The sequence below is a fragment of the Ictalurus punctatus genome, chromosome 7 (genome assembly GCF_001660625.3).
Source record: "Ictalurus punctatus breed USDA103 chromosome 7, Coco_2.0, whole genome shotgun sequence".
Lineage (NCBI taxonomy): Eukaryota > Metazoa > Chordata > Actinopteri > Siluriformes > Ictaluridae > Ictalurus > Ictalurus punctatus.
In genome coordinates, this window is record NC_030422.2 from 34646969 (window position 1) to 34719057 (window position 72089).

General features: G+C 39.9%; 1 protein-coding gene across 3 annotated transcripts; it reads left to right on the top strand.

Moving 5' to 3' along the window:
* Positions 1 to 11987: 11987 nt before the first annotated feature.
* Positions 11988 to 45092, top strand: LOC108267094 (DIS3-like exonuclease 2). Of its 3 annotated transcripts, none has more exons than XM_053681218.1 (12): positions 23619 to 23730; positions 25544 to 25780; positions 26013 to 27705; positions 28023 to 28227; positions 28542 to 28678; positions 29401 to 29488; positions 35145 to 35231; positions 35376 to 35523; positions 36148 to 36278; positions 37682 to 37786; positions 38738 to 38841; positions 39552 to 40413. In XM_053681218.1, exons 7-12 carry the CDS (start codon positions 35226 to 35228, stop codon positions 39652 to 39654), a joined length of 597 nt encoding a protein of 198 aa, XP_053537193.1. In that variant the 5' UTR covers positions 23619 to 23730; positions 25544 to 25780; positions 26013 to 27705; positions 28023 to 28227; positions 28542 to 28678; positions 29401 to 29488; positions 35145 to 35225; the 3' UTR covers positions 39655 to 40413. The 3 variants fall into 3 exon arrangements, with proteins under 3 accessions (XP_017326552.3, XP_053537193.1, XP_053537191.1); XM_053681216.1 differs by lacking the exons at positions 36148 to 36278; positions 37682 to 37786; positions 39552 to 40413 and adding exons at positions 38146 to 38276; positions 38402 to 38506; positions 44693 to 45092 and having other exon boundaries at positions 23629 to 23730; positions 38738 to 38842; XM_017471063.3 differs by lacking the exons at positions 23619 to 23730; positions 25544 to 25780; positions 26013 to 27705; ... (7 more) ...; positions 38738 to 38841; positions 39552 to 40413 and adding exons at positions 11988 to 12094; positions 16689 to 16776; positions 20296 to 20595; ... (1 more) ...; positions 22258 to 22368; positions 22950 to 23514.
* Positions 45093 to 72089: the final 26997 nt, after the last annotated feature.

Consider the following 72089-nt stretch of genomic DNA (forward strand, 5'->3'; position numbering starts at 1 on the left):
TAATGGAGGCAGAGAGATCACAGCAGCTACCCAAGTGGAGACAGATAGATATTGAAAAGTAAAAGGGCCTAAAACTGAACCCTGAGGAACAACAGTGAGCACAGAGCTAGTGTCAGACCTGTAACTGCCCATAGAAATAAACTCGGAACGGGCAGTAAAATAGGATTTAAACCAGTTTAAAACTGTCCCAGACACACCAAAAACTCTTTCAAGGCAGGTAAGTCGAAGAAGGCTCTAAGATCAAGAAGAATAAGAATGGAAGTAGTGCCAGAATTGGAGGCCATCAACAAGTCATTGGTAACTTTGACCAACGTTTTTTCAGTACTGTGAAATTTATGAAAACCTGACTGAAGGGGTTCAAAGAGTTTATTCATTGTAAGATGATTACATCGTTGAGAGGCAACAACATGCTCAAGCATTTTTGCCAAAAATGGAAGATTTGAGTTGAGATGAATATTGTTAAAATCCTCCACAAAAACATTTTTTTTCGGTACAGGTGTAACAGCAGCAGACTTTAGTACTGCTGGAACGACCCCAGTCTATAATGATTTATTTATAATACAGAGGATAGTAGGGCACCAAACATTGAAGCATGATTTAAATAGGCTTGTGGGAATTGGATCAAGCAAGCAAGTGGTAGATTTCATGATGGATACCTCCCTTGTGAGAGCCTCAGAATCAAAACGTGAGAAATGAGTGAAAGAAACACCAGTGAACCCAGATGGACGAAGGAGTGAAGAGGCAGAGTCAGGTGTAACAGAAATTTCTTTGCGAACATTATCAATTTTAGAATAAAAAAGCTGAAGAAAAGAATTACATAGCTGCTGAGAAACAGGCAAGGTGGTACCAACATTAACTTGAAGCAATCTGTTTATGGTTTGGAACAAGTGTCTGGGATTATTTTGATTGTTTACAATAACCTGAGAGAAATAAGATGATCTTTCAGTCTCAATTAATGTTCTATAATCACCTGAAAATCCTTCCATGCTTGATAGTAGACAAAGATGTTTAGAGAGGATGAGACAGCAAAACTGCGCCTCAAACCGTGATGGGCATATGGTTCAGGACGTAGGAATCTAGAGTCTCGACAGGGTTTGTAAGAGTCTATGGCTGGACAATAAGCGCTCTGTTTTAAAGTCAGAAGCTGGCATGTAATGTACCTTAAGGCCATGGTCATTAAGTGCACACTCATAGCTGGGCCAAGGCGTTGATACTCTGAAGGGTATTGTGAGCACAAAGTCGTATAATCCACATACACAGCCAGACCGAGGTGTTGATTCCCCCTTGCATGCTGCAGGTTATTCCAGGTGGAACACAGAAGTAAAAACAACAGTCCAATGTATATAAAATGGCACCACCACATCGCAACCATAGGGGCACTGAAAACAATATAACTTAAATAACTCGCTGTTATTTAAAACAATATGATCTAAATAACAAACGAAAACAAACAAAACGGTGACAGAAGTGGCAGGAAAACACACCAGTGTACCCTGTCAACTGGAACCGGAAGTCGGAAGAAGGAGTTTGGGAGCCCTCAGAGATGAGGGCGCCACGTTGACCTCTGGCTGTGGTTCGGGGGATGAGGTCATCGCGTTGCCCTCGAGCTGATTCTTGGCAGGTGAGACTACTTCGTGGGTCTAAAGCTGGAGGTCTGGAGATGACGTCACCACGTTGACCTCTGGCAAGAACTCTACAGGTGAGATCACCTCATGGATCTCAGACTGGAGCTCTGGTGTTGAGGTCTCCACGTTGACCTCCAGCTGTATCTCTGCAGGGGAGACCACCTTGGGGGTCTCAAGCTGGAGCTCTACAGGGGAGAACACCTCCTGGGTCCATGGCTGGAGCTCTGGAGATGAGGCCACCTCGTGGGTCTCTTGCTGGAGCTCTGGGGAAAAGGTTGCCATGTTGACCTGTGACTGGGGCTCGGAAGCTGAGGCCGCCTCATTGACCTTATGCTTGAACTCCAGAGATGAGGCCACCTCGTGGATCTCTTGCTGGAGCGCTGGGAAGGAGGTCGCCATGTTGACATCCAACTGGAGCTCTGGGGAGGAGGTTGTCTTGGAGGTTGAACAGCCTTGCAGGTTCACTCATGAGACTGGCCATCCCCAAATATTCATCCAGGTTGGAGGTGTACTCTGGACTCCCAAATTCCTTTATCAATAGTGCCACAAACTGAGTTAAATTGTGAAGACCCTTGGATTCTGTACCTGCCAGACGCTCCGCCCACTGATGGGCTTGGCCACCGAGACGGGACAGTATGAATCCCAGCCAATGCCTCTGGTCAGGCTTGGGGTGTGCGAGGCTCAAAAAATGTAATTGGCAGTTGAACAGAAAATACACAGGGTAGCCGATAAATCCATCGTAAGACTCTGGGGGATTCATGGCAACCGACTGAGGAAGCTTGATAGAATTGATTCTCCGTGTTGTGTTCTTTATTACCTTGGCATGATATCTCCTTCACGTTCCTGCCGCGTCCATGTTATCGGCAAAGTATTTGTAACGTAATGAGGGTTAGGACAGAAGCAAGTGCAGGTATGGCAGTTTAATAAAATAAGTCCAAGGGATCAGGCAGAAATCGATAAACAAAGATCGGCAGAGGTCAGGCAAACAGTCCAAACAAGGCAAGGCAAAAACAAACTTAAAACCAGAATAAACAAACAAGGTATCACGGCTTGGTAACAGCAGAGGCAAAATATAACTGAGCGTATACTTCAGAATGGCTGTGTGTGAAAGTCTCTTAAGTAGCATGGTGTCATTGATATTGTAATTGGGAACCGGTGTGTCTGATTTGTTCTCAAGAGAAGGTGAAGTGACAGTGTGTAGCTTTGGGAGCTGTAGTCGTCTGCCATGTTTATATTCCTTACCCATTCTTATGAATGACTAAGGGAATTTGGCTTATGTGTTACCTCATATTTATACCCCTGTGAAACAGGAAGTCATGGTTGAACAATTTCCTGTTTCACACAGATGTACTGAAAATGTAAAATATCAGTGGGAATATACTTCAGATATATTTTTCTCATATGAATTCATATAGGTGTCAATAATTGTTGCACACCTATATTTAACAAAGTTTCTTGTGATAAACCTGTGTTTCTTTGATATCCATGAGAGCATAGTATTGTTGTGATTTTTTTAATTTACAATTTTTTAAAACAAATGATCAAAAGGTTAAACAATTAAGTCATTTTTTCACAGTCATCTTTGCACATATTTAGAAAGCATGCAAATATTAGTGGAGGGGAGTGTATGAACTGATTCATATGGAGTTTTGAAAGAACTTAGAGAGACCTTAGAGTGTCTGGATAGAACCTATAGAAACAAAAGATAGTGCTGTTTAATGCAGATGAAAGAGATGGATACAGCTTTTTTTAAATACATTATTCAGGAAGATAGATCTCCAGGAACAGCATTGGCGAACACTGAACCAAAACACGGGTGGTTTGGGTGAAGCTTTTTATTCCAATGAAGCAGAAGCGACACCTGAATCACTTGTTTAATCAGTTGATCCTGGCTTTCAATAGACTCAGGTGTGGCTTCTGCTTGGTTGGAATGAAAACCTGCACCCACACCAGCCCTGTAAGAATACTATTCAACACCGCTGCTCTAAAACAATTAGTAACACTGGAAGGGAAAACGAATTCAGAAATGAGAGCAGATTTTCTACAAAGTAGATCTTGCATGGCTGATTGATTTTAGTTTTGTAATCATTCAAAAAATCTTCTTATAGCCTAGGCCATCTTTATGTAGGGCAACAATTGTTTTTTCAGAGCCTCAGAGAGTTCTTTGCCATGACGTGCCGGGTTGAACTTCCAGTGACCAGAATGAGGGAGTGTGAGAGCGATGACACCAAATTCAACACACATGCTCCCCATTCACACCCGAGACCTTGTAACACTAACAAGTCACATGACACCGGGGAGGGAAAATGGCTAATTGGGCCCAATTTGGACATTTTCACTTAGGGGTGTACTCACTTTTGATGCCAGCGGTTTAGACATTAATGGCTGTGTGTTGAGTTATTTTGAGGGGACGGCAAATTTATACTGTTATACAAGTTGTACACTCACTACTTTACATTGTAGCAAAGTGTCATTTCTTCAGTGTTGTCACATGAAAAGCTATAATCAAATATTTACAAAAATGTGAGGGGTGTACTCACTTTTGTGACATACTGTATATATTTGCGATCTTGAAAAGTGGGTTCATTATTATTCTGTACTGCGACTCTGAATGGAGCAGATGCTTTCAGTTTGTAGCAACTGAACTAAATGGTTCTTATATAAAAAAAGAAAGATGACACTGGGGGTGGTGCCGTGGGGGGCAAGGGTAATCGGTGTATGGCCGAACAGAACTACATCTATCGCAGCAAGCCTAACACTTTGTAAATATATTTTGCCTTTTTTGCAAATATTTTTCTCAAATTAGCTCTCTTTTCTTCACCCATGTTGATAAGGAAGCTTCCTTTTCTCTGCCTCCTTCTTCAGTTTTTCTTTACTTTTCTGCCTTCTCTCTCTCTCTGTTTGGCATCGTGCCTTTACTGACTATATAACATACTATAATATAACAAGGTTACTTGCCTGTCTGGAAATTTAACGAACTTGAGTAACTAGTATTTAACAACACATTCCCTCTAAATCAATTTGAAATCTACCGGTGATAAGCATCTAAAATCCTGATAATATTATGAAAAGGTTAGCAGAAGAGTTAGTGGTTGAAGTGAGATGCATCGCGATATTCAGAGTTGCAAGATGGCGGCAAACAGTAGCGCAGCACCTTCCGGAGCTCCCGGTTCAGCTTTTAGTGTTTTGCCGGTTTTTCCATCTATATAGAAGGATAGTGAGGGTATGTGTGCAGGGAGGTGTGTGCGATACAGCCCAATTGATCTCTGTGAAATTAACAGTGGATATGAATCAAAACTAACACTGAACTTGAAATCAGAGCTGGGCAGGATGAAGCTTCTGAGGACAGTGGCATGGCGTTGCAACATACGCCGGCTCAGAGGCAGGAGTAAGTGGTGTGCTCAGAAGCAGAAGAGGGGCAAAAGAGCCAGCCTGCAGGCTAAGCTAAAGGCTAACAACAATAGACTGGTGATTCCGTCTCTTTTTTTAGCCAATGTTCAGGTATTGGATAACAAAATGGATATACTAAGGCTGTGAATGAATGTGTACAAGGAACTGAGGAACTGCTGTGTACTTTTATTGATGGACACATGGCTTAATTGCAATGTCCTGAACTCAGCACTCTAGATTAGCGGCATGCTACTCCACAAAGCTGACAGGAGTGCGCTTCTATAACCCTGTTGTGAATACAAAGAAATCAATACAAAAGACAATCACAGTGTTGCCCAGTAATGCCCTGGATGACTGCAGAGGTCAGATCTCTTCTGAAAGCATGAGACAGAAAAGAGCCCAGGCTGATTATGCTTTTAAGATACAGAGTCACTTTTCTACAAATGACCCCCAGAGCATGTGGACTGGCATAAAGAACAGAAGAGACACTGAATGCCCTGGTGACCCGTCTCGTCCTGATGCTCTCAACGCTTTTTATGCTCACTACCTGGTGAGCAGCCACCAAGTGTAACCACAGAAGATGTTAGGAGGGTCTTGCAGAGAGTTAAGCTACAGAAAGCTGCAGGCCCAGATAACATCCCAGGCAGGGTCCTGAAAGACCCTGTCTTTAGCATTCTGTGCACATCAGCTATCAGAGGTACTGACTGACAAAGCAGTTGTCCATCATGCTTCAAATCTGCCACCATCATCCCTGTGCCTAAGACCACTACATTGTCTCGGTTGAATGACTAGCATCCGGTAGCACTCGCCCCAATAGCGATGAAGTGCTTTGAGCAGTCGATCATGACTCAAATCAGTGCGAAAATTGATGCAAGCATTTGCCCTAATCAGTATACATACAGAAAGAACAGGTCCATTGCAGATGCTGTCTCATCGGTTGTACATCTGGCCTTAACCCACCTTACGAGCAAAGACACCTATGCCAGACTGCTCTTTCTGGATTTTAGTTCTGCTTTTAATATGATTATTCCACAGACACTGATACATAAACTGGATACTCTTGGACTAAGCTCTTCACTGTACAACTGGATACTGGACTAGTTAACCAAAAGATGATAGTCTGTAAAGATCCATAACATTATTTCCTCCCCATTGTTCTCAACACCGGCTCGCTGCAGGGATGTGTCCTGGGCCCACTGCTGTACACTCTGCTGACATATGATTGCTCTGGCAGACATCCGACTAACCATATTGTCATGTTTGCAGATGATACTGTTGTGGTGGAACTCATTTCACAGAATAGCAAGTCAGCTTACAGATTAGAGGTGGAACAACTGATCGTGGACTTCAGAAAGGCCACCAGGAACCAACCCCCTCCCCTCTGCATCTAGGAAGCTGAGGTGGACATTGTCTCCAGCTTCAAATACCTGGGGGAACATATCAATGACAACCTCAATTGGAAAAAACTGCAGCAGCCTGGTAAAAAAGGCCCACCAACAGCTGTACTTTCCAAGGAGGCTTAATTGGGCTGGATTGGGAACTACAGTCCTTACATCTTTTTATAAGTGTGTGGTGGAGGGCATCCTCACCTCATGCGTTACAGTATGGTATGGAAAATGCTCTGTTGCAGATAGTAAGGACCTGCAGTGTGTGGCAGAGAAGATTATTGGATGCAGTCTCCCGGTAATCAATGACACATACATCAGCAGATACAGCAGTAGGGCCTACGACATTATGATGGACTCCTCCCACCCTGCCAACAGACTATTTGTCCTTCTCCACTCAGGCAGGAGGCTGCGCAGCATCAGAACTTGGACGACCAGGTTAAAAAACTGTTAAACTCAAGCCCCCAGAAACCCCCCGCTGTACGTCCCTGGTTTTCAGCCTATACTTAAACACTGAGACTATGTCTGAGTCCCGAACACTAATTGGAAGGCTGTTCCATAACTGTGTGGCTTTATAAGAGAAAGCTCTTCCCGTGCTGTAGCCTTTACTATTCCAGGTACCAACAAATAGCCTGCAACTTTTAATCAGAGGATGTTAGTGTTTCTGTTTCAACCCTTTAGTAGTTAAAAAAAGTCATATAACCATTTTCCCTCACATTTACTGACTGTGTGAGCTAGCGTTTGGCATAATTGAGTGCTGTCAGCCATTAAGACTCGAGTATTACCACGTATTTTGCTGATTGGTCTCACCTCCGGTCACTGAAGATAAAATACTACACTCTGTTCACTAAAGATACAAAATTATAACACTACTGTTTTCTTTTACTGATGTTCAGTTACGGAGTGACAAACCATTCCAAGTGGAGAATTATTTGTGGCTAAAGAAAAAAATGTTTGTGGCTACAGCCCTGTCTCAAACCATCATATCACAAAGTGGATTCTGGGTTGAGTGAGTGGCACCGAGTGGTCTGAGCAAGTGGAGCTCAAACTTAAGAATCTTAAGAAAGATGCTCTCTGCTCTCTGCATTAGGATGCTAAATTAAACATTGATACCATTAACTTTTAGCCCTCCGTCAATTTCTTACCATTGAATATACAAATAATACAATAGGCTTTATATTTTATTAGGTGTAATCCTTCTGGACCCAGAAGGACTTTGAGCCAAGTCAAAATTAACCACAAGAAAAATAATATTTCATAAACTAAATTTAACCTAACTAATTGAACCAACCTTCTATAATAACCTTTATCTAGGTTCTATATAGCCACAGGAAGAAGGCAGAGGCCCATAAAATGGGTGTTGGACAAACAGCACCTTCTCTCACTCCCACTCAGGAGCTGCCACTGTCCCTTAATCAAGGGAGCAGTTCCAGGGGGCAGTTCTGATCTCATAGTAACTCTGGGTGGTCTTTCTGTTTCATCATGTACAGCAGTTAAAGACCTTGGAGTGATTATTGACTCCAGCCTATCATTTGATGCTCATGTAGATGATATTACTAGGATAGCCTTCTTTCATCTCAGAAATATTTCTAAGATAAGAAATATATTGTCACTACATGATGCAGAAATATTAGTTCATGCTTTCGTCACCTCTAGACTAGATTACTGTAATGCCTTACTGTCTGGATGTTCCAGTAGGAGCATAAACAAACTCCAGTTAGTCCAGAATGCAGCTGCTAGAGTCCTAACTAGAACCAGACGATACAACCACATCACCCCGATCTTATCCACACTGCATGCACTGGCTCCCAGTGAAATCTCACATTGATTACAAAATACTTTTATTAACCTATAAAGCACTAAACGGTCTTGCGCCACAGTATCTAAGCAACTTTTTGGTTTTCTATGATCCGCCACGCCTACTTAGATCAAAAGATGCAGGCTATCTGACGGTACCTCGAATAGTGAAGGCTACAGCAGGGGGAAGAGCTTTCTCTTATAGAGCCCCACAGTTATGGAACAGTCTTCCAATTAGTGTTCGGGACTCAGACACAGTCTCAGTGTTTAAGTCTAGGCTTAAAACGTATTTGTTTACTCAAGCCTACCCTGTCTAGACTTTCTGGTATGCTAAGCACAGTACTAATAATCTTTTCTCTCCCTCTCTGCTTCTGTCAAGCCACACACAATTTTATGGAGATACTAGAGATCCTGATCCTCTCTGCTCTCCAGACCTGCCTGATCCGTTTCGGATGTCCTGCCTCTAGATGGAGCTCTCATCTACTCCAATTCCAGATTGCTGGGACTACGGCTGCTTCTAAGGCCAAACAGACTTCATATAAATCCATAATGAACTTTTTCACACTATCTGTTGTGACCCAGATGATGACGGGTTCCCTTCTGAGTCTGGTTCCTCTCAAGGTTTCTTCCTCTTAACATCTTAGGGAGTTTTTCCTTGCCACCGTCGCCACTCAGTGGCTAGCTCAGTTTGGATAAATTCGCACTTTTAATATGTGTATACCGTGTTTATATATTTCTGTAAAGTTGCTTGTCTATTGTAAAAAGCGCTATACAAATAAAATTGAATTGAATTGAAAGTTCATCAGAGTCGATGGCCACCCATGATATAAGTGGCTTGGTAAAATTTATGTGTAGCATATTAGTAGTTAGACTTGTTTTTTTGTTTGTTTTTGTTTTTTAAAGTTTCCAGTGTTTTAAGTGATTTATCCTTAAACAATCAAGATGACCATAAACAATGCCACGGTCTTTTAAAATAACTCTTTATTGGCAATGTTTCACTTGTGTATTATGCATGTTTATTGTGTTTTACTGTATATGGTGTGTACTGTAATCTTAATTGTTCTGCCCTTACTAGATGTTCCTTATGTCTTTGTATATTAGTTGTATTTGTTTGAGAATGTACATGATTTAATTTTCTTACAGTTGCTGATGGACACGTCATATTACTAAACCCTCCTGCAACAGAACATCCTGCTAGAGGTGAAAGTGATGATTGCCTTCAGGTGTTATTTGTTTTCTAGACCAAAGAGCATTAGTAATGAGCACTGTAGGATGACGATGAAGAGACCACCTCTGCTGTGAAAGAGATACAAAATGAAGATGCTGGGAGGCCCACAGAGGTTTAACATATAATGCATTCCCCTTTATTTATTTATTTATTTATTTATTTATTTATTTATTTATTTATTTATAGAATTATTATTAAAACTTTGTCATTGTCCCCTTAAGGTTTATGGCAATTCCTGTACAGAGGAGGGTCCATCTACCTCCACACAGAATCTTGGAAGTGTAAAAAATAGTTTGCAGTTGACCTGATTAAAAATATTTGGTCTGTGTCTGTATTACAGACATTTATAATATCAATTATATTGAATTATTATTCTGTTTTCCTGCAAAAGGACCTGAATAAGGTCCATCTTCAAAGACAAATTAGAAAAAGTGACATGGAAATTGACTTTCTACAACTTTAAATGGAGGAAAAAAAAGCTGAACATAAAAAAGTCCAGACTTGAAAGTTAATTGCTGAAGCACTGGTTAAAGGTGGACAAAGTGTTTACCTACTGATTATTATTATTATTATTATTATTATTATTATTATTATTATTATTATTATTATTATTATTTTATTATTATTATTTTTTTATTATGGGAATTATTGTTAAATGGTAAAGCAATCAATTCAAATGTCTTTTTCAATTACAGAAAATTAAGAAACAATGAACCTCAACTGTTCACTTTTTTTAGTCATTTAATCAGAAATTAATTGGGCAGATCACATCCTGAAACACCCTGCAATCTCTTTGCTTCACTGAGTTCCTTTTGACATCTTCATCGATGGTTCATCATGGTTTATGGCAAGGGAACTGCGCAAACTTGTGTAGCAACCATTTGAGTGCAAGGCTGTACTGTGTGAACCCTACACACCGTTTTCTTTTCCACATGCTCTGCATCACCCACGTTACATACACAAAACACCCTGTGGAAAAAAATGAAGGGCAATGCATAAAATGTGCTCGGTGTTACGCACTGATCCATGATGCATCAACGATGTTAACGATATGAGGTTTCAAAATATTACATTAACGATTCTCGCGAAAAATGGTAACACTCTCGCAAATATTCATCTGGGTACGAAAAAGATTTCGTATAATCTGTGCTTCCTCATCCACTGGATCTTCTTCAAAAGGACACGCTACACTCCATCAGCTCTCTGAAACAAACTAACCCTGGAACATAACCTGCTCCGGACCAGGTTACTGGTGGCCTTGCTCGAGACCAGCAAGGTTTGAGCGCCGGTGCCGCTCCAGGAATTGGGCATCGGCCCAGGCTTTTTTTTGTGTGGAGCTCTGGCTTCAGCCCTGGTGGAAATGATCTATCAGTCACTGCATGGACACTTCCACAACCGAAATATAATTATCACCTATAAATGACACTTTTACTGTCAGAATAGTTCCACATTTTATTCAGTAATGTCACATGATCACTGAGAGAGAACACTTCACCCTTTAAACATCAGATTATTCATAGTTTAAAATATTTATGTGAACACTCAGTATTGCATACCCTGCTCTGACTCTTTAAAAGTGAATTCCTCCAGTCTCACACTGAGATGGAAATCCTCTACAGTTTCTTCATAAATAAACACTTTAAACTGAATTTTATTCACCAGGCTTGAAGGAGATGTGACGAAGTTTAATGACTGTGTGTATGTTAACTTGTACAGACGTACAGCTGTGATTGAGAAGAGATGGATAGAGATGGAAGCCACTTCTGCAGCACAGTTGAGGAGACAACGCAGGAATGAACAAACTCCCTCACAGAAACTGGGATTTATAAAGAAATACTTGGTGTGAAATTGGGCGTGTATTTACAGAAGTTTTGCCCCATGTGTAGAGCCATCAGTAACAATTTAGAAACAGTAGGAATTAGCGGCACCCTGTGGATGTGTAGAGAATTACAGCTAAATGTACAAATCACTGCTTTACACTTAACATGCAGGCCGAATATAATACGCTGCGGCGTGCGGTGTGAAACAGGCTTTAAATGAAGATGCAGGTACAGCAATAAAATCGGGGAGGATTGGCAACACATAGCCCCAGTTTGATACACCAAATTTGAACTGACATGTTTCGCGATCAACGAATCATTAATAAAAAATAAATGTAAAAAACCCAAACACAATCTGTTCATTTGTATTGTTTGTGTTGAGCTAATATATAAGACAATGAAACCGTGTCGCTGCAGCTGAGATGACCTGCTGAATATCCTGAATATCTGTATATAAACTATATCATGCCTGGGTTAGGAAAAAAGGACCTCATAAGACTGGCACACCGGGAACGTTCCCGAACTTCCCAATGGCCAGTCCGCTCCTGAATAAAACTGATAGGTTACTAAAACTCCTCAACATCCCACTCACAATAACTACTGAATATATTTTATTCTGCTTTTCAAGGAAATTTACGATGAAACCCGAGAAACTTTCTGCAAAACGCAATAGTTTTTACACTTCTTCTCCTCCTCCTCCTCTTCTTCTCCTCCTCCTCTTCCTCTTCTTCTCCTCCTCCTGCTCCTCTTCCTCCTCCTCCTCTTCTGCACACTGAACCGGGAAGGAAGGAGGGAGAAGTTTGAACACCGAGTGGAGTAGAAGTAAACAGAGTTTTTAACCTTCACACGGTGAGTTCATTACAGATATTATAATACACTAATGTTATATAAATATTACAGCGTGGTTTAAACGACTGAGATGAGTTTATGTGTTAATACAGAACTTTTAATAAACTCGTCGTGAAGAGTTTGTGTAAAATGTCCGCTGTGGAGAAAAAACACCGACAGTAAATAGTTGTGTACATTGCTGTATAGAAATACCGGCCTCTTATTTTAGTAGTGTTTACTGTTTTTATTGGTTTTGATGATAAATGTGAAATGGTGATGTATTTACTAGAGAAAATATCTTTAATGTAGTGAGGTTGATGTCTCAGGATAAACAGCATAGTAGACTGGGTGTAACCTGGCCAGGAAACAGGGCTGTAGCCAAGAAGATTGATTTTTTTCAGCCTGGGACACACTGGAATAAAGTTGGTGTGACGTTCGATATTCGCAGGTATGCGGAAATTAAGAGACAGTCTTTAAAGTTGTTAAACACGACGTTGTTAAACACGTTTATAACTTCAATAACATTTTAAGGGAATGATTTACAGTCATATAACCCACTGTAAAGTGTTCGGATAGGTGTCAGGTATGATGGACACCTTTTAATTTTCTGGTATTTATTAAAATAAGCTATTAAATCATATGTAAATTAGACATGTGTTTCACTACCGAATGGGTTCAATAGCATTTGAAGGGAATAATGTACAGTCACACATCCAAGTGTGCTGACACAGGTAGACGGGTATGCTGAAACAGGCATGCTGAAACAGGCATGCTGAAACAGGTAGACAGGTATACTGAAACAGATAAGACAGGTATGCTGAAATAGGTAGACAGGTATGCTGAAACAGATAGAAAGGTATACTGAAACAGATAGACAGGTATACTGAAACAGGTATACTGAAACAGGTAGACAGGTATACTGAAACAGATAGACAGGTATGCTGAAACAGGTATACTGAAACAGGTATGCTGAAACAGATAGAAAGGTATACTGAAACAGGTATGCTGAAACAGGTATGCTGAAACAGATAGAAAGGTATACTGAAACAGGTATGCTGAAACAGGTATGCTGAAACAGATAGACAGGTATGCTGAAACAGATAGAAAGGTATACTGAAACAGGTATGCTGAAACAGGTATGCTGAAACAGATAGAAAGGTATACTGAAACAGGTATGCTGAAACAGGTATACTGAAACAGGTATGCTGAAACAGATAGAAAGGTATACTGAAACAGGTATGCTGAAACAGGTATGCTGAAACAGATAGAAAGGTATACTGAAACAGGTATGCTGAAACAGGTATACTGAAACAGGTATGCTGAAACAGATAGAAAGGTATACTGAAACAGGTATGCTGGAACAGGTATGCTGAAACAGGTAGACAGGTATGCTGAAACAGGTAGACAGGTATGCTGAAACGGTTAGACGGGTATGCTGAAACAGGTAGACAGGTATACTGAAACAGGTAGACAGGTATGCTGAAACAGGTAGACAGGTATGCTGAAACAGGTAGACAGGTATACTGAAACGGTTAGACGGGTATGCTGAAACCACCAGCTAAACTTTTCCTAATATTATCAGTATTTTAGACGCTTATCGCCGCTAGTTGTCTAACTGATCGAGAGGGAATGTGTTGGTAAGTACTAGTTACTCAAGTTCATTATATTTCCAGACATGCAAGTAACCCTGTTATATTATATGCATATTATATAGCCAGTAAAGACACAATGCTTAACAGAGAGAGATGGCAGAAATTGAAAGAAAAACTGAAGAAGGAGGCAGAGAAAGGGAAGCTTCCTTATCAACATGGGTGAAGAAAGGGAGCTAATATGAGAGATATTTGCAAAAAAAAAAAGGCATTATATGTTTACAGAGAGTTGGGCTTGCTGTGATAGTTGATGAGATAGTTGGTGTTCTGTTCGGCCATACACTGATTACCCTTTGCCCCCTATGGTACTACCCCCACAGTTCAGTTGGAGAACGTTCAGTGGCTCGATAAACTGAAAGCATCTGCTCCGTTCAGCCTGAGCTGCTGAGTCTCAGCACAGAATAATAATCACCCACTTTTCAACATCGTGAATATAGTTATACTATATACATATAGTAACTTTCCCCTTGTTATCTAATATGGTAAACTTATTCCTGCAGCCTAACTGATATGAAGAAATTCTGAAAAGATCATTAAAATCTCAATTTATCTTTTTAAAATGAAATTTATAAGGCAAGAATGATAAGCTTTGAGAGTAAAAAGCCAGTTCAGCCAGCAGTGCTGCAGTTTTTTGGAAATAAAGTGCTGCTGCCAACTTTACTTTTAATTGTGAGATTAATAGTTTTACTGACTTTACAGTAAGAGATGTACAGTGGGTGTGTCACTACATTTGTGGATGGTAAAAGTCTAAAACTAAAAGTTTTTGTTCTAATTATATCTATAAATGTAAAAATACAATGCCCTTAGTTTATATTAGTAGTATCATTCTCGTATTCATTATTGTGACCACACACAGTCTGTTTACAACGTCGACCAGGGTGATAAGAATATGGAGTTAAATTAAAGTTAGTAAAGTAGTTAAAGTAGTAAAATTAGCTCTTTGGTGATCTAGCCCTTTTTGACATTCGAGCCCCTGAGGAACTCTCTGCACGTTCCTGTCCACACATTCATAACTTAATTAACATTCACAAAATACAACTTACAACAGAGCCCCTAAGGGGATATTGTGGTGAAAACAATAGGAGATGGGAGGAAAATTTATATTTCTGTGGTTTTGCGTTCCCCTGAGAAACTTTTTTTTTTGCGTTCTCTTGCAAAACTTTGTGTTCCCCCATGGTTGAGTTCGAACATTTACATTTATTCATTATCAGATGCTCTTATCTAAAGCGACTTACAAATAAGAAAATACAAGCAAAGCGATATATTAAGCAGAGAACAATACAAGTAGTGCTACTGTACAAGATCCATTCATTGATTTCCATCAGAAGCAAAGTGCACAGAGTGGAGGTGTAAGTGCCAGAGGAAGTTTTTATTTATTTATTTATTTCATGGGTTGGTTAGGTGTTCACGGAACAGGTGGGTCTTTAGCTGTTTTGTGAAGATGGTGAGAGATTCTGTGGTCCAGATTGAGGTTGGAAGTTCATTCCACTACTGAGGAACAGTTAGTGTGAAGGTTCTTGAAAGGGATCTTGAGACACACTGAGTAGAAACTACTAAACGTCGGTCGTTGATTGATTGCAGATTGCGAGAGGGAATGTAAGCCTTCAGGAGAGAGTTGAGGTAGGAGGGTGCTGTTCCAGACAAGGTCTTGTAGGTGAGCATCAAGACCTTGAATTTGATGCGGGCGGCTACAGTACTTCTGGTTTAATTTCTCGCTGGTAGCAGGGCAGTGGTTTAAACATAACACCTTCACAATGGAGCTGTTCATAGAGTTTTATTTTGAACTTGGACTTCAATAAAGAAATAGTTAGTGGTTAGTTCAAGGTGGATTTTACACACTTTGCGGTTATAGTGCCAATAAACTACACGGCCAACGCAGTTTAAAGTTCTACACAATGATCATTTTAAATAAATAAGTAACAAAACCAACACACATCAGGGTTAGTTTTTATATGTATGCTTTTACATTAAATAAAGGGCAAAATCTATCAAGTTTAAAGCATTAAGCCAAATAGGAAAAAAAATCATTTAAGAATTTTTTTTTAAATATATAAATGAAGTGTGTGTGTGTGTATATATATATATATATATATATTACATTTTTTATTTTTTGTTAATTTCAAAGAAGTCGTCTTTAACACCAAAATATTAAAGGGGTCATAACATTTTCCTTCTGTTTGGGAGTTCAATTCAATTCAATTCAATTCAATTTTATTTGTACAGCGCTTTTTACAATAGACATTGTCTCAAAGCAGCTTTACAGAAATATCAACACGGTGTACAGATATTAAAGGTGTGAATTTATCCCAACTGAGCAAGACACTGAGTGGAGACGGTGGCGAGGAAAAACTCCCTAAGATGTTTTAAGAGGAAGAAACCTTGAGAGGAACCCGACTCAGAAGGGAACCCGTCCTCATCTGGGTAACAACAGATAGTGTGAAAAAGTTCATTATGGATTTATATGAAGTCTGTATGGCGTTAAGAGCAGCCGTAGTCCCAGCAGTCTAGAATTAAAGAAGATTTGAGCTCCATCCAGAGGCAGAAAAGATCTGGATCTCTAGTATCTCCATAAATTCGTGTGGGGCTCGGCGAAAGGAGAGAGGGAGAAAAAAGATTATTATGACTGCGAAGTAGTAGAACAGAATCTAGTCAGGGTAGGCTTGAGTAAACAAATACGTTTTAAGCCTAGACTTAAACACTGAGACTGTGTCTGAGTCCCGAACACTAATAGGAAGACTGTTCCATAACTGTGGGGCCCTATAAGAGAAAGCTCTTCCCGCTGCTGGAGTGTAATGTTTGTGTTTGTGCATGTATAAGCTCTGCTTATCATAGATTATTATTATTATTATTATTATTATTATTATTATTATTATTATTATCAGTAGTAGAAATTCTCAGTTTATTTCCCACTGAAGTTGTTGTGATTAGGTACCTGGTTAATTCCTCACCTGTTCTCACCTGTGCAGTGCTGATGGTGGTGTTGTGTCTCAGACATGGAGTCCTGCAGAGTTCCTCACCATGTCCTGCTTTTATTCATCCTGATGTTCATCACAGGTGAGTGTGATTTCAGTCTCACTGCTCACACTGGACTCAGCTAGTTCCTCTTACAGTCTTCCAAACCTCTATTAAACATGTTTCAGGATTCATTTCATTTACTTCCTCAGTATTTCATTCCAGGGTCAAAGTGAGAAAATTGCTACTGCAGTGGTTTTAATCATTTCTTTTAAGAAACAAACCTGAGTTACAGGAGAGAGTTACTGCATCATCAAATATAAGAACCAATCAGGTTCCATATGCAAATACAGGCCGAACAACAGCAGTGTGCAGATGGGGCCATTACTAATGTGTGAGAAAGAGAACATGATCCTGCAGTACACCATGGTACACTGCGGTATGTCACTCAGTCTGCTCTGGTGAGACAAGACTGTTAGGTGGCAGTCGTGTCACATTCTTTGAGCAAACACTGATTCTGAAGGTGTAGTGAACATGAGACACGGCTGTTGGCACCAGGATGAATAATGTAAAGGGGCATTTATAATATCGGATGGAGCACACACTTTATCTACATGTTACAGTATGTTATTTAAAGCTAAGTCTCTGATATTTGAACACTGTTTTCTGGTACGGAGAAGTTTAAGGCGATACCCTATTGCCTTCCAGTCACGGGGTGTAATGGGATCATGGAATTTCCTATCAACTGTCTCTGTTAATGTTTGCTGAAGGTTGTTAGGTATAGCATTTTTCCCCTTGGGGACATCAAAGTTGACGAAACCTACCCAGTCCCGGTAAAATCAGATCTTTCGAAGGATTGTCAGTCAAGAGTGTGGACACTAATGTGTCTGTGGTCTGGTGGAGAATGTCCTTGGGCACACTGATGAGGAGATGACCATCTCCCAAATTATTGCTCACAATCACTGTGAGTAGCCAAAATTGTTGGTGTCCCTGGTGGAACAACAACAGGACTCTCAGCTGTGGATGAGGACTGATCACCTGTTGGCAGATGGGGCAGATTTGTATTCTTCTCATCCATATGTTGGTCCAACAATCTAACCCTTGATTCCAATTTAATCAGCCTTCATGTGAATGCCAAAATCTGCTAATTGAAGATCCTGATTGTTGATGAGCATCGACGGTCAATCAGTACAGTCTGTAGAAGCCAAAATTAATCAATAAATAAATAAATAAATAAATAAATAAACACCCAGAATTGTATGTGGTACTATCCCTTGTCAGGTATTAGTTAAAGGAGAGATAACATACTGATTTCTTTTTGCAGTCTATTGCTGATGTTTTTTTTGTCAGCAAAATGCACATCAGTCAACACTTACAGCTCTGGAAAAAAAATTAAGAGACCACTGCAAAGCATCTCTGCATTCCAGTGTTTGCTGAATTCCAACACAGGCACACCTCATTCTACTGAATAAAAACCACTGCTGTGGTCATCACTATCCTCTTACAGTAGGATCAGCTGGATGGTAAAGACAGTGCTAGTGGTAACTCAAAAGTAATTGGAATACAAAAATAACTATTGACCATGCCAAAGGAGTTGAAAAGGAACATTTTGAGTGAGGAAAAGAAGGGTTCAATTCTGGCTTTACTGGCAGAGGGATGTAGTGAGTATGAGGTTGCTTCCATCCTTAAAATTTCAAAGATGGTGGTTCATAAGAACAAGGTTAAGAAGCAGATATTGGGGACAACAAAGCTACAGACCAGCAGAGGGCGAAAATGACTCCACTGACTGCCAACTCATTTGAATGTCACGCCGTAGGATGACAACCAAGAACCGTAGGATGGCATCAAGAGACCTACAAAAAGAATGGCAAATGGCAGCTGGGGTGAAGTGCACGGCAAGGATGGTTTGAAACAGGATCCTTCATCAATGAGAAGCAAAGAAGAGCCAGGCTGAGGTTTTTAAAAGGATTGGGCCGTAGGGGGCTGGATTAAGGTCATCATCTTTTATGAGGCCAATTTTCAGCTTTCCCCAACACCTGGTCGTCTAATGGTTAGACGGAGACCTGGAGAGGTTTTCACCTTGATATTTGATAGTCCATGATGCCATGTATCCTAACAAAATGTCCCGGTCCTCTGGCAGAAAAACAGCCCCAAAACATTAAAGATCCACCTCCATATTTAACCGTGGGCATGAGGTACTTTTCCATACGGCTACCTCTCTGTGTGACCAAAACCACCTCTGTGTTTATCACCAAAAAGCTCTATTCTGGTTTCATCTGACCGTAGACCCCGATCCATTTGAAGTTCCAGTAGTGTCTGCACACTGAAGACGCTCGAGTGTGTTTTTGGATGAGAGTAGAGGCTTTTTTCTTGAACCCCTTCCAAACAGCTTGTGGTGATGTCGGTGACTTCAGATTGTAGTTTTGGAGACTTTCTGACCCCCAAGACACAACTAACTTCTGCAGTTCTCCAGCTGTGACCCTTGGAGATGTTTTATCTGCTCGAACCGTCCTCTTCACAGTGCGTTGAGACGATACAGACACACGTCCAATTCCAGGTTCATTCATAACATCTCCAGTGGACTGGAACTTCTTCATTATTGCCCTGATGGTGAAATGGGCGTTTTCAATGCTTGTGCTATTTTCTTATAGAAACTTCCCATTGTGTGAAGCTCAACAACCTTTGCCGCAAATCACAGCTACATTCCTCGCTCGATTCCCACAGCTCTGTGTGTGTGCGGAGTTCTCCCCGTGCTGCGGGGGTTTCCTCCGGGTACTCCGGTTTCCTCCACCAGTACTACCATGCACCAAAGACATGCATGGAAGGCTGATTGGCGTGTCTAAAGTGTCCGTAGAATGGGTGTGTGAATGAATGAATGTGTGAGTGTGTGTGATTGTGTCCTGCGATGGATTGGCACCCTGTCCAGGGTGTACCCCGCCTTGTGCCCGATGCTGTGTACCCCTGCGATGGATTGGCACCCTGTCCAGAGTGTACCCTGCCTTGTGCCTGATGCTGTGTACCCCGCCTTGTGCCCGATGCTCTCTGGGATAGGCTCCAGGTTCCCCGTGGCCCTGAAAAGGAGTAAACGGTTGAAGATGGATGGAGGCTTCCTGATCCTGCATGGATATTGCCACATCTGTACCAGTCACCAGGAGAAAGGGGTGGAGCATGTCAGGATGGAGGCTTTTATAATTTGTCAATTCATGTTCTCTGGATTTATTGATGTGGGAAAGTGTCGGTACTTTTCAGTACCTCCTGGCTGCACAATGCAATGCAGGACTAATTTAAGAGTATAAACACTGGGAGTGTGTATGAGATGTGTGTATGTGTCCGGTCACTGCAGGCTAGATCACCGCTGATCATTCCGTCACTGACAGGACGGAGAGCCGTGAGGATCTTCTAGAGTTGCACTGTTTGAAAGTGTTTGTTAGTCTGAACAGCACTCGCTGTCTTTTAGTGCTAATCCATAATAATAAGTGGAGAACATTTTAGCTAACATCAGTCTGATTCCTGAAAGAATCTGTAGTTCTCTTACAACAGGTTCTGGTCTCTTATGGTCTTCTAGTAACCAGGTCTAGATAGATTTATATTTTATTCTGTTTATCTGCTTCTCTCTTTCAGTATCTGAATCAGCTTCCACTGCTGTATGGGTGAAGTTTAATCAGGCTGCTGATCTGCCCTGTGAATATAAATGTTCTGGTTTGGCCAAATGGACTCCGTTCAGTAACCAGTCTGATGTATTGGCTGAGTGTGATCAGACATCCTGCAGGTCATTAATGGAGGGATTTAAAATGTCCCATGATCGGTACCTGAAGCGAGATCTCACCCTCACCATCACTGCAGCTGATTTCAATAAGAGGAACACGTACACGTGTTGGTGTGGTGACAGAGACGTTAATGAAGTGCGTCTCAGTATCGAGAGTAAGTGTCTTTACCTGCTCTATAACTTATAAACTCTTACTGATTTAGGTTTAATGTGTTATATCACATTTACATCCAGTTAAGATCTTCAGTGTTTTTTCTCCTCAGTGTTGACATCACCAGAAAAGATAAAACCTTGTGAAGATCTGAAACTGGATTTGCACGTGTCAGAGGGAGTGAAGGTGATCTATCAGGGTGAAGATTCAGCAGATCCACATGGTGAAGAGATCTGCAGTGTGGATAAAAGCTCACTACACTGTACAGATGAATACAGACGGAGAACATCACTCTCTAACACAGTTCTTACACTGAGAGGAGTAAACTTCACTGATCGTGGACTTTACATCGTCCGAGACACGGGGAATAATGAAGATCTTCATACTTACGAAGTATCAATGAGAGGTACGTGTTCTCTCTCTCTCTGTGTGTGTGTGTGTGTGTGTGTGGGAGCAGGGGGCGGCACCACTACTCTAAAAGTTGTGGGACAAGAGTTTTGTCCTAGAGAAGATGTGCATGTGTTATTTGTGTATAAAAACATGCAGACTAACTGTGTATTCTGCTTTCAGTGCTATATGGATCCAGGGTCTGATTATAATACAATAACAGGCACAACACACCTTTTTATGAACGTCAGAGTAGTTTGTTTCGACTCCACGCCCTTCATTTAGCATTTTACGCCTCAGGCAGCTGATATCAACAGAAAATGACTTCAAGTTAGATAGCACTAATTCTAAAACCTCTTTTAAAAATCGAAGACATGTTCACGTTCCGCAGTAGGCTGTGTGTCGCTGTAGTAACTGTTTCCTTAATCATTCCTCCAGCAAGCCTTATTTACTTTATTTGAATAATGTCATTTGAGGAATGTTCCTGTAATCGATACAGAATATGTGCATATGTCATTTCAGATATTGAAATATTAGAGATACTGATTCAACACACGATTATTAAGTGTCCGTGAAGTGCGGTTAACCCTTTATTGCTCATAGGAGATCCATTTTAGGAGAAATGTCCCGCCCCCCAGCTGAACTGGAAGCTTTGATTGGTTTCTTTCAGACCTGTCTGTTTTTACCTGAAGTGCTGGTCACCACCCCAGTAGTTTCAAAAGTGCCGGGACAAATGCCAGCTTGCCCCCGTTGCTCCGGCGGCACCTGGGTGGGAGGATCTGGGGGAGGGGGCGGGGCTTCCTGACAGTGTCTGTTAACATCAGAGAATTCAAAACACTCCTTCAAATGATTCCAGATTCACAAATAATTTAACATGAAATATCATTTGAAATATTTAAAAACCTATTTGGTCATGGTTAAACAAAAAAGTAGTATACACAAATAAAACTATATAAAGTTTCCTATTAAAAATTAATAATCCAGAGCTGTTCCTGTTCCCCCGCTGAGCAAGTGAAGAATATTACTCACCAATTCATCATTTCTGCTCTGAATTGTGCAGTTTAGATACGTTTGTTGGTCACAGCAGGAGGAAATGACATCAAATGACAGGAAGTGATTAAAGAGCTCAAGACGTCAAAATGATGACAATAGTTACCTACAGTATATTCTTATCATGATTTACTGATGATAACACCTGTAACAAACAATTAGAACACTCACGTGTGTGTGTGTGTGTGTGTGTGTGTGTGTGTGTGTGTGTGTGTGTGTGTGTGTGTAGAGACGCATTCGAACAGACAGCAGGAGAGCGCTAGACCAGTGTGGACGATGGTCCTGATACTGCTGGTGGTGCACTGGTTGTTGTGCTTGTTGTGAAAACGAGGGGAGACCTGTAAGTACCTGATGCCTGCATGACTGTGACATCAGAGATCACATGACTGTGACATCACAGATCACATGACAGTGTGCTGTAAACAGAATAAAATCCCCAGCACATCCCCTGATTAGACGCCACTCAGTCACTGCGTGGACACTTCCACAACAGAAATATAATTATCTCCTATAAATGACACTTTTACTGTCAGAATAGTTCCACATTTTATTCAGTAATGTCACATGATCACTGAGAGAGAACACTTCACCCTTTAAACATCAGATTATTCATAGTTTAAAATATTTATCTGAACACTCAGCACTACATACCCTGCTCTGACTCTTTAAAAGTGAATTCCTCCAGTCTCACACTGAGAGGAAATCCTCTACACTTTCTTTATAAATAAACACTTTAAACTGAATTTTATTCACCAGGCTTTCAGGAGATGTGATGAAGTTACTGAGATTAGGCATGTGGAGCTGGTCAATAGTGTTATTATTAATAGTGTTTAATGACTGTGTGCGTGTGTGTGTGTGTGTGTGTGTGTGTGTGTGTGTGTGTGTGTGTGTGTGTGTGTGTGTGTGTGTTAACTTGTACAGAGGAACAGAGAGATGAGCTTAGAACCGACACAGAATAACCGTAATGATGAAGATGAAGGTCTACAGCAGGATTAATCTGAGACAGCGCAGGACTGCAGTAAACATGTTCATCTTACAGTGTTGATATTCCAGCTCTCTACTCACTTTCTGGAAACAGCTGAGTTCATGTTTTATATTCTACTGTTTTTAATATTTCATATTACACAAATTTTCTTTGGAAAAAAAAAAAGATATAGACATTTTATAAAAGTATCATCAACTTGAAATGTTTATTTTTAAATACAGTTTTTTTATTCTGTTTTTCTGGAAATTTCCTACCAAACCTTCACATCCTGCTGCATGTTGTATATTGCAGAAATGCTGTTAAATAACACACTATTGTATTCTTGTCATATTTCCCACCTCTAGTATGTGCTCATGTTTGTGTTTAGCTTATAATCGGCTATTTACGTTCTAACATTTGCTTGTTTATTACTTTCTGCAGTTGATGTGTGATGTAGAATATCAGATGTTTGTATAAATCCAAAGAATACAGAAATTACAAATAAATGCAGAAAAACACAAATATAGTTGTATGTTTTTCTTTAGGAAAATAATATTTGTTGGGGCTTTTTACCAGGAACATCAGAAAATATTTAAAAGATTTATCCTTTAATGTAATGTTATACTTTATTCTGTCTTTATTCAAATGTAGATTAAATCTGCAGCTGCTTCATTATTCCATCTGTAAAAGAAGCAGAATTTCTCCTCCATTACTCCAGTGGGTTTTCTGTTCTTGGAGGTATGACTCTCTCTGGATAAGATTCTTTGATAGACACTATAATAGGCTGTGTCACGTTTCAAAGGTAGATGCGGAAGCAATCGCAGATTTACACTGTTTTATTATATAAACCACCAAAACACAAAGGATACTTGGACTGATGCAAAACACTGTGGTACAGACTACACATAAACTAACAAGACCAAAACACGGTAAAATGGAACACGGTAATCTAAGAAAAACGTAAGACAGGGAAGCATTGTGCAAACAATGGCTATATGTAAGTGTACTCGTTAACAGAAACGTGATCCAGGTGCAGGTGGTCATGTGACATATTGTACAGTTCAGTGGCTGATGGGAACTGAAGTCCAGAGTTACCTCCTTGATATATGACAGGCTGTTAATATTGTTTTTTATAAATGTAGTCGATATCGGACTCCAGTGTGAACTGACCATGGTCCTGAACTGAACCACATGTGCAAAAGAACAATATGATGATACATCACACACAGCACGCTGTCCTATGGAAATAAACATGGAGGCCACTGCAGTCAGTATTTATGCGTTAGGTGCTTACATTTATAAGGTGATGTGCAGAGGAAGCCAGCAAATCCATGAGCACTCGATGAGGAGGAAGAGGAGGAGGAGAAAAAAGGCAAAAAATTTTAATGAATGCATTTTGTGCAGCAATGGCATCAGTATGGAGGTGTGTGTGGATGTGGAGTCAGAGCCAGGAGTGGTGGGATAAATATCACTAAAAGGATCACTGATCATTTATCAGTCCACTAAACTGAGCTAATAGCTACTGTCCCCATTCCTTTCTGGATCTTCCACTCAGAAAAGTGCGGATTTAACACACTTTGGGGTTACTTCGTGCAACAACAGCTCTAGTTCATTGTCAGTGTATTTTATCACCTGAGACTTTTCAACATTTTCCATGCCTTCCACTAAAACTTGCACCTTTAACTTATTTACCATATATGGTGGATCCTGGCATTCATGTTGAAGTAATGGTGGGCGATAATTCGCTAAAGATAATTATCACAATAGAATTTTCTTTAATATAATTTTAATAAAAGTTCGATAAATGTTCGATATATGTTCATGCACCGCACATGATATGTGCATGAGCACAAAATACTGCGCGAGTGCGTGTGGCAGCTAATGTGGAGTGGAGAAATGAGCGACACTGAAGCAAATGTAGAGCTGCTAACGACCAGCTCGAAGGACAATGACATCGTTGATAGAAAATGTCATTTGGAGATATTTAGGCTTTTTAGCCAAATCAGACGTAAAACAGCAGTGTGCACTGCAAACTGTGCCGCAGGTCCGTGCCAGCAAAGACAGCCGACACCACGAACCTATTTCACCATTTCAAACAACATCACCTGTTAGAACACGCAGAAAGTAAAAAATTACAGGTACAAACTAGCATTGTTAGTGGAAGGAGCCCATCTACAAGCACCAGGCTGGTATTCAGTGTGACTACACAGCAGCAAACCATCGTAGCATCATTTTTGAGCACCGTGTCTTACGACAAAAAAACGAAAAGACCAGAAGACATCACAAATGCAGTTGCATATTGCACTGCAAAAGACATGCTTCTCATTAGCACTGTCGAAAATGAGGGATTCAAGAAGCTGATCAGAGTCCTTGACCCCAGATACGAGCTACCAGTTCGGAAACATTTCGCACTGACTGTACTTCCTCGGCTGTGTAGTGTAGGGAGATGGTAGATGGCAGCTGCAAACGGTGCCATTCTTTGCCACTACTTCTGATATGTGGTCTAGTCGCACGTCTGAGCCTTATATGAGCCTCACTATTCACTTTACAGACATAGACTCGAATCTTCAGAGCAAATGCCTCCAAACGGCTTCCTTTCCTGAAGACCATACAGGTGAAGTTATTGCCCCCGGAACGATTGAAGCATTCACCTCCTGGGGGCTGAGTAAAGACAGACGAGTATGCATCACAACTGATAGCGCTTCAAACATGATAAAAGTCACTTCAATCAACAAATGGGCACCGCTTCAGTGTTTTGGACATCAACTAAACAGTCTGTGTTCCTGAGGTGAGGACTATTACGATGATGATCAAATCATTTTAAAATAATCAAACCAATTACTTTATTTATTGTAGTACTTTGTGCTTAAAGGTTAGTGATTATAAACATGCTGAAGCAATATTTGAAACTGAAATACATGCTGATTTAAATATTTAGTAAAATATTTTCCCTCATATTTTGTTTTTGCTCAGAAATAATTATATTTAACATCTCTATTTCCATTCATTTTCTCTCTTAGAGAGAGTGGGGAAGAACAAGAGAGTGGCACACATCGTGAGGCTGTGTAAAAAAAAAAAATTGTGGCTGCCTTCTCCTTCTCCTGGAAAAAGAAGAGAGACCTGGCAGCTGCTCAGGAAGAGCTTAACTTACCCAAGCACAAGCTGGTGACCGAGTCACCTACAAGGTGGGGCTCACGTCAGAAGATGGCGGCAAGCAGCACAAGGCTCTCTCTCAGGTACTTACTACTGACAAGAAAACCAGGCACTTGGTGCCCACCTGGCAGGACATGGATGTGCTTTAGTCAATGAACGAGGCCTTAAAGTCGCTTCTTGAGTTCACAGATTCACTCCCTGGTGAGTCGTATGTGAGAGTGTCCTACCTTAAGTTTCACCTCTTCAGAACAGAGGTCCTGAATCCCTCTGATGATGACACACAGCTCATAATGGACATAAAGACAATGGTCATGGATTATCTCAATGAGAAGTATGATGACCAGATAACAGATGACCTGCTTGATATGGCATCCTTGGTTTATACGCGCTTCAAGACCCAATACATCAAGCCAGACAAGATTGAGGCAATCAAAACAAGAGCAGTGTCTTAATTAAAAATTAATTCAATTAAATATTTACAAAATATATACAAACAGCTCTTAGCTGGGCTTCCTTCCACACAAAGGATCAAGCTATTTATTTGGCACTTCCTTTGCACAACTATTCTCCATCAACTACCCACACAAATGTATATATGACCCATACGTATATAGTCAAGGCTCCGCCCACATGGATAATTCTACTAAACAGGTAAGTGTAAGGTGAGTATTTTAACAATCGGCACATAGCAGATATTCATTATTCTGGACATTAATAAACAAAATAAACAACAAAACCAATAAACAAAATATGCATATGATAAATAACTCAGACAAATAACAAATAACAAAAAGAATATTCTCCTTTTCCCCTTAGACATAGACACACAGAACAGTCTCGCCGCCAGAGGCGTTGCATAGGCGCAGCAGGGTAAAATGTCCTATTAATGGAGTCGTGATCCACCAGACCCAGAAGACACATGATAGATGATCCACAACACAAACAAAGACAATGACTAACCAATATGCAGATAAGTAATAAAGATGTTGTGATAAAACTTATCTGGTGTGTTCGTGGGGTTATTGAGAGAGTGATTAGCAGGAGAAAGCGGGGCATACTGAAAACGTATGTGTGTATGAGAATAAAGCAGTAGCACAATCCCAAGTGTGCACTCATGGAAAAGGCTAAAACATTAGCCTAAGGCATTTAATCTCCTTTGTGCTTAGTCTGCCTAATGCCTTAATTTGGCCTCTTGCAAAAGCTTTCATTACATTTTTGTCCCTAATTTTCTTTGCTGCATTTTCCTTCCTTATTTTTCTTAGTGTTGCCTTTGCTGTTTTGGTGATTTTTTTCTTGTCTCTTTAATAGTTTTTTTAAAAAGGTCCAATTGATTGGCTGGTGACTCATTGCTATGTTGACTGGCTTGTGGCTGACTGGGTAGTATCAGGGGGTTTATCAATACTCAAATTGATGCTTCCTCGTTTCCTCCGTCCTCCAGCTCGTGACCCGGAAATCGATTGACGTCAACCATCTTGAAGGACATCTAAATTCTCTAATTGCATGAGGCAAAGAACGAGGAGTGAGAAAGCTTCCAGAGGATCGAGGAGTGAAGATACACAGGTGTTACTTGTAGAAAAATCTGACACACATATAAATTCCCCTCCTCCTTTACATCTGCCACAATCTCAAACAAAAAGTTCTTTGATGATGTGATGGAATTTTGTGTGTAATATAATTATTAATAATATGCTTACAATGAGTATTGTAATTAATTGATCCTTGCATGTTTGGATATGCAAAGCTGCACAAAAGATGTGATAATTTATGTATTGTTTATTGAATCATTGTTGAATAACACAGACATTTCACATACTATCAGTGCATTTTGCTTTATTAACCATGTCGTTATTAAACAAACCCCAACAACATAACGGCAGATCCCTGAAGCGCAGTGACGTCATCCAGCTGAGCACAGTCATCATTAATTGACGTTGCTATGAAGTGATGCTTGAGAGAGCGAGGATCTTCCATTGGATATAGGCAGAAGACATGGTACTGCTAATTTTAAACGAATGACTCGAACCCAAAGACTCGAGAATAATCATTTCTGTCTCCAGGGAACAGAATGACTCAGATCAAGAGGTGAGGTGAACTAACAGACTGCATAGCCTGAAGCTAAGCTATTAATTAATCATTAAACCCAGCTAAGCTATTAATTAATCATTTCTGTTTATCATAATTCGGCCTTTCTTGCATTAGCCTATAGTTTATTTTTTATTGCAAATGTGATCGTTTGTGTAAGTACTAGACGTGTTGGGGAATTTAACATGTAACATTTTAATTATATTCTGCTGAAATTAACGAAATGACTCGTAAATGATTAGTTCATGATGCTGAACGAGATTCAAAGATCCGAGTCAGTAAAATGACCCGGACTTCACATCACTATTCTGCAGAGCACGTGAGAGCGAAGTGCGCATGCGTGAGATTCTGGCTCCACCCCGTTACTCGCTCTGAACCGAAACTAGATGTAGAGGGAGAAGTTTGAACACCGAGTGGAGTAGAAGTAAACAGAGTTTTTAACCTTCACACGGTGAGTTCATTACAGATATTATAATACACTAATGTTATATAAATATTACAGCGCGGTTTAAACGACTGAGATGAGTTTATGTGTTAATACAGAACTTTTAATAAACTCGTCGTGAAGAGTTTGTGTAAAATGTCCGCTGTGGAGAAAAAACACCGACAGTAAATAGTTGTGTACATTGCTGTATAGAAATACCGGCTTCTTATTTTAGTAGTGTTTACTGTTTTTATTGGTTTTGATGATAAATGTGAAACGGTGATGTATTTACTAGAGAAAATATCCTTAATGTAGTGAGATTGATGTTTCAGGATAAACAGCATAACAGCCTGGGACATGCGTCACTTCCGGTTTTTCTGCTGCTTTAAGTTTTTGGTTTTGTTGTTTTTGTGACAAAGGGCACTTTTTAAATAACTTATTATAACTACTTCCTCATTATTATTATTATTATTATCATTATTATTATTATTATTATTATTATTACTATTGTCAGTAGTAGTAACTCTTAGTTGATAAGTTTGCAAAGTTTTATGAAGTAGATAGTTGCAAATAAATATTAATCAATTTTGTGTGTGTGTGTGTGTGTGTGTGTGTGTGTGTGTGTGTGTGTGTGTGTACACAGTATAACTCAGGGTTCTGTCCATGTCATTCTTTGTTCTTAATCTTTCCCACTGAAGTTATTGTGATTAGGTACCTGGTTAATTCCTCACCTGTTCTCACCTGTGCAGGGCTGTTGGTGGTGTTTTGTCTGAGACATGGAGTCCTGCAGGGTTCCTCACCATGTCCTGCTTTTATTCATCCTGATGTTCATCACAGGTGAGTGTGATTTCAGTCTCACTGCTCACACTGGACTCAGCTAGTTCCTCTTACAGTCTTCCAAACCTCTATTAAACATGTTTCAGGATTCATTTCATTTACTTCCTCGGGATTTAATTCCAGAGTTCAGGGGTCAAAGTGAGAAAGTTTCCTCGATGTTGTAATCATCAAACAGTCTTGAAGTTGGAATCATCAGGAGATCTGTATGTCAGGGGCGTTACTAGAGGTTTGAACACTGGTTTGAACACATGCCAAGAACAAAAGTATGTAGAAATTTGTAGAGGGATCCGGGGCATGTCCCCGGGAAGAATTTATTACAGAAACAGCACCAAAGTGTTCATTTCTGACTTTGGGAATAATATGTATGTATGTATGTATGTATTTACTTATATTATGTAATAAACATTACTGTAAGGCTGCTTTGACATTTTTACCATATCTGGGTAATTTGTTGATCTTGTGATTGTAGAGTAAGGTCCAGGCTATAGAAGATTTATTTGGTAGTGAAATGAAATTCTGCAGTGAAATTGTAGATGGTTGAACTGCAACGTGTGTCCCTGCTTTCTGCTTCCCCTCACCTGACTGGTGATGCTCTTCTCTCCCTCTGACACCTCTGGGAATGAAATACGTTCATACATCCATCTGGATAAATAAAACTAACCCAAGTAGATCACTTCTTTTAACAGAACAGCTAACATAATTTTTTTCAAATCTATTTAAAAAAAAAAACCTTGAATCCACAACTAGCATTTTCGAGAGTAAACCAACTAACTACCCCCTAAATGAACAAATCACTTCAAAAGGTTTTCACTGATGATGGCTAAGTCACATGGTTTGTGGCAGAATGCCAAATTAGCAGAGATAAAAACACATTCTTTTAGCAGTTAAGCTAATGTTATCGATCACATCTGTGCCAAGTAAATTACATGTGGAAAACCAGATATCCTCCTTCAACTAAATACAAATTTCCACACTACTCATTAACACCCTGATAAGTGTTAGCCTGGTAGTTACCTCTCCTCATCTACAGTGTTGTATTTTGAATTATCTTCTGACTGCAAGTGGAGGTTTCCATATGGAAAAGTGAAGGGAAGAGGAGCACAGTGAGGGGGTGGGGCTTAATAGAAGAGGATGTGCAGGATATTTTCACTTCTGCTGGCGTTACAATCAGCCTTCATGTTTTAAATCATTCAAATGATGTAAATGATAATAAATGAATATGAGAGCCTGTTTTCAGTCGTACAGTGCTGTGAAAAAGTATTTCTTCTGGATTTGTACTAAATAGTTTTAGATCTTCAATAGAAATACAACATAAATACATAAATACAGTACCAAACAGGAAACCTTAATAAACACACAATAGTGTTTTTATATATTTATTTATCTTTATTGGTAAATGGTCTACACTTATATAGGTCTTTTATAAACTTAGCAGTTCTACAAAGTGCTTTACACTGTTTCTCATTCTCACACACACACACACACACACACACACACACACACACACACACACACACACACACCGGGAGAAACTTGGGGTTCAGTGTCTTGCCCAAGGACACTTCAGCATGTGGAGTCATGTTGTCCGGGAATAAAACCACCAGCACAATGATTAGTGCACAACCCGCTCTACCACCTGAGCCACAGCCACGCAATATTTATTTTATTTTATTGAAGCAAAAAAAAGTTATCCAACACCTATCATCCGTGTGAAAAACAAATTGGTCCCTTAAACTTAAAATCTGGTTGTGCCACCTTTAGGCACAATAACTGCAACCAAACTCTTCCGATAACTGGAGATCAGACTTTCACTTACTTCTAGGACTAGGATTTACTCCTACGCTTTGGATCGTTGTCTTGCTGCATAATCCAGTCGCACTCTAGTTTCAATTTACAGACTGAAGACCGGACATTCTCCTTTAGGATTTTCTGGTAGAGAGCAGAATTCATATTTCCCCTCAGTTACTGCAAGTTGTCCAGACCCTGAAGCAGTAAAGCATCCCCACACCATCACACTTCCTCCACCATGCTTGACCCTAGGTATGATGTTCTTTCTGTGGAGTTCAGTGTTTGGTTTACTCCAGATGTAACAGGACTCCTGTCTTCCAAACAGTTCCACTTTCCACTCATCAGTCCACAGAACATTCTCCCAAAAGGTTTGAGGATCATCAAGGAGTGTTTTGGTGAAATTCAGATGAGTCTTAATGTTCTTCTGGGTTAGCAGTGGTTTTCACCTCACCACTCTTCCATGGATGTCATTTTTGCCCAGTGTCTTTCTGATAGTGGAGTCATGAACAGTAACCTTTATTGATGCAAGAGAGGCCTGTAGGACCTTTGATGTTCTCCTTGGCTCTTTTGTGACTTACTGGATGAGTCGTCGTTGTGCTCTTGGAGGAATTTTGGAAAGTCGGACACTTCTGGGAAGATTCACTACTGTGCCAAGTTTTTCCATTGGGAGATAATGTCTCTCTGGTTCTCTGGAGTCCCAGAACCTTTGAAATGGCTTTGTAACTGTTAGATTTCCATGTATCTCGGGAATCTCAGATTATGCCTTTCAGATCTTCCCTCATGCCTTCCAGCCTTTTTTACCATTACTTCTATTAACTTTTAGTTCTGTGCTTAGAAAGTGTGGTTCTCCTCAGAGCGTTTCAGATTGATCTGGGGAGCCTAAATGAACACACACTAACACATGCATGGTCAAATAGATTTCCCAGTTTATTCATGCAAACCAGTAGTATTTATACACACTGTACACATTAATAACAGCAGTGCGTGGACAGTTTCTACTGGTGCAGGGGTCAGACAGATAGACAAAACAAAACACAGCACACTATGAAAAGAAGTCTTTTCAAGAGACAGAAAATGCATGGCAGTTGATCAGCTTATTTAACCCCTTTCGCCCCGACACTAGCGTTCATTCCGCCGGCGGAATGGAAAATGACTTATCGGACATTTTCAATTAGTATAAACAAATGAATTATTGTATTGCCGCAGTTCTGGTATAAGATTAGTCAGGACACTGGTGGCTTTCTGTGTGTGCAGTTTCATGACTGTGTGTTTAACTGCTGGTGAGCAGGGGGGTGGGAAAGGGGTGGAGTTTGAGCTCCCTGCTGGGCAAACAATTCACACCTCTCCACGAAAACACTGAGACGGCCATAAATCAGAGAGTAGGAGTAAAGCTTTTTTGACAGTAAAACACCGTATACAACTGCCACAATAAAATTATAACATTTAAACCAAAGATCGGTCTTGTGTAAACGTTTACAACCTTACATTTCCTACATAGACGAAAATCCAGTTCACTCGCGGTTTTATAAATCATGCACATTTCCATCGGTATAAAGTCCATCAGCTTTATTGAAGAAAGCAAATGCAAAGTTCCAGATTTAGTCACAAATGTCCTCTTCAAAATGCATTAAGTGTTTTGGTATCACACCCCTCTGGAATATAGTAATTAGCCATAAACTGAACTGAGAGACATTCTAAAAAAGCTAATCTGCTTTGGCTATGCTGAACAACCCGCCTCCTAAATTATAATCGGGCAGTCTAACTTGATTGACACCCACTTGGACCAATTGTAGATACTTCTAGCTTTCAAACAAGCCCAAACATGACATGACTGACCACTCAGAGGCTGAGAAAATCAAATGCGTAATCAGCACAGTGCTACAGGGCCGTGCAAACTATCAGGAAATGCCAGCTCCGCTCTAGTGGTCTTCCGGCAGAACTTTATACAGCAGGGTTTCGCATGTTGGGCAGTTTTTTTTCTCATCGCTAATTTTCTACGGGTTTATCGGAGTCCTATAGCGGCAGCGTGCTCCCGAAAAAGCCTGAATGCATCACAGCCTCTGGAGCAGTTATTTCCGAGTGGCTTTTTTTTTTTTTTTTTAGGAAGACTGTGGATTGAGTTGAGGGGCTCTATCTACCCCCCGAGAAGTCACAGGAGAGGGGTCACTCGTGTGTCTATCATTTGAGTCAGTCGGAGAGCAAGTGCTCCTTCACCTGGGGCTCTGGCACTATTTTTAATAAACATTATATTTTATAAGTATGTTTCAGACTTTTGTGTGTGAAATTACACACTGTGTTACAGAGTTCATGCTACTGCCATTTGGTGCCATTTGGAGAGGTTATTTTGTGCCTTTTTAAAAAAATGTTTGCTATTTCTAGAAGTCTGCCATTTTTAAAGGCTTTGTGCCATTTAGAGAGGTTTTTTTGTCATTTGGAGAGGTTTTTTACCTGTGTTTGGATAACCTTTCACACAATTTTAGTGGTTAGAGATAACTTCCTCATATTTTGGGTGTTCCTGGACAAGTACTTGGGGCATCTTTGAGACCAGGAATGGGGTTGATATCAACATTTGCTGTGAAGATATAACATTTGTGTTAAAAGTAAATCTTTTTTTATAATTAAAAAAAATAAATAAATTCTGAATATATTGCCCCATGTAGGCTAGGCAAAAGAAGAAATACTTGAGATAACTATTAATTCTTAAATTCTTAAGTGTCTACTTTCATATGAGCCATTAACCAACTGTGGTGTGTGAGATCACAAAACAAATCAGTGCTGAACACAGGGACCCCCAAAACACACACAAATGCCATTTTTTGGCTACCGGCAAAAGGGGTTAAGAAGACGAGAGTAACATTAAGAGAAGAGAGTAGAAGCTAGAAGTATCTACAATTGGTCCAAGTGGGTGTCAATCAAGTTAATTTAATAATTTAGGAGGTGGGTTGTTCAGCATAGCCAAAGCAGATTAGCTTTTTTAGATGGTGTCTCTGTTAGTAATTAGTTTATGGCTAATTACTAAATTCCAGAGGAGTTGGATACCAAAACACTTAATGCATTTTGAAGAGGACATTTGTGACTAAATCTGGAACTTTGCATTTGTTTTCTTCAATAAAGCTGATGGACTTTATAGACTGACATTAAGAAGAAGAGAGTAACATTAAGAGAGAAACATTAAGAGAGAGTAATGATAGAATAAAAGTTAGAATAAGAATTTAGTAAAGTTAGAATAAGAATTTAGTAAAGTTAGAATAAGAATTTAGTAAAGTTAGAGTGATATTAGAATAATATTATAGTTATAAGTAATTACTGTGTATTAAATCTCTGCTTTTGGATTTTAATTTGCCAAAACTGGCGTACGTGACCACTAAACTTCCTCCAACACACACACACACACACACACACACACACGAATCCCGGGTTAAACGGCGTTAATTCGCTGTAAACTCCGACACTGAGGAGATATTATGATTTCTTCCCGCGCAGTAAGTTTTTACCTCAGTTTTGTCTCCACATAGAGAGTTGGCTTTGCTAACACTGCTAGCACTGTGTTCTCATTATCTAGCAGCATCACTCCACACAACTACAGCCTTAATAACCACACCGCTTCCCCTCAATAAAACACCCGCTCCGCTCCCACTACCATCTCAGAAATAACCCGGGATCAATTCACAGATTTCTTCCCGTGCAATAAGTAAGTAATTTTTACTGAGGAGTGGTTTCTGCCTGCCTTGTAGTGTATACTCCTAAACACACACTGATGAGTTCATGGAGAGAGCAGGAGGAAATGTGTGTTTCCTAAAGCACTTTAGGACATAAGACTTTTTCATTAATGTTATTTATTATTATTTTCATCCTTCTTTTCTCACAGAGGAGTCTGGAGGAGGCGGTCGGAGATGATGAGTACAGCGCGGCCAGGAAGGCCGTACTCACACACCTGTGTGCCAGACCCATGCAGGTGTGAAAACACCTTGTGCAGTGTGGGCGTGTCCCAATCCACATTCCCTAGTCACTATACAGTGCATATATTGTCTTAAAATGGCTTTATTTGTAATGTTTGGTGGCTTTTTAACTGAACGTGTGTGTGTGTGTATGTGTGTAGATGGCAGTGTATTTCTGTACAGGAGTTCTACAGGAAGAGAAGTTGTTCCATCACTATGCTCTGAACGTGCCACTCTACACACACTTCACCTCTCCAATCCGCCGCTACGCTGATGTCATCGTCCACCGCCTGCTGGCCGCCTCACTTAGTGAGACACACACACACACACACACCCCAGATGTTCACCCATACCATAACAAATCCATGAGCAATTTACTTACATTTGTAAATGACTCCTTGAATGAATCAATTATATTGTTAAACGACTCCTTGATTCATTCCCTAACATTTGACTCCACCAGTGAATCACTTCAATTCAATTCAATTCAATTCAATTTTATTTGTATAGCGCTTTTTACAATAGACATTGTCTCAAAGCAGCTTTACAGAAATATCAACATGGTATACAGATATTAAAGGTGTGAATTTATCCCAACTGAGCAAGACACTGAGTGGCGACGGTGGCAAGGGAAAAACTCCCTAAGATGTTTTAAGAGGAAGAAACCTTGAGAGGAACCCGACTCAGAAGGGAACCCATCCTCATCTGGGTAACAACAGATAGTGTGAAAAAGTTCAGTATGGATTTATCTGAAGTCTGTATGGCGTTAGGAGCAGCCGTAGTCCCAGCAGTCTGGAATTGGAGAAGATTTGATCACTTGCATTTGTAAATGAATCATTGAGTGATTCACTTACATTTCAGAATATTTCCTTATTTGCTTCACCTGCATTTGTCAACCTAAAGATCTTCACAAAGTGTGTGTGAGAGAGTGAGAGTGTGGACCTCGTGTGCATCTCACCCAAGATGAAGTGCAGAAGCAGGCCACTCACTGTAATAATAAGAAGACTGCATCCAAGAGGGTTCAGGAGATGAGCACCGAGCTGTTCTTCAGTATCTTCGTCAGGGTAACACACACACATGTTGGCTCAAATTTAGCCTATTACCCAAAAAACATTTAAAATTCAACTTAGAAGCCAATACTCACATCTACCTCTGAGCCCAGTTGGAGATTGAAAAAATACACCAGCCGTGAGTGAGAAGAAGCAAGGGTCCAGCTTTATTGTTCCATTCCACCACACGAGATCCACACCGATGAGAATTCTCAGAAGTGATCCCCCTACCCTGAGCTTAAGCTCCAGTATTTATACTGTATTTACACACTAGATAACCCATATGTTTCAAGAAGACTATGATCTCACTACCAATAGGGTTAAAAAAGAGCTCATTTACCTTACTCTTATGTTCCAGAAAAGGGCTATTCCACTTACACATAGAATCAAAACCAGGGGTTTCAATTTACACATAAAATCAGAACCCAGGCATTTCCAATAACCCAGAAAATCAAAACCCTGAGTTTCTAGTTACTCAGAGGATCAGAAACCATAATTTTCAGTTACCTTAGGGCATCAGAACCCATAAATCTCAGTTACCTTAGGGCCTCAGAAACTTCACTTTTCAATTACCTAGGGGATAGAAGATGACGTAGACAAGACTAAACAACCGGGAGGGACCTTGGTCTTATCGTTATCTCGAGGGGGGGCAGTTTGACCCACCCTTATAACTGGCTCTCTTCATGGTTCTCTTAAAATTAAGCCTTTCCTTGCGAGACGAGAATCTTCACCATCTGAATCATGAGTAAGTTATATTTTTCCTGTATTTCTAGTTTATAATTTATTTTCATATTTGCACTATATTTCTTATTTTATATATATTTATACTACTTGAAAAGCGGTTTACTGTACTCCCAACTTTTTAATATCATTACAGTTCAAATGTCCTGCATATCCTACTATTCTGTTTTTTTATAGAGTTTCTCTATTACTATAAGATATTATTAAAGTTATTCATGTGTGTGTATGAGAAAGAGAGTGTGTGTGTGTATGTTGTATCTACCTGCCCGCCCTTGACTGTACGAGTGTGTGTGTGTGTGTGTGCGTGTGTGTGTGTATTAGTCCTCCTCAGCTCAGCTCGTATACCTCTTTTTGACTTTTTTGACTATTACTGCTCTTAAAGATCTTTAAAGTGTAATTCCAATTTGTCAATGTCCGCCTAATCCCGCTACTATGTGTCTAGGTGCCCATCTTTTCTTCTTCTCCCCTTTGCTGGATGCTAGGTCTCCCTTATGTTTATTTTATGACATTTTTTATCCACAACACACACACGCACACAGCGGTACATGGTGCCATCACACATCATACACGAAAACATATGGAATGTTCGTCATAGCTGACATTTCTGCTGTCACATTTGGTGTGTGTGTGTGTGTGTGTGTGTGTGTGTGTGTGTGTGTGTGTGTCTGTGTGTGTAGGAGTGTGGGCCTCTGGAATCGAAGGCGATCGTGATGGGGATGCTGGATAAATCCTTTGATGTGTTGGTGCTGGACTATGAGGTTCAGAAGAGGATCTACTGTAATGTCAGTCACACACACACGCGCGCACACACACACACACACACACACACACACACACACACACACACACACACAGGAGCACAGATGTTCACCCATACCATAACAAATCCATGAGCAATTTACTTGCATTTGTAAATGACTCCTTGAATGAATCAGTTATATTGTTAAATGACTCCTTGATTCATTCCCTAACATTTGACTCCACCAGTGAATCACTTGCATTTGTAAATGAATCATTGAGTGATTCACTTACATTTCAGAATATTTCCTTATTTGCTTCAAATGCATTTGTCAACCTAAAGATCTTCACAAAGTGTGTGTGTGTGTGTGTGTGTGTGTGTGTGTGTGTGTGTGTGAGACAGAGTGTGGACCTCGTGTGCATCTCGCCCAAGATGAAGTGCAGAAGCAGGCCACTCACTGTAACGATAAAAAGACTGCATCCAAGAGGGTTCAGGAGATGAGCACCGAGCTGTTCTTCAGTATCTTCGTCAGGGTAACACACACACACACAGCTGTACATGGTGCTATCACACATCATACACGATCACATATGGACTGTTCCTCATAGCTGACATTTCTGCTGTCACATTTGGTGTGTGTGTGTGTGTGTGTGTGTAGGAGTGTGGGCCTCTGGAATCGAAGGCAATGGTGATGGGGATGCTGGATAAATCCTTTGATGTGTTGGTGCTGGACTCCGGGGTTCAGAAGAGGATCTACTGTAATGTCAGTCTCACACACACACACACACACACACACACACACACACACACAGCAGCACAGATGAATTTATCTGTATTATTTACTTTTAATACTAAAAATAAACAAAACTAAAGTATAGTTTATCGAATATTTTCATATTGTGTATTTTTTTATACATATTTATATTAGAATAATTATGAGATTGTTGTTTTACATGTTTAAAAAAACCCTTAAATTAATTACTCTGTGTTTCAGGCCATTGAGGGTCTGCAGTCGTTTAATTTCCGTAAAGTCGGTAAACGGCCTGAGATGACCCTGGTTTGGACGCCTAACGAGCTGGAAGATGACAGCGTTACACAGGTATGACATCATCACCTAACCGCTCACTGAGGTTTGGAGGACGGTCTCCTCTATGCAGAGCTGCTCTTGTGTCACATTCTTTAATAACAGATTTAACATCGCTCTGCTCATGGTCAATATTTTTACAGGACTTTGTCCCGGACTTGTTTTAATGGCTCCTTGGTCTTTATAATACTGTCTGTTCAGGTTCTCTAACAGACTCTGGGTTCTTCCAGGAACAAGTGTATTTATACTGAGACGCTTTACACGTCACGCTTTAATTACACACAGAGCGGCTACAATACAGCTAGTTATCGGACTTTTTACAGGGGTTTTACAGTAATGAAAATTTATGCACACTCAGCTGTTTTTATAATATTTGAACGCTAATATTATATTATGGGATATTGTGTGTGCATCCATAACATAAAATCCCAATTAAGCCCATTTCAGTTCCAGAATCTAACACTGCAACACGTGGAAAAAAGGACATGGGGGTGAATACTTATGCACAGCATTCTATACTTGTTCCATGAGAGACGCGTGTTCAGAGTAGAAGGTCCTGTGGTGTGAACAATGTTGTGAATGTATTCTGCAGGGAATCAGACATTTAGAGCTACAGCTGTAATATCAGTACTACAGTGTGGTGCTTGGACCCCGTTTATCGCTATCTTAATGATAATGTGTGTGTGTGTGTGTGTGTGTGTGTGTGTGTGTGTGTGTGTGTGTGGGAGATCTCCTTGTTTTCCGTGGTGGATGTGCTGCTGTCTGCTGGTGAAGGTCCTCTCAAATACACTGCAGTACTGAGGAGACCCACACACACCCAATTCTGAACACACACACATTTAATATTCTCATGGTTCTGAGGTCAGCATAATGAAGCGGTGTCACATTTTACCTGGAAGTATTTCACATGGCGTGTCATATGTGTTTAACACGTGGTTAATAATATCTCTGATTAGCAGTGTGATTAACATCATTAACCATTGCACTTTTACTTCAACTCATTTTTAAAAAAGTTATAGTTTATAAACTGAAGATAGGAAACTCTTAAGTGTGACGTGCTCTTGTGTGACTCGATGGCACGAATAATTATTTTGCTGTTGTGTCTGAGCTTAAGCCAGTGCTAACCACGTGTCATATTTTTATTTAAACGTGTGTGGTCATTTTTACACAGGTGATTACCCACAATCCCACAGTGCGGTTTGTTTACTGTAATCACCTGTTATTTTATTTAACTCCATTTCAAATCCCACTGCAGGATTCGTTTCCATTATAAACCTCAGCTACAGTTTCCAGTTTTTAATATGAATTCTAAAGCTGCACATAAAACTGTGTCCGAGGTTTATAACGGAAATGAAACCTGCAGTGGTACGACGATTCGGTTCTCCCAGTGGGAGGAGTTTTCATTTTTATTTGTCTAACACAGGTTTGTGTGTCGATTTTTTCCACTGTGCGTGTGACGTCTCTGCTGTTTTCATTACTGCCTAACGGTCACTGTGCATTTTTATTTTAATTTTAAAGAGTTTTAATTTTTGTTGTTTAATGTACTGTCACTGAGGAGAATTAAATTATTTCCATTCAGGAAAACATTTGTGGTGTTCTGAGTTAATGAACTCACTGTAGTGAAGTGTGTAACTGATGGAAACAGTGTGTAATGTCACAGTCAGGCCAGTAGTGGGCACTGTTCACTTTAATATGAACTCTTAATAAACTCTAGACTTTATAAACTCACTTTAATAAACTCTAGAGAGCAGTAGATAAACACAACCACACTGAGGAGATACATGTACTATAAATGGCAATAAAGTCACCTGTTACAGTGTAATTTAAGTTTATTATTATATCAGTAATAGTGTCCACGATGGTATAGATGCAGATTTCTGATCTGCCTTCTCAAGTGAAAAACGCTAATTTGGATATTTTCAAGCACTGACAAACATAAGGTTAGATTGATGGATTGATGGATGGAGAGATAGATGTACATTATTTATGCCAAATAAGATTTAGGATAAATAAGCACAAAATCACAGGATCAAACTTGAAGGAAAGCGCTATAATTGGCTAATGTCAGTGTGATTGACAGGAGAGAGAGAGTATGCCCCTCCCACCCAGAGAACACTGCCAATTGTGCTCTTGTGCTCCTGGCCATGAAGATCTGTAGCAGTGTCAGGATTTAAACTCGAGATATCCCGGACGATAAGGTGAACTCTTTTCTGTTGGTAAAAGCAAATGTTTTAGATTTTTTTTTAATGTTTTAATATTTTTAATGTCAGTAAACTCTGATCTGACCGAGATGGCCATGACTGGTGATCAGAGAGCACAAAAATATCTCCCACATAAACAAATCATTACATTCTGTACAAAATAAAAATAAAAATGTATTTATAGTCAGTAAACCTGCGCTTTTTACAGAATCAGTGAGCAGTTTTGTTTAGGGCAGACGCTGCATTACTAGGGGGAAGGGGGAGGGTTTTAGGTATGCTACTTGGTGGGACTGTTAATATTTTAATATTTTGTGAACTCAAACGTAGCGGTCATTACTGTTCACACCAGACTATGATGGAGTTTACCGTCTACTGCTGCGACCAGCTGCTGGTTTTTACAGCTGTGCTGTTTCAGAGTGACTCTGTTCCAGTGTAGATGTACAATTCCACTTCAACACTCTTCCTGTAGCCCGGCCCGGCCTCTGGACCTGAGGTTTTACTGCTGAATGTGATCACTGATCAGATCAGAATTGTTTTAAATGTTAATATTGAACATTAAATCAGTAGAGTGTATAAAATGAACTCAGCTGTTTCCAGAAAGTGAGTAGAGAGCTGGAATATCAACACTGTAAGATGAACATGTTTACTCCAGCTGTGTTAAGGCCTCAGCATATGGAACATGGAGATGAGGGGTGTGAGCACTGTGTGAAGATAAAATCACCTTTATGAGCTCACCCTCTGCAGTTTCGTACTGGTCGTGTTGTATGACTGCTCCAGTACTGCAGGTGGCGCTGTTACCATTTAATGACCATTTCCACAACTACAGGAAGATCGTTTGCAGATCAAAATGTGTTCCATTGAGAAGGAGGATTTTCTGATGTGACTTTCTGAAGCCTTCTTTAGTCCAGACACCGCAAACGAGCTATTTACATATTTACATTTTTCTATTATTTGGGGAATAATGACTGAAGCTGTCATTCTGTAACCTATTAATAAATCTGTGAATGTGTGGAATCACTTCTCATCTGTTTTCAGCCTGTAATTACCCACAATTCATACCAATATATAACCAGTTACTATATCATTCAGAGAGGGGATTAAACACACTGCAGACTGCAAATAGTTCACTGGAGAAATTAAATGAGATGGACAGAAACAGATAATTACCCGCTCTACACACATCCATAAATAAAGTCCTGAGAATGCTGTTATGCTTTAAAGCTTCTCATGTCCCAGTAGCCTGGAAGCAGTTATTATGGAGCTGCATTATTGGATATGAAGTGTGTTATAACACAGTCCAGGTCAGGCCGCACAGAACCAGCTCACGGTTCAAAGGAAATGATCTCTAAATAATGGAAGCCAGGAATGACAGACACCAACAGATTGCAGTGAAGTTGTGGTATATTGTGAAACAGGCAAGTGTATATACACACAACTGTACATAGAACACAACAGCAGGTGTATCTTCAGTGTGGGCCAAGGCCAAAATAATAAACAAAAGAATTATTTAGAGATTTAGTTTAACTAAAAGAAACATAACAATTCAAATGTACTTTCCTAACTCCCTAAACCAAAAACAGAGACAAGAAGGACCCGTCTCCCAAAAGAAATGGCAGCCGCACCTCTACTGTCAGTAACCCGAGTGAAACATATAAACAGTACAGGGAGGACCAAACTCATAGTCAGAACCAGGCAAAAGTCAGAACCAGAACAGCAGTCAGAACACAGAATACTATAACCACAAGGACAAGCAACACGAACATCACACATAACAACCTCCAACATCCCCCTCGCTCTCTTCTCCTCTTCCTCTTTAAATATAGTCACCATTCAGTGATGTCATCATGGGAGGCATGGAGACAGGCTGGAAACTCTGGGAGGGAGTTCGGACCCGCGCACAAAATATCGCACAATACACACACACACACACACACACACACACACACACACACACACACAAAGAAAGGCTTCCCATCCCAAAGATAAGTACGTAGCCCCCCTAGTCTCAGGTAAGAAAAAAAAAAAACAGTCCTGTGTAATCCATACCATCAGATTTGCAATCCGTGCCCCCAGACAATAGTAATGATACTATTGTACTAGAATAGTACTAGATCCCGTACCTACATGTTTCTTTAAACAGATTGGTCCAGGAGTAATTGAACCACTTCTAAATATAATCAGTTCTTCCCTAAGCACTGGCTATGTACCTAAATCACTTAAATTAGCAGTTATTAAACCCTTGATTAAAAAACCTGATCTTGACCCGTCTCAATTGTCCAGCTATAGACCAATATCAAATCTCCCCTTATCTCTAAGATTTTAGAAAAGGTTGTAGCAAAGCAGTTATGCTCATACTTAGATAGGAATAACATTCATGAAATGTATCAGTCAGGATTTAGACCTCATCATAGCACAGAGACAGTGTTAGCTAAAGTAGTAAATGACCTTCTACTGACTTACGATCAGGGTTGTGTCTCGCTGCTTGTGTTACTCGACCTTAGTGCAGCTTTTGATACTATAGATCACACTATTCTCCTTGATAGATTAGAAAATGTTGTTGGTATTAAGGGAACGGTCCTCTCCTGGCTCAGGTCTTATCTGACCGATCGTTATCAGTTCGTAGATGTAAATGGTGATTTCTCCATGCGTACTAAGGTTACTTTTGGAGTTCCACAGGGTTCTGTTTTAGGCCCACTGCTCTTTACTTTATATATGCTACCCCTAGGTCAAATTATTCGTAAACATGGAATTAGCTTCCACTGTTATGCTGATGATACACAGTTGTATGTTTCAGCGAAGCCAGAGGACAGACAGAAGCTTAGTAAAGTTGAGGATTGTGTAAAGGACATTAGACATTGGATGTTAATTAACTTCCTTCTGCTTAATTCTGATAAAACAGAAATACTTTTATTAGGCCCACGTGTAGCTAGAAGTATTCTTTCTGATCTCATAGTTACTCTGGATGGTCTTTCTGTTTCATCATGTGCAGCAGTTAAAGACCTTGGAGTGATTATTGACTCCAGCCTATCATTTGATGCTCATGTAGATAATATTACTAGGATAGCCTTCTTTCATCTCAGAAATATTTCTAAAATAAGAAATATATTGTCACTACATGATGCGGAAATACTAGTTCATGCATTCGTCACCTCTAGACTAGATTACTGTAATGCCTTACTGTCTGGATGTTCCAGTAGGAATATAAATAAGCTCCAGTTAGTCCAAAATGCAGCTGCTAGAGTCCTAACTAGAACTAGAAGATACAACCACATCACCCCGATCTTATCCACACTGCATTGGCTCCCAGTGAAATCTCGCATTGATTATAAAATACTTTTATTAACCTATAAAGCACTAAATGGTCTCGCGCCACAATATCTAAGCGATCTTTTGATTTATATGATCCGCCACGCCTACTTAGATCAAAAGATGCAGGCTATCTGACGGTACCTGGAATAGTGAAGGCTACAGCAGGGGGAAGAGCTTTCTCTTATAGAGCCCCACAGTTATGGAACAGTCTTCCAATTAGTGTTCGGGACTCAGACACAGTCTCAGTGTTTAAGTCTAGGCTTAAAACGTATTTGTTTACTCAAGCCTACCCTGACTAGATTCTGTTCTACTACTTCGCAGTCATAATTATCTTTTTTCTCCCTCTCTCCTTTAGCCGAGCCCCACACGAATTTATGGAGATACTAGAGATCCAGATCCTTTCTGCCTCTGGATGGAGCTCAAATCTTCTTTAATTCCAGACTGCTGGGACTACGACTGCTCCTAACGCCATACAGACTTCATATAAATCCATAATGAACTTTTTCACACTATCTGTTGTTACCCAGATGAGGATGGGTTCCCTTCTGAGTCGGGTTCCTCTCAAGGTTTCTTCCTCTTAAAACATCTTAGGGAGTTTTTCCTCACCACCGTCGCCACTCAGTGTCTTGCTCAGTTGGGATAAATTCGCACCTTTAATATCTGTATACCATGTTGATATTTCTGTAAAGCTGCTTTGAGACAATGTCTATTGTAAAAAGCGCTATACAAATAAAATTGAATTGAATTGAATTGAATTAATGGAGTCAGTAAAGGACTGTCTAAAAAGTGCATGACCTGGGCAACTGTATCCATCCATCTTCTAGCGCTTACTCCCTCTTCAGGGTCACAGGGGAACCTGGAGCCTATCCCAGGGAGCATCAGGCACAAGGCAGGGTATACCCTGGACAGGGTCCCATTCCATCACAGGGCACAATCACATACACACTCACATTCATACACTACAGACACCCCAATCAGCCTACCATGCATGTCTTTGGACTGGGGAGGAAACCGGAGGACGGGGAGAACATGCAAACTCCGCACACATGGCTTCTGCGGGAATCAAACCCCAGACCCTGGAGGTGTGAGGCGAACATGCTAACCATTAAGCCACTGCTGGGAAACTGTATAAGATTTTTATATTATATATATATATATATATATATATGTCTGAGGGCACGGATTACAAATCTGAGGGTATGGATTACAAATCTGAGGGTACGGTTTACAGTATAAAACGGTTTTACGGTTTATATGGCTGTATTTTTTTTCTTACCTGACACTAGGGGGGCTACGTAGATTAGTGGCTTGTAACAAGTGTGAAGTACAAAGCAGTGATTTGTACATTTAGCTGTAATTCTCTACACATCCACAGGGTGTCGCTAATTCCTGCTGTTTCTAAATTGTTACTGATGGCGCTACACATGGGGCAAAGCTTCTGTAAATATACGCCCAATTTCACACCAAGTATTTCTTTATAAATCCCAGTTTCTGTGAGGGAAACTCTATAAATGAGGCCTGAAGATTTCTGAGTCTCTTTGTGTGAGTCCAGCGCTCTCAGATTCATCCAGGTGTAGACCTTCATCTTCATCCAGAGGTTTATTATCACTGTTATTCCGTGTCGGTTCTGAGCTCATCTTGCTGTTCCTCTGTACAAGTTCTCACACACACACACACACACACACACACACACACACACACACACACACACACACACACACACACACACACACACACACACACACACACACACACACAAAATATCAATCATTACACATTATTAATAATGATTACATACTATTCACCAGCTCCACATGCCTACTCTCAGTAACTTCATCACATCTCCTCCAAGCCTGGTGAATAAAATTCAGTTTAAAGTGTTTATTTATAAAGAAACTGTAGAGGATTTCCTCTCAGTGTGAGACTGGAGGAATTTATTCCGCTTACTGCACACAGTCATGTGATCTCTGATGTCACAGTCACGCAGGTCTCTGGTACTTACAGGTTTCCTTCGGGGGGCGGAGTTTGTTTTCACAACAAGCACAACAACCAGTGCACCACCAGCACTATCAGGACCATCGCCCACACTGGTCTAGCGCTCTCCTGCTGTCTGTTCGAATGTGTCTCTACACACACACACACACACACACACACACACACATACACACACACGTGAGTGTTCTCCATGTTTGTTACAGGTGTTATTATCAGTAAATCATGATAAGAATATACTGTAGGTTAAAAAACAGAACTGTATTGTCATCATTTTGACGTCTTGAGATCTTTAATCACTTCCTGTCATTTGATGTCATTGTCATTGTGTATACTACTTTTTTGTTTAACCATGATCAAATAGGTTTTTAAACATTTCAAATGATATTTTACATTAAATTGTTTGTGAATCTGGAATCATTTGAAGGAGTGTTTTGAATTCTCTGATGTCACCAGACACTGTCAGGAAGCCCCGCCCCCTTCCCCAGATCCTCCCAACCAGGTGCTGCTGGAGCAAGGGGGGGGGGGGGGGGGGGGGGGGCATTTGTCCCGGCACTTTTGAAACTACTGGAGCGGTGACCAGCACTTCAGGTAAAAACAGACAGGTCTGAAAGAAACCAATCAAAGCTTCCAGTTCAGCTGGGGGGCGGGACATTTCTCCTAAAATGGATGTCCTATGAGCAATAAAGGGTTAACCGCACTTCACGGACACTTAATAATCGTGTGTTGCATCAGTATCTCTAATATTTCAATATCTGAAATGACATATGCACATATTCTGTATCGATTACAGGAACATTCCTCAAATGACATTATTCAAATAAAGTAAATAAGGCTTGCTGGAGGAATGATTAAGGAAACAGTTACTACAGCGACACACAGCCTACTGCGGAACGTGAACATGTCTTCGATTTTTAAAAGATGTTTTAGAATTAGTGCTATCTAACTTGAAGTCATTTTCTGTTGATATCAGCTGCCTGAGGCGTAAAATGCTAAATGAAGGGTGTGGAGTCGAAACAAACTACTCTGACGTTCATAAAAAGGTGTGTTGTGCCTGTTATTGTTTTATAATCAGACCCTGGATCCATATAGCACTGAAAGCAGAATACACAGTTAGTCTGCATGTTTTTATACACAAATAACACATGCACATCTTCTCTAGGACAAAACTCTTGTCCCACAACTTTTAGAGTAGTGGTGCCGCCCCCTGCTCCCACACACACACACACACACACACACACACACACACACAGAGAACACGTACCTCTTACTGATACTTTGTAAGTATGAAGATCTTCATTATTCCCCGTGTCTCGGACGATGTAAAGTCCACCATCAGTGGAGTTTACTCCTCTCAGTGTAAGAACTGTGTTAGAGAGTGATGTTCTCCGTCTGTATTCATCTGTACAGTGTAGTGAGCTTCTATACACACTGCAGATCTCTTTACCATGTGGATCTGCTGAATCTTCACCCTTGTAGGTCACCTCCACTCCCTCTGACACGTGCAAATCCAGCTTCAGATCTTCACCAGGTTTTATCTTAACTGATGATAACAACGCTGAGGAGAAAAAACACTGAAGATCTTAACTGGATGTAAATGTGATATAACACATTAAACCTAAATCAGTAAGAGTTTATAAGTTATAGAGCAGGTAAAGACACTTACTCTTGATACTGAGACGCACATCAGTAACGCCTCTGTCACCACACCAACACGTGTATGTGTTCCTCTTACTGTCATCAGCTGCAGTGATGGTGAGGGTGAGATTTCCCTTCAGGTACCGATCATGGAACATTTTAAATCCCTCCTTTAATGACCTGCAGGATGTCTGATCACACTCAGCCACTACATCATCTCCATTACTGTTCAGAGTCCATTTGGCCAAACCAGAACATTTATATTCACAGGGCAGATCAGCAGTCTGATTAAACTTCCCGCGTACAGGGAAAGCTGATTCAGATACTGAAAGAGAAAAGCAGATAAACAGAATAAAATATCAATCTATACATGCACATATGATTAAATTAAAATCCTGAATCAGATCAACTTTAAGACTCCATGTTTTATGATTACAACATCGAGGATGTCGTCATGACACTGAAAGCCGAGCTGCTGCTCAAACACATTCCATGAACTCATCTGTTAGCTGAACAAAGTTAGCGAGTTAACTGTAAGCTGGTTAAATAAATCCATTAGAGTTAACTCCTCAATAGCAACGTGACCCAGGTATCAAACCTCAGCTCCTTCATGTAGAGTTTAGGTGAGCTGTGTAGCTTTATAAAGCAAATTAGCTATTGTAAATCAGGTATTTTAGATCATGATCAAGCTAAGATTGTTAAATTATTAGTTATTTGATAGTAACGCAGTGAAAACAAACGTGTTTCTGATGCTGACATCAACAGCACAACGCAACATTTTAGAAAACAAACTCTGTCTCATTACACACTGTTTGCCCCGAATTTGTTCTAACCCAAATTAATTAAGTACACATGAGGAAGATTTTGATTGGACGTTTGAACTGACGCCAAGCACGGATGTACAGCGGCTCGCATTTCTATCAACATTTGCTGGTGATTCGAAGGACTTTAGCATGTTTTACTCTGAAACAAGCCATTATTATATGTACATTATATGTTTGCACGGAACAAAAAGGAGTGGCTCTTAATTTCATTGTACATATGTATAGTGACAATAAAAGGCATTCATTCATTCATTCATTATTAATTACTTTGACAAAATTAAATGAGCTACAGATCAAGCCACTGGGCGCAAGGGATAGCGGTTAGCTGATAAAAATAAATATAGTTTAAAGCTGCATTTACATCCCAATTCCAAACCTTTTCCTATGATCTTTCACATATCGTACTGTTTCGTACTTTTATTTGGCTTTCTATATCTAATACGTATCCGTATCCGATATATTATATGGGCAAAAGCACCATCTCTGTCATGTATGCTGCTTAATCAGTGCTTGTATCTCAGAGAAAGTCTTCATTTGTCTCTAAGGTACGGTTAACAAATGTTTGAACGTGCATTATATGAAGGAATTCGGCTTTTTGAATAATTAATGGCATTCTTGAGATTTTTGCTGGATATTTTTAAGTGACATTCAGAACCATGTCATGGTTGATGGTGTTCCTATTAATCATTTGTAAGTGGTGCTGCTCCGACCATGCCAAGAGCAACCTGCTGCATCTGGGTGGGTCAAGTGTAAATCGGCACCAAATCAGGACTGTTCATTAAGGTTATATTGTAAATGCAGTGCAACCTTATCAAGCACCTTGTAGAAGTTTCCACATTAGTTTTGTGAGTGAAGTATTACACAAACTAGCTTACAGTGACTGTGTTTACATGGACAGCAGTAATCTAATTACTGACCTTATTCTGAATGAGACAATATTGTGATTAAGGTGTTTACATGAGTCGCTTTTAGAATACTCCTGTCATGTTCATGTTTTACATGCTATAGAACATAGTTCGATTAACAGCACACGTCATTACGTCACCGCGCCACACCGTCCGACGTCCCTCCAGAATTTCACGTATCAACATACAGTTGGTCTTCGTTATGGGACCGTATACAGCTCTGGGTGATTTTATTCAAAATTTTTACAAACGCTTCAGTTAATTATTAGTCATGCTGTACGTGCAAATAGACGACTGCTTGAAGCCGTGGGCTGCGTCCCAAACCGCGTACTTAACTGCTGTATAGTAGCCGAGATGCATGTATTTCGCCTACTATAGGCCTATAATAGGTAAGTACACGGTTTAGGATGCAGCTGTGCTAGACGAGGGCACACTTGGGAGCTATGCAAGAAGCCAGCCATTTTCATCCCTACATCCGGAGTGTTTATGTACTTTTATGTCTTTCGATAGCTTTAAAATACACTGAACTCATTTTTATACGGGAACGCCGTAATAAACACCGCAACAACAATCTGTGAGAAAGTTTCAAGTTAAGTTTCGCTGTCAGCTTTGTGATTTTCCTGAACCCTGTCAGGATACTGAATATTTTGCCCATCTTCGGCGTACATAACTAAAAGACCACCAAAATGTTCAGTGTCCATTTCAAGGCTGTGGTTTTCAAAGCAGTGTGTATTCCACTTTCAGGGCACAGAAAAGTAATCAGCGCTGAGGTCACAATGAGAGAATGTTTAAACCCGAGCTAATAGTAAGAATAGGGCGTAATGAGAATGAAAATGATGATGACAGTGTTAATTAAGCTAGAGATGTTTCCAGATGAATTAGGCCAGGGTGATATAGTAGCAGAAGCAAGTGAGAAAGTATCTCAAGATTTAGGACAACAGCTGGAGCATAATTTAGCAGCTCGATTTTTACCAGACATCTCTGTTCAGGAAGTAATTCTACAGCTTTGCCAAATAGTTCAGTTGCATAAGAACATGAAGGATGTTCTTCAGAAACATGCTGGGATGGCTGGTCCTGGACAAACTGGCAGTCGTTTGAAATCTGCGTAACTTGTAGATTATTTTCCTTACAGTGGAAATACATCATTATGTATTTCAAATCATTTGGAGATCTTTTCTAATCCTTCGCCAGACTCATAGGTATCTACAACGTTTTTTCTGAAGGCCTTACAGAACTCTTTAGATCTTGGCATGATGACACCACACACCTCAATAAGAAAGGGAACACCAGACACTAGATATGACAGGGGTATAAATAAGACCGGTTCCACCTGCACTCCCTCAGCAGGTTCTAATCACTGGAACCCGACCTTCAACACCTGATTCTAATTTTATGGATTTGAAGGTGTGATAAAACTAGGGGTGTACTTACTTTTTCCGCGTGACTGATCTGTTTTTTGATCATTAAAATTGTGAAAATTGCTACAAAATGTCAATTTCATGTGTCATGTGATAGAGTGTATCAACTTTATTAATAAACACTGTTTCAAAGAGGATCAAATCTTTGCTTGTCCAAATATGTAAAAAAAAAAAAAACAACAACAACAAAAAAAAGTTTACATGGGGTGTACTTATTTTTTCACGTGACTGTATATTTGATGATGCAGAAACTCTCTCCTGTGATCAATGATCAAATGAATAAAACCACTCCAGTAAGAATTTTCTCACTTTGACCCCCTGAACTCTGGAATTAAATCCTGAGGAAGTAAATGAAATGAATCCTGAAACATGTTTAATAGAGGTTTGGAAGACTGTAAGAGGAACTAGCTGAGTCCAGTGTGAGCAGTGAGACTGAAATCACACTCACCTGTGATGAACATCAGGATGAATAAAAGCAGGACATGGTGAGGAACCCTGCAGGACTCCATGTCTGAGACAAAACACCACCAGCAGCACTGCACAGGTGAGAACAGGTGAGGAATTAACCAGGTACCTAATCACAACAACTTCAGTGGGAAAGATTAAGAACAAAGAATGACATGGACAGAACCCTGAGATATACTGTACACACACACACACACACACACACACACACACACACACACACACATGCACACCTAACACTGGAGCTGTGATGGCTGGGTGAGCATATAGTAATTACTAAGATTGATTAACATTTATTTGCAACTAGCTACTTCATAAAACTTTGTAACCTCAACAACTGAGAATTATTAAATATAGCTGCAAGCAGCAATTATGGGGCCAAGCACTACAGAGGCAACATAAGGATATAAGCAAGCATGATTTTAGCATGGTCATGATTTTATGACAAACCATTTAGAAGTTATATGTAAACATGTAAAACATGTAGCAAAGCACATCCTATGACACATGCTATGGTACGTACAGGGTGCTCATATGTTGGTCCAAATATTACGTTTATGTGAGTGAACTAAAGAGAAGGTTGTTTGAACCAAAATGATGTATGGGTTAAAGAATGTGGTTTCCCAGAAAAAGGTAGTTTTAGTGTCAGATAGTTAGAACAACTGAAACTTAATTTGGAGACAAAGGAGAGAGATATTCCTCAAACAAAGAATGAAGCACAGTTTTTATCAGTCTGGAAGGCATTTGGGGAAATGGTAGAGTGAGGCACATAAAAGAGAAAAATGTCAGGCAGGGCCCTCATCTGTTTCTCAGTGTGCTAAGTTACAGAAAGACGAAAAGGGACTCCGCCCCTCCATGGCGAACACAATCATCAGCAGAAGGTCCCTCAGCACCATCATCCGATCTACATTTCTATCCAGACTGCACTGCGCTGGAAGCTCTGCCTGATTACTCAGAAAATACAACACAGTTCTTCTCACCACTGGGCACAAGATCAGGACTCAAGTTCAGGGGGACAAAACATCTGTCTAAAGCACATGCGCAAAAAGGACGTAGGAAGGCTAGGTGACAATCCCCATAGATTCAACTTCACATGTTTTATCTGCAGAAAAGTTGGACATTTTGCAAGAAATTGTCCAGAGCAGAACCAAGAGGAGGCCAACTGAGGGGCGGAGGAAAGGAAGGGTGGGCACCTGGGAAGAAAAGAGGTTACATCAGACACCCAAACTGTGAGTTAGCTCATAAAGAGCAGGCATATACACATACATGTACACCCAATACTGGTCAGACTAATAATTCCCAAATGCCTAAACCAGTTATAGCCCTTAACCTTTTAAAATACAATGCCCCTCCATTTACACAGTTTCCATGTACATCTCTTGTAATTAATGGGCAGAGTGTCACATTTTTGATGGACTCAGGAGCAACGTATTCAGTAATAAAACACTGCGAATTAAAAGAAAATGAGTTCATGATCACTGCACTCCATGGGTGTAACAGGACATTCAGTATTAGAAAGTTTCTCTGAACCGTTAGTTTTTGAATGTGAAAATGGGAATAGGGTGACCCATAAATTCTTAATCTTTTTCTCGTGCCCAGTTAATTTGGGATTTAATGTGAGGAAATCAAACTTAAATTTGATTTCCTCACCCTGGGGCGTGACAGTGACCGACGAACCATTAATGGGAACTCCGTTTGTTAAAGAAACAGAGCTCTGTGTTTATCAATGGTCAATACATAACAAGCCTAGAGCTTGTGCTCACCTGGTGGCGTCAGCACATGATAAGATGAAGGACAAGTGTGTTGATTTTATGTTGTCCTCTGCCCTTCATTGCACAACACGAGTGCATGAAGGGAGTGATATTGAGTTTGAAAATGAACGGTTTATGGATATCCCATAAAGCAAAGAGCTGTACCTGAAGACACTATACTGTGTGAAAAATTTTGTGCATGTTCAGTCAAATTGAGTGACACACAGTTGCGTGTATTTTTCATCCCAGAATCATCTCCTCACATCTCATTAGCCAAAATAAAGAACAAACAGTGGATAAAAGTGGAAAGACGTGGGACCGTGGATCGGATTATGTGAAAGTGGGAAAATTACAGATTGGGAACAGAAACCTACATGTGGTACAGCCCGACGCTGAGAGTTTATAAAAAATTCTTTCAGGAAATGTGCAAGGTTAACCTGGATGTAAATGTCATGACAAGGGAATGTTTCTGAACCTTGGGACAAGCTGAAGGCGGTGCCTCTCGAGCTGTAGGCCCAAGGGAACATGATTTAGGCCTGATTAGAAGTGCACCAACAGTTGTGATCACGCCCAAATGTGACTTTAGACCTAGACAATCTCAATACCCTCTTAAATCAGAAGCTATTGAGAGCATTAGACTAGATTTCAATTAATTATTGAAGGCAGGGGTCATTGTTCCCTGTCCAGATTCGCCAGTGCGCACTCCAATATTTCTGGTAAAGAAAGCAAAAACCCTCCACAACCTGATGATTTGCAAGCGGTTAATGCAGCAGTCAAACAGAGAGCTCCAGACGTGCCAAATTCTTACACTATATTAAGCCAGGTTCCAGAAAATAGCGAATGCTTTTCAGTCGTAGATTTAGCTAATGCATTTTTCAGAATAACTCTTGATAAATACAATCAGTTTCAGTTTACATTCATATTTGGATGTCCTTACAATTCCACTTGCTTGTGTCAGGGATATTGTGAGTGACCAATGATATACAACCAAATGCTAAAGGACAGCTTAGCACCTCTACCACTTTCTCCAGGGCACAGTGTGAAACTGACACCATTAAATTGTTGCAGCATCTTGCCAAAAAAGGACACAAAGCCAGTCTCTCCAAATTACAGTATGTACAACAAGAAGTGAGATTTCTAGGGCACAACATCTCCACCAGTGGAAAGAAACTCTCCGCAGACAGAGTATCTGCCATTCAGAGGATTCCCAAGCCCCTGAGGAAGAAACAAGTTCTCTCTATCCTAGGTATGTGTTCGTATTGCAGAACTTTCATTCTAAACTATTCCAGTCTAGAAGCACCACTGAAAGAAATGGCATATGTGACAGGTTCGACAGATCATTCTCAGGTAAAATAGATCCAGCCGCTGCAGGGTTTTCCCCATGCATGCGTGCATGCGTGCAGTGGCAGCGGTTGAGCAGGCTGTGGTAGCCTCCAGAGATTTGGTAGGTTACTCTGAATTGACTCTTTTAGTCCCACATGAAGTATCGTTGTTGCTTGAACAGAAAACTTCACTCCTGTCAACTCAACGTTGGCTGCGTTACAATACAGTTCTACTAGACATGCCGAATGTCACTATAAAACGATGTACTGTCCTTAACCCTGCTACTCTTCTCCCAACAGAGGGAGATGGGGAGCCACATGATTGTGTTGCATTAAGCAGTGAACTCTGCTGTCCTAGAATTGACCTGAAGGATGTTCCGTTGTAAAATCCAGATCTAATCCTTTTCCTGAATGCCTCAATGTCAAGCAATACAGAGACAGGTAAAAATCAAGTGGCTATGCTGTAGTAACCGCTCATGAGATTGTCGTGTCAGGAAGCCTCCCTCCAAACCTCTCAGTGCAAGCAGTTGAACTGTCCGCACTTATAGAGGCCTGTAAGTATGCTAAAGAGCAAATCATGACAGCAGGTATACATTTGGAGTAGTGCATTATTTTGGGACAATTTGGAAACACAGGAACTTCCTGACCAGCTCTGGTACACACATAGCCCATCATAAGCTAGTCTTTGAATTGTTAGATGCTATTTTGCTCCCTAAAGCTATTGCAGTTTGTAAATGTGATGCACACACTTACCAGTCATATCCAATCTCCCTAGGTAACACCCAAGCAGACACAGTAGCGAAACAAGCAGGAGCTGCACCACTAGTGGCCTCTAAAGTCTGTGTGCTATCTCCTGAATCAATAACCACTCCTTCCTTACAGCTCTCAGATCTCCAAGTGCAAGGGCCCAACAGTGGCAGTTTGATGGTGTTTGAACTCATGACCTTCCAATCAGTAGTGCAACTCCTTAACCGCTGAACTATCACTCCCCCACAAATAGGACGGTAGGGTTTGATTGGTTGGACTCTGTTTTCGGAGGTTGGGGCTCATGGGTACTGACCGTTTTGGCTCCTATATTAGCTGTCATTTTGCTTATCCTCCTCGCGACACTGTGCATAATTTCCTGTGTTCTCATTTCACTCTAAAATGACATATGCTTTACAGTTCAAGTCATCAGCATAAACTTAAGTGCAATTTTGAGCTGTTGGTGGTGCTAGATGGTTTGAGATAGAAACTCTAAAATTGCTCTGGTTAATGGTGAGACTGTCCTCTAACTGCGTGTCAAATTTCTGCAAGCAGTGCAATAGGCTGCCATAGAGTGGACGAAGAAGAAGAAGAATAAAACACACTAACGAATACAATAGGTGTCAGCGCATCTTTGGTGCTTCGAATCGAATGCCTTTTATTGTCACTATACATATGTACAATGAAATTAAGAGCCACTCCTTTTTGTTCCGTGCAAACATATACATTCAATACACAAGAAGAATAAACAGATAATACACAGATAAATAAATAAGATAAATAAACAAAATAAATAAACAAGATATACAATATATGCAAGATATATGCACCATAGATAGATATTAGGGTGGATGGCGGAGGTACTATGAAATGCACAGTTTGAGACAATATATACATATGCTGTGGACTCAGTACATGTGTTTGTTTATTATGGTAATAGCTTTTGGGAAGAAACTATTCTTAAATCTACTAGTCCTTGTTTTGATGCACCTGTAACGTCTCCCTGAGGGCAACAGATTGAACAGATCAAAGCCAGGGTGAGAACTGTCCTTAATGATAGTTTTTCCTCTGCTGAGGCAACGGGAAGTATAAATATCCATTAGGGAGGGGAGAGGGCAGCCAATGATCTTCTGTGCTGCTCTTACTACCCTCTGAAGCCTCTTCCTGTCTGCTGCGGTGCAGCTACCATACCACACCGTGATACAGTATGTCAGCAAGCTCTCGACGGACGAGCGGTAGAAGATCAGCAGCAGATTGGAGTCCAGCTTGTACTTCCTGAGAACCCTCAGGAAGTGTAGCCGCATTTGAGCCTTCTTGATGACCGCTGTGATGTTGTCCGTCCAGGAGATGTTAGCAGAGATAAGGACGCCAAGAAACCGGACGGTGTGGACCTTCTCTACACACTCCCCATTGATGAAGAGGGGGGCCAGCTCCGTGTTGTGTTTTCTGAAGTCTACAATAAGTTCGTTGGTTTTCTTGGTGTTTAGAGTCAGGTTGTTCTTTGAACACCAGGCTGCCAAGTTTAGGACTTCCTCTCTGTAGGCTGCCTCCTCTCCTTTTGAGATAAGTCCGACCACTGTGGTGTCGTCAGCAAACTTGATGATAATATTATTGTTGTAGACTGGTCTACAGTCATATGTGTAGAGACAGTACAGGAGGGGGCTCAACACACAGCCCTGTGGAGAACCTGTGCTCAACGTGCGAGTGGAGGAGAGGTGGGGCCCGAGTCTCACTGTCTGGAACCGGTTGGTCAGAAAGTCCTTTATCCAGGCACACGTGAGGCGGGGGAGACCAAGGGTGACCAATTTGGTGACGAGAATGTCCGGAATTATTGTATTAAAAGCCGAACTGTAATCCACAAAAAGCATCCGTACGTAGCTCTGTTGCTGCTCAAGATGTCTCAACACGTAGTGGACAGCTACGGCGATAGCATCCTCTGTGGATCTGTTTGCACGATAAGCAAATTGAAAAGGATCGAAATCTGGGGGGAGGTAGTCCTTGATGTGCTGAAGAACCAATCTCTCAAAGCACTTCATGATAACTGGAGTGAGGGCTACAGGACGATAATCATTCAGGCTAGTGGTGGGCGATTTCTTTGGCACTGGAATGATAGTGGCTGATTTTAGGCAGGACGGGATGACTCTTTGGGCCAGGGAGAGATTGAAAATTCTGGTAAAGATGTGGGCAAGCTGGTGGGCACATGATCTGAGCACGTTACCAGGTACACCGTCTGGGCCAGCAGCCTTCCTGGGGTTCACTGCCAGAAACATCCGTCTAACATCGTGTTCCCTCACAGTAAGTAGAGTGGTGCAGGAACCAGAAGGGGATGGAGGCAGGGCTGGACTGGTACGGGGGCCAGATGAGGGTGGAGGTGGGGCTGGAGCAGATGAGTGCTGTTGTTGTGATGTTTCAAAGCGAGCGAAGAAGCAATTTAGCTCTTCTGCCAGAATCGCACTCAGGACTCCTGTTGTCGCCTCACGGCCTCTGTAGTTCGTGATGTTCTGTATACCCTGCCACACCTCCCGTTTATTTTTGCTGGACAGGTGGGACTCTATGCTCCTCTTATAGGCCGCCTTAGCTTCCTTAATACCGCCTTTCAGGTTGGCACGGGCAGCTCTGTACAGAGCTCTATTACCAGACCGGAAGGCGTTGCGGGCTTTGAGTAGTGTGCGGACCTGTTTGGTCATCCATGGTTTCTGGTTTTGGAAAACCCGGATGTTTTGCTTGGCCCCTAATAAGCTATAATCAATCAATGTTATGATAAAAGTGCCCTTTATCACAACAAAACCAAGCTAAAGCAACAGTAAAACAGGAAGTGAAGACTGTAAACGCACAAAGCATTAAAACAGGAAGTGAAGCCTGTAAACGCATGCGGCATTTAAACAGGAAGTGACTCATTTCCAAAGCCGTTATGTTATTTATCCTGAGACATCAAACTCGCTACATTAAGGATATTTTCTCTAGTAAATACATCACCGTTTCACATTTATTATCAAAACCAATAAAAACAGTAAACACTACTAAAATAAGAAGCCGGTATTTCTATACAGCAATGTACACAACTATTTACTGTCTGTGTTTTTTCTCCACAGCGGACATTTTACACAAACTCTTCACGACGAGTTTATTAAAAGTTCTGTATTAACACATAAACTCATCTCAGTCGTTTAAACCGCGCTGTAATATTTATATAACATTATAACTCGTCTATCATGGCCCCTTAACAATCTCCATCTCTGAATTAGCTCCATCACTCTCCTCTCCTCTTCACTAATAGCTGGGGTGTGGTGAGTATTCTGGCACACTACGGCTGCTGTTGATTCATCCAGATAGATGCTACACACTGGTGGTGGTTGAGAAGACCCCCCCCCATACAGAAAATTGAGCAGAGTTAAATTTTTGGTGTTGATGAACAGAGAGTCAATCTATCTCTACTTGGAATTGATCTAACTCTATATGTTGTCTAATCTTTTAGATTTCACACTGTACCATGAAAGAGTTGGTGTCAAAATGGAGTGTTATAACTGTTTTCTAGAAATCAACTCTGATAGTGTCACCGCTATGGTGGACCGCACCATTAGGAGTGACTGACCTAGATCAGACTGGTCACTGATTCGTCCGTCCTTTTGGCGGGAGTTAGGACCCCTCCCTTAACTCTAGTGGACTGCACAGCAGGTGGAAGGAAGGATATTTTGTGCAAGAACAGTTTTCACACTGTGTCCGTAAGTAACAGTTTATTAGATGACCCAATGCATGCTATTGTTATACACAGATGAAAATACATATTTAGACTTTGGTATGATGTTTATAGACACTGCAAGGAAGAGCAACAGTAAATCTAGAGCCGACAAACTACGTTACCTAATGTTAACGTTAGCTAACGTTATCATTAGCTCTTAATTAAGTGTCTGGCAAGCTAACGTTAGCTAGAGTTTGTTTCTTCTACTTTCATACGGTTTCTGATTACTGGTCTATAATTGAACTAAATGGAAATCTTGTTGAGATTGCAAAGTTTGCCCATGTCAATTATGTGATGTTACATCAGTTATGTTAACAGTATTTTGAATAAAAGAACAGCTAAAATTAGCTAGCTAATTAGCCAAAGTTAGACAAGAACCTGCCCACACGTGTTAGCTGCATGGAAGAAAGATCCTGATATGAGAACTGGGCATATCAAACTTAAATTCAGATTATCAGACATGTGTGGGTAGGTAATTTGAAGTTAGGAAAGTAAATTTGAAGGACTCATTCACAAAGAGGTTTTTCGTGCATACTAAAGGCACTTTCACACAGGAAGCCACACCGCTAGTATTCAGTTCATTTTCAATGGGAAGCGGGCAGGTCGGTGGCGGTAACGTTACGGCAGTCCCGAGAGAGTTGGCGTTAGTGCACAAAGAGCACGTCCGCCCACCTCCGAAATGAACAATGTTAAACTATAGAGGTGCAGGAATTACAGCCAAACCAACTGACACATGAATGCGATTGTCCCCAAATTATCAATTTTCGTCTCACTTTTCACAAGCAAGCAATAATCTACCTGACAGATAGAAAATGTGCTAAATTTGCTGACGTGTTTATTGAATGTTTTGACATGAATTCACATCGTGCAATGCACTTCTGTGTGACAATGTCTTGTTTTAAGGCATTATAACTTTGGCTCCTGTTTGGACTGTGTTGGCCTGGCTTGATTAATAAATAGTTATTCTATATCCTTTTACAGGAAATGCTGGTGAAAGTGGAGATAGGAGGAGTGCAGAAATATATTAAAGTTCCACAGACCGATGAAGTCTTTCAATTTGAGAAATAAATTTAATTTTTTAAATTTTCCATTCCAAATCGGTTCATACTGAACATTGAAAGGCACTAAATGAAAATCCTGAACTGCGGTCAAAATATGGTGTCAAAAAGTCATGTGCGCTCAATTCATTACAGTATTTCCATTGTACTGATAACTATGCTGTTGACATCATGCATGATCTGCTAGAGGGTGTGGTACAGTATGAACTTTTGAGTACCTTTTTAAACAGGACTGTGTCTGTTTGAACACATTGTCAAATAGGATACAGAGCGTTAATTATGGTTACACAGACCATAAAAACAAACCAAGTGGGTTATAAAATGGATGATAAGAGCAAACACCTGGATTTGAATGCCATACAGTCATGGTGTCTTCTGCACAAAACGCCACTGATATTTGGTGGTCATTGAAAGGAATAACAATCACTGGAACTTTCTCCTGCTTTCGATACAGATTGTCAATATAGTGTTCTCCTACACCAGAACTGATGGGATATGTTACTTAAAACATCTGATCTGTGATCACCATACTCTATTCAAAGAATTGTTTCCTGACAAGAGGTCGATTCCCAAGCACCACTTGATGATGCACTATCCAAGAGGCATAAAGAAAAATTGGCCCTCTTATCCATATATGGTGCATGCGATTTGAAGCTCAGCAACATATTTTCAAAAGATGTGGCAAAAATTTCAAAAATCTCATTAAATCTTTAGTAGAGCAACATCAATTGGCATTTAACTGTGAAAATGATTGTTTTAGAAGGTTTGAATTTGGTCCTACATCAAAACCCATCTGTAACTTGCAAGGTGGGGAAGAACTCAGTCAGGCATTATATTTAGAAGCCTGTTTGAGTGTTACAAGTACAAAGTGGGTCAGACATTATGGTACTGAGTATCAGGTTGGTTTGTTCATATGCACTAGATGTACCTGTGATCTCCCTGTGTTCAAAAAGATCTGTGAGATAATAATATATGAAGAGAGTGCTTTCATTATTTCCTGTAATGTAAAAACGATGTACTATGATGACCACTTCAATGCATACTGTATAGAAGATGACCAAATGGATGAGTTTTCTGTCATCTCTGTGAATGAACTGACACACTTTAGGCTATTTGACCAGCAGTGCTCTAATGAGAATAATCAGAGAGAGTACATAGTGCCCAATTGTTATATTTAGAAAGACTTGACCTGAGGGGTCAGTAATGTTAACGCCCTTGAAAAAATAAAACTATTACAAAGCAATCAACTTGTTTTTTTCTTTATTTGCCTTTTAGATTTGTAATCATTTACATGTTATTTTAATTGCATATTAACACTTTATAGTGTTAGAGGCAACTCATTTTATAGTATGCAATTAACACTATGAGATTTAATGAATTACTCCTATGAGAATTAATTTCTAACACTACACACTGGTGTCGAGAAACTAACACTTGAGTAACGTTCAATTTCAACTATACAAAGAGTCTATAAAATTAATATAACTATAAAAGTGTTGAAATTAACTCCAATAGAGTTGATTTTATTTCTGTGGATTTTGATGTTTGATGTGTACAATGTAAAGTGCTTTGAGTGTCTAGAAAAAAAAAGACAAAAAAAAAAATATATATATATATATATATATATATATATATATATATATATATATATATATATATATATATATATATAATTATCATTATTATTATTATTATTATTAGTGTATTATAATGTGTGTAATGAACTCACCGTGTGAAGGATAAAAACTCTGTCTGCTTCTACTCCGCTCAGTGTTAAAGCTTCTCCTTCTACATGTAGTTTCAGTACAGAGGGAGTAAAGGGGCGGAGGGAGAAAAGGGGCAAGAACCTTACCTTAGTCAGTTTAATACTTTTTTCTCTCAGATGTCACTTCTTGTTGCACATAAATATTATAGAAATGTTACATTTAGAAATGTTGGTCCATTGAACACGATAAACGATATGAATGATGAAATACATCCAGTAAAACAGCTGTTTAATTTTAAACCTGTGAGAAACTGAGTTTATTCAGACTGTTATATAGTGTCCTACAAAAACTAACGACATTGAAAATAGGGAGACAATAAATAAATAAATAAACAAACAAACAAACAAACAAACAAAATTTGTTCCATTTTACAGTTTTAAAGATTTAGTACAAATTGACCACTGTTGATCCCATTCTCCATTAGTTTTTAATTGTTATAAACATACTAATGATATCTGTAATATATTATAGAAACATTTATTGTGACATAATTTATCACAGTATTATAATGTCATATTGTACAGCCCTATATGACACTAAAAAACATTTAAAGCATTTGTCACAAAGGGGAAAGTCAGTATTTCAGCATGAAGAGAGTAATCCTGTACTAATGCCACACTTTAATTTCGTGTTGTAGCTCATGATCTTGTCTGGGAAGGCTTTCCACTAGATTTTGGGGCGTGGCTGTGGGGATTTGTGATCATTCAGCTACAAGAACATTAGTGAGGTCAGGGCTCTGTACAGGACACTCGAGTTCTTCCACCTTCTTCCAACCTTCACACACCACGTCTTCATGGAGATCGCTTTGTGCACTGGGGCGTCGTCGTGCTGGAACAGTGTTTGGGCCTCTCAGTTCCAGTGAAGGGAAATTGTAATGCTACTGGACACAGAGACGTTCTATACAACCGTGTTTCCATTTTGTGGGGAAAGTTTGAGGAAGAACCACTTATAGGTGTAATGGTCTTCTAATTCTGCCCAAACACTTTTGAGCTTGTGAATAATAGCTGTAATTCCTAAATTACAATAATTCCTAATTATAATATTTTTGTTAAACCCCTTGAATTAAAGTGCCCCTACTATGATATATTAAAGTGCCTAATTTTGTTTTAGAGGTCTCATACAATAGATTTACATGCATCCAAGGTCAAAAACACTTTAAGTTTCTCAGAATTTACATTGCAGCATTACCTTTTCTTCTCAGGGTCACAAACGACTCGTTCATTCTAAACTACACCTTTCAGAGAGCATACTCATCTCTGATTGGTCAGATGTCCCCGTCTGTTATGATTGGTCTACCACTTACAGTGCATGTCGGAAAGAAAACTCCCACTACCATACAGTATCAGAGTTTATCATATCCGTAATAATGTCGGTTTTACCTTATCAATTTGAGACTGAATCCGATAGTGATGTATCGGAAGATCAACCTGAACCACCATCGCAAGCACGACGAGAACAGGACGTTTATCAGCGGTAAGCTTATATGCAGTTTGACAATAACGTGAGTTAGCTGGTTAGCAGAGGCTAACAGCTAATAGCCTAGCAGCTGTGCACTGGCTGTACACGTATACAACACAATACTACACATTTGGAACACTCGGTAGAAAATATATACATAAATAATTCAAATGAATCGAACTCTTTCAGGATGCAACGTCAACTGTAGTGTTTGAGGGCTGGTCAAAGCATGCGTTGTTCATGAGCGGCCAATGACAACCAGAGGCGGGGTTTTGTTACAAACCTATGTAGGTTAGTACAGGAAGTAAATCTGGAATCACTAACGACTCATTTCAGCTGTTCAGAATCAGCTCCTTGTTTTGGGAGTCGATAACTCCGTTTGTCGTGCGCTTTGATTTTTGAAACTTCGCAGACGTTTTTACATTCACAAAGAGCTCTATAACACACTAAATGAAATGGAATATCTGAAAAAAACACATAAGAGGTGCACTTCAAACCTGAAAGTCTATACTTCAATCACATTTTGAATGCTTCATTTACAATCCATTCAAATCCATTGTGGTGGTGTACAGATGCAAAAATATGAAAATTGTGTCACTGTCCAAATACATATGGACCTGACTGTAGTCTGTGTGAAATATATATTAAATTACTGATCCATGTGTTCATGTATAGAAATGATAGAAATGAATCCTAAAACATATTTTACTGAGTATTGTTAGACGGCGAAAGGAACCGAAGAGTCCAGTGTGAGCAGTAAGACTCACCTATGATGAATGGAAGAGCAGATGAGAACAGGACACTGAAGGACTTCATGTCTGATCCAGCAGCAGCACTGCACAGGTGAGAACAGGGTGTGGAATTAAACAGGTAGCTGAACATTATAACTTCAGTGTGAAAAGTTCGGAACAAAGTAACACATGAAAACGAGAGGAGGACCCTGACACCACACAGCTAACACTCGATCCATGTTGATTTGCAGATAGCTATAAATGTGACCATCAGTCTAGTTTCCACTCTTTCAGGGGTCAGGTAATTCTTCAAAATGGAATTATGATAAAAGTCTTTTATGACTAAAACTTTTAACAAGTAAGATGATCTTTTTCAGAAATAATATTACTTTTTTAAAAACTCAGCGATCACATTATAAAGATAAATTCTTGTGTGTTCTAACCTTCTGCCTGTACATGTGTTTAAGATAGAGAGATCTGAGAGATAGTAAAGTCATGTGACAGCATAAAGAGATACGACCAAGACCAGAGCTCTGAATTCAAATGAATTCAATAAATATGACTAAAAAATTAAATAAAACACAGCTATATATTAAAGTTCTGAATGTAACAGTTACAATTAAGAATTAAACAATGTATTCATAAAAAGTTTATGTTTTTTCTATATGTCAGTAATATCTCATAACTAGGCATGAATTCTAGGAAACAAACTTCAGTTCTTACACTACGTGGATTTTTCACAACAAAACCACAAAGCTGTCAGCAGCAGCAGTAAAACCAGAAGCACCGCCCTTCAGAAGTAAATTAGGTCAAGTAAAGACATAATCATCATTTTGCATTTAAAATCGATAAAAATATTAATTTATTGCTTTAAAAAATTATCCAGTATTTATATATAAGAATTCACACAATGTATTATTTTATTATGTTTATTTCTCCACAGCGGCCATTTTACAGAAACTCTTCATGATGAGTTTATTCAAAGTGCAGCTCTGTATTAATTACAGATGCACGGATGTATCGGACGATAAAGGCTATTTTTCACTCTATGGACTATCGGTCGATAGTTTAAAAACATCTGATGATCAGGGACGATTATATTCTGTCAATGGATTTGGTGCTGTGTGTAAGGAAGATGTCTCTTGTGTGGAATGATGATAAAACTGCAATTTATAATCTCTGAAATCTCTGCACTGATAATATTTTACACCGGAAGTGAGCAGCAGCGAAACCGAGTCTACTAACCACTAACCACTGTGTTTGTGCAGAGTGAATGTGACACTATCAGGAGTTTTTTTTAGAATTCAGTCAATGTTAATATAAATTAATAATATTCAATAAGTTAATAATCTTACTTTAATCTTCAGAATTTAGTTGATGTGTTTATGTTAATGTGAGTAATGTGTTTTGTGTTTATGAGACCACTTACTGTGAAACAACTTGCTGAAATGGAGAGAATAAAGTTATTATTTACATTTCTTTCAGAATTGTGGAATTAATTATTATTAATTTAAAAGAAGGGATAAAAGGCAGAACTATCGGTATCGTCCGATATCATTCTGAATAATCGGTTATCAGCTGAGAAATTTCGTATCGGTGCATCTCTAATATTAACACATAAACTCATTTCCATTGAACTGCATTGTAGTATTCATAAATCATGTGTAAATTATAATATCTGTAATTAACTCACCAGTTTACAGTTCTGTTAGCTCCACTCTGCTTGCTCTGGTCAAATCTTCAAATTAAACTTATAGGTTTAATAATATTTTCTTAAAGTGAATGGACAGTGTCAAAAGCTCATGCATGCACATTTAGTTCTGGTTATATATATATATATATATGTAATCATCCATTTTCTTGAGCATTTATCTTACACAGGGTTGTGGGATGCCTGAAGCTGATCTCAGGGACTCAGGGCACAAGGATCAAACTTGTAGGAAAGTGCTATAATTGGCTAATGTCAGTGTGATTGACAGGAGCGAGAGAGTATGCCCCTCCCACCCAGAGAACACTGCCAATTGTGCTCTCTTGTGCTCCTGGCCATGAAGATCTGTAGCAGTGTCGGGATTTAAACTCGAGATATCACCTACGATAAGGTGAACTCTTTTCTGTTGGTAAAAGCAAATATTTTAGATTTTTTAAAATGTTTTAATGTTTTTAATGGTGGGACTTGGTGGGACTGTTAATATTTTAATATTTGGTTAACTCAAACGTAGCAGTCATTACTGTTCACACCAGACTATGATGCACAAAAATATCTCCCACATAAACAAATCATTACACTCTGTACAAAATAAAAATAAAAATGTATTTATAGTCAGTAAACCTGCGCTTTTTACAGAATCAGTGAGCAGTTTTGTTTAGGGCAGACGCTGCATTACTAGGGGAAGGGGAAGGTTTTAGGTATGCTACTTGGTGGGACTGTTAATATTTTAGTATTTGGTGAACTCAAACGTAGCGGTCATTACTGTTCACACCAGACTATGATGGAGTTTACCGTCTACTGCTGCGACCAGCTGCTGGTTTTTACAGCTGTGCTGTTTCAGAGTGACTCTGTTCCAGTGTAGATGTACAATTCCACTTCAACACTCTTCCTGTAGCCCGGCCCTGCCTCTGGACCTGAGGTTTTACTGCTGAGTGTGATCACTGATCAGATCAGAATTGTTTTAAATGTTCATATTGAACATTAAATCAGTAGAGTGTATAACATGAACTCAGCTGTTTCCAGAAAGTGAGTAGAGAGCTGGAATATCAACACTGTAAGACTGAACATGTTTACTCCAGCTGTGTTAAAGCCTCAGCATATGGAACATGGAGATGAGGGGTGTGAGCGCTGTGTGAAGATAAAACCACCTTTATGAGCTCACACACACACACACACTCTCTGCAGTTTCGGGGCTTCCGGCAAACTGAGCGCATGTGCTTCTGTGAGCCAGTTTGATAGTTCCAAGATTTTTGTTTCTACCAGTCCTTCTGGTGTAATTTAATTAATTATTTGACACTCTGATGTGCAACAGAGCTGATTTATATTATTTGATGGAACATTTTGCTGATAATCTATGCAAATATTATAATATATATTATAATTATAAATATAACGCAAATATTCTTGAGGCCATTAACACAATAATCTCACAGCCATGATGGAAAACTTCAGGGTTCAGCTAAAACAGAACACTGCTATGATTGCAGAGTTGTCCAAAAGCACAGAATTCCAAACTTGAGAAGGAAAATTTGGACTTAAAGGAGACAGTATAGGACCTGGAGTGTTACAAACACTGTTGGAACCTAAAGATTCATGGGTTGAAAGAGCAAAATGATGAAAAATCATGGGACAAAGTGCATGGGATCATAAAGCGGATTGCTCCACAATGGGCCGTGAAAATAGAAGAGAAAGGAGGAGGGAAGAATCATTATCATGTGATTATGATGTTCATTATGAGATATGGAGATGAAACTGGCATCTAAGGAAGAATTCAGAATTCATATGAAAGGAACTGAACATCAGTTTCGCTGAGCACATCTCACCGCCTGACGGAAGCGAGAGCACTGACGACCACAAATTACGCAGGCAAAGGAAGCAGGTCTTAGAGCATACTTCAGAGGCCCCCCAACAGGAAGAGGAACTCTGCCACGTTCTGGCTTTTGTTTCAAATCAATACAGGACGCTAGTTACAGAAGAAGGTTAATAATGTACTTTTAAAAGGGACATTATCTGAAGTCTGTTAACACAACAGTATGTAGGTTAGGTTTGTTATTTATTTCAAGCACTTTGTTCTTCAAAGGTTCTCTCTGAAAATTGTTCTACGCTTTGTTTCTTTAAATGTAAGGGGTCTTCGTGTTAAAAGAAAAGCATTATTTTTATTTTTCAAAGGCAAGAAGCCACACTGTGGTATGTTGCAAGAATCTCACTTCTGCTCCAGTCAGTGGGGAGACAGGATTTTATTTGATCAGGATACGAATCGTTCTGCAGGCACTGCTATTTTATTTCAAAATTAGTTACAGTTCAAATCAGTAAAGATGGTCATTGGATTATTTGGGTTATTGTGGGCAATTTATATGGTTATAATAATGCTAGTCAAATAAAGAATCATAATCTAATTTTGGAGAGGTAATGAAATTCACATATCCCACGGACAATGTAATACTAGGAGGAGATTTTAACAGGGTACAGGATGACTGGTGGGACCATTAACTGTCTAAATATTGCATGCATTATTATAATCCTGTAGTGGTTAATTTTTGCAGGGTCCATAGCCTGGTGGATCCCTGGCGAGAATCCCACCCATATCGTAATCAATACTCATGGTTTAAACTGAATGGCTCGAGCAGATCTAGATTGGACTTTTGGTTAATCTCTGATCACATTCAGGGGAATGTCTCTGACTATCATAATTCACCTGCTCTTATTTATGATCAGTGTGTCATTGGATTAACTTTAAAGCCTCATGGTGTTCAACCTTGTAATTTCTGAGGATTTTTATCAAGGTATTAATGATATTATTTGTTTTCTTCAATTCTGTTTTTTCCACCTTAAGCAATCTGCATCCCTCATCGCTGGAGGAGAAAGTTCTGCAGTTAAATTCTGCCCTTGCTGCTAATCTTGACTCTTTTGCTCCTCTAAGGTCATGTAAGGTCACATTCGCCTGCTCTGCTCCCTGGTCTAATGACAATCTGTGCTCAAGAAAGGCTGCTTGTCTTTGGAGTGCAGATAACACCTTACCGGAATTAATGTCTACTATCAAGCGTGGAAGGATCTTCTGGGTGATTATCGAGCACTAATGGAGACTGAAAGATCCTCTTACTTCTCTCAGGCTATTGTAAACAATGAAAATAATCCCAGACACTTGTTCCAATCCATAAACAGACTGTTTCAAGTTAATGCTGTTACCCTTTACTGTTTCTCAGCAGTTATGTGCTACTTCTCTTATAATGTTTGCAATCATGTCCGCTTCGCTCCTTCGTCCCTCTGGGTTCACTGGTGTTTCTTTCACTCATTTCTCACTATTTCATTCCGAGGCTCTCACAAGGGAGGTATCCAGCATGAAATCTACCACTTGCTTGCTGGATCCAATTCCCACGAACCTATTTAAATCATGCTTCGATGTTTGGTGCCCTGCCATCCTCACCATTATAAATTAATCACTGGAGACTGGGGTCGTTCCTGCAGTACTAAAGTCTGCTGCTATTACACCTGTGCCAAAGAAAGAAAATGCTGACGTGGATGATTTTAAGAATTTTCATCCCATCTCAAATCTTTTGTTTTTGGCAAAAATACTTGAGCATGTTGTTGTCTCTCAAATATGTAATCATCTTACAATTAATAACCTCTTTGAACCCCTTCAGTCAGGTTTTTGGTCAAAGTTACCAATGACTTGTTGATGGCCTCTGTTTCTGGTGCTACATCCATTCTTATTCTTCTTGACCTTAGAGCCGCCTTCGATACTGTGGATCATGCTCTTTTACTTACCTGCCTTGAAAGAGTTTTTGGTGTGTCTGGGACAGTTTTAAACTGGTTTAAATCCTATTTTACTGACTGTTCCCAGTTTATTTCTATGGGCAGTTACAGGTCTGACACTAGCTCTGTGCTCACTGTTGTTCCTCAGGGTTCAGTTTTAGGCCCTCTACTCTTCAATATTTATCTATCTCCATTTGGGCATCTGCTGCGATCGCTTGGCCTCCATTATCACTTTTTTTGCTGACGATACCCAAATCTACATTCACTCAAAATCTGGTGAAAACATTAATGTTTGTTTTCTTTCTGATTGTATTTCTGAGATAAAAACATGGATGAATAATTACATTCTGTGCCTGAACAGCGGGAAAACAGAAGTCATGCTTATAGGTTACCGTCGCCAAATTCGGAAAGCTGGTGCACTGTCTCCGTTTGTTGATGGCTCTGTTCTAGAGACCCAAAGTAAGATGAGGAACCTTGGAGTAATTTTCGATACCAGAATTACATTTGATTCTTTTGTACAGAGCCCTGCAAAGGCATCCTTTTTTACCTCAGAAATACAGCTGGACTTCGCCCCATGCTAAACTTCTGTGTGGCTGAAAAGCTGATTCACTCATTTGTTGTCACTCGGTTGGATTACTGCAATGCCGTTTTAGCCGGAGTTTCTAAATCCACAATCAGCAAACTGCGATACGGACAAAACTCTGCCTCCAGGATCCTGACGGGAACCAGGTCATGTGATCATATTACTCCTGTTCTGGAAACCTTTCACTGGCTCCAGGTCAGGTTCCGTGTCGATTTTAAGATCATGATGTTGACATACAAGGCACTACATTGCTTGGCCCTGCATTACTTATCTGGTTTATTAATCCCTTACACCCCAAATCTCAGCTCCTCACAGTGTAATCTGTTAACTGTACAACAAACACGCCTAAAACCTATGGGGACAGGCTTTTTCTGTTTATGCTCCTTCATTTTAGAACGCTCTTCCTCCTGAACTCAGGGATGCTCAGACACACTTTTTTAAACTTGCATTTGACTACTGATGTCTACTTTTATTATTATTATTATTATTATTATTATTATTATTATTATTATTATTATTATTATTATTATTTTAAAGTTTATCACTACTATTATTTGGGTAAATGTGAATTAATGGCTTCAAATGACTGCCATCTTGTGGCGGCTTGTGGTATCCCTATTAAATCTTTATATACAGGCATAACTATTTCCAAGGAAATTAAAATGAAGACATTAATATTTTTCGTAGGGTAGATGACTGTAAGTCCAGATTGGATAGATGATTGCAAAGAGATATCTCAATTTAAAAAAATAAATTTCTGGTCGAATACTCCTTACTAAATGGAGTCCTTATCTAGATGTATTTATCAGACAAGTTCCCTTCCTGTTCTGGACAGTTTGATAAATATGATTAATTAGATGAACTTTAATAATATATGGGAAAGTAAAATGCATTGTATTAAGAAATATATATTTTAGTTAAAGAAAATGCAGAGGGGGTCTACAGGCCACTGGCTTTGATTGTATTAATGGAACCTTAAAGATAAACTGGTTAAAATCTTTTCTTGCAAACAGAACCAGTTTTTAGTTAAGTGCTCCCAGGGAAATTTTGGGAAACATGGGAAGTACTGATTTTCTTTTGTGCTGTGATTTTTCTGTACAAAAATATTTAAATGATCTAGTTTTCATCAACAGTTTCTGTTATACTGGAAGTTACTGTACAAACATCATTTCACACCACATAATACGTCAGTTTTAAATAATCACTATAATTTGTTTAGAAATAAGTCACTTTAAAAAAAAGATTAGTTGGAGAAAAGTATATGGTCTGTAGTTCAACTTTTGGATGTAGATGGAAATTTTATACAGTGTGGAGACTGCATAAAAGATTTGTTAATTTGATCTAGGAATTTAATTTGATAGAAGACTCATGATTTTTTTTCTTTTTATATTTTGCTATACTTTGCCTGTGCTCTGTTTTCTTGAGATCTTTGTTAACATGTATTGCCTTATGTGTATACACCCCAGGGTTGGGGGTTCGATTCCCGCCACTGCCCTGTGTGTGTGGAGTTTGCATGTTCACCCCGTGCTGCGGGGGTTTCCTCCAGGGTACTCCGGTTTCCTCCCCAGTCCAAAGACATGCATGGTAGTCCAAAGTGTCCGCAGTGTATAAGTGGGTGTGTGAATGTGTATGTGGTTGTGCCCTGTAATGGATTGGCACCCCGTCAAGGATTTACCCCGCCTGGAATCCAGAATGTACCCCGCCTGGAATTCAGGTTCCAGGTTCCCGGCAACCCTGTAGGATAAGCGGTATAGAAGATGGATGGATGTAAATCTGTGCAGTTTCGTACTGGTCGGGTTGTATGACTGCTCCAGTACTGCAGGTGGCGCTGTTACCATTTAATGACCATTTCCACAACTACAGGAAATCATTTTCATATCAAAATATGTTACATTAA

Excerpts from the sequence above, each read along its gene's own strand:
- LOC108267094 (XM_017471063.3), top strand. The coding sequence starts at position 16,716 with ATGGAGTCCTGCAGAGTTCCTCACCATGTCCTGCTTTTATTCATCCTG. Across the intron at positions 16,777-20,295 it reads CATCCTGATGTTCATCACAG|TATCTGAATCAGCTTCCACT; the intron begins GTGAGTGTGATT and ends TCTCTCTTTCAG. Across the intron at positions 20,596-20,703 it reads AGTGCGTCTCAGTATCGAGA|TGTTGACATCACCAGAAAAG; the intron begins GTAAGTGTCTTT and ends TTTTCTCCTCAG.